Source organism: Panthera uncia, assembly GCF_023721935.1.
Source record: "Panthera uncia isolate 11264 chromosome B2 unlocalized genomic scaffold, Puncia_PCG_1.0 HiC_scaffold_24, whole genome shotgun sequence".
NCBI lineage: Eukaryota > Metazoa > Chordata > Mammalia > Carnivora > Felidae > Panthera > Panthera uncia.
This window is the reverse complement of record NW_026057580.1, coordinates 31,158,260-31,230,348: the sequence shown is the minus strand read 5'-3', so window position 1 is coordinate 31,230,348 and position 72,089 is coordinate 31,158,260.

Sequence of the window (72,089 nt, the reverse complement as noted above, 5' to 3'; positions counted from 1 at the left end):
AGTTCCATCCATGTTGCTACAAAAGGCCATATTTCATTTTTTCTCATTGCCACGTAGTATTCCATTGTGTATATAAACCACAATTTCTTTATCCATTCATCAGTTGATGGACATTTAGGCTCTTTCCATAATTTGGCTATTGTTGAGAGTGCCGCTATAAACATTGGGGTACAGGTGCCCCTATGCATCAGTACTCCTGTATCCCTTGGATAAATTCCTAGCAGTGCTATTGCTGGGTCATAGGGTAGGTCTATTTTTAATTTTCTGAGGAACCTCCACACTGCTTTCCAGAGCGGCTGCACCAATTTGCATTCCCACCAACAGTGCAAGAGGGTTCCTGTTTCTCCACATCCTCTCCAGCATCTATAGTCTCCTGATTTCTTCATTTTGGCCACTCTGACTGGCGTGAGGTGGTATCTGAGTGTGGTTTTGATTTGTATTTCCCTGATAAGGAGCGACGTTGAGCATCTTTTCATGTGCCTGTTGGCCATCCGGATGTCTTCTTTAGAGAAGTGTCTATTCATGTTTTCTGCCCATTTCTTCACTGGGTTATTTGTTTTTCGGGTGTGGAGTTTGATGAGCTCTTTATAGATTTTGGATACTAGCCCTTTGTCCGATGTGTCATTTACAAATATCTTTTCCCATTCCGTTGGCTGCCTTTTAGTTTTGTTGGTTGTTTCCTTTGCTGTGCAGAAGCTTTTTATCTTCATAAGGTCCCAGTAATTCACTTTTGCTTTTAATTCCCTTGCCTTTGGGGATGTGTCGAGTAAGAGATTGCTACGGCTGAGGTCAGAGAGGTCTTTTCCTGCTTTCTCCTCTAAGGTTTTGATGGTTTCCTGTCTCACATTCAGGTCCTTTATCCATTTTGAGTTTATTTTTGTGAATGGTGTGAGAAAGTGGTCTAGTTTCAACCTTCTGCATGTTGCTGTCCAGTTCTCCCAGCACCATTTGTTAAAGAGACTGTCTTTTTTCCATTGGATGTTCTTTCCTGCTTTGTCAAAGATGAGTTGGCCATACGTTTGTGGGTCTAGTTCTGGGGTTTCTATTCTATTCCATTGGTCTATGTGTCTGTTTTTATGCCAATACCATGCTGTCTTGATGATGACAGCTTTGTAGTAGAGGCTAAAGTCTGGGATTGTGATGCCTCCTGCTTTGGTCTTCTTCTTCAAAATTACTTTGGCTATTCGGGGCCTTTTGTGGTTCCATATGAATTTTAGGATTGCTTGTTCTAGTTTCGAGAAGAATGCTGGTGCAATTTTGATTGGGATTGCATTGAATGTGTAGATAGCTTTGGGTAGTATTGACATTTTGACAATATTTATTCTTCCAATCCATGAGCATGGAATGTCTTTCCATTTCTTTATATCTTCTTCAATTACCTGCATAAGCTTTCTATAGTTTTCAGCATACAGATCTTTTACATCTTTGGTTAGATTTATTCCTAGGTATTTTATGCTTCTTGGTGCAATTGTGAATGGGATCAGTTTCTTCATTTGTCTTTCTGTTGCTTCATTGTTAGTGTATAAGAATGCAACTGATTTCTGCACATTGATTTTGTATCCTGCAACTTTGCTGAATTCATGTATCAGTTCTAGCAGACTTTTGGTGGAGTCTATCGGATTTTCCATGTATAATATCATGTCATCTGCAAACAGCGAAAGCTTGACTTCATCTTTGCCAATTTTGATGCCTTTGATTTCCTTTTGTTGTCTGATTGCTGATGCTAGAACTTCCAGCACTATATTGAACAACAGCGGTGACAGTGGGCATCCCTGTCGTGTTCCTGATCTCAGGGAAAAAGCTCTCAGTTTTTCCTCGTTGAGGATGATGTTAGCTGTGGGCTTTTCATAAATGGCTTTTATGATCTTTAAGTATGTTCCTTCTATCCCGACTTTCTCAAGGGTTTTTATTAAGAAAGGGTGCTGGATTTTGTCAAAGGCCTTTTCTGCATCGATTGACAGGATCATATGGTTCTTCTCTTTTTTTTTTGTTAATGTGATGTATCACGTTGATCGATTTGCGAATGTTGAACCAGCCCTGCATCCCAGGAATGAATCCCACTTGATCATGGTGAATAATTCTTTTTATATGCTGTTGAATTCGATTTGCTAGTATCTTATTAAGAATTTTTGCATCCATATTCATCAGGGATATTGGCCTGTAGTTCTCTTTTTTTACTGGGTCTCTGTCTGGTTTAGGAATCAAAGTAATACTGGCTTCATAGAATGAGTCTGGAAGTTTTCCTTCCCTTTCTATTTCTTGGAATAGCTTGAGAAGGATAGGTATTATCTCTGCTTTAAATGTCTGGTAGAACTCCCCTGGGAAGCCATCTGGTCCTGGACTCTTATTTGTTGGGAGATTTTTGATAACCGATTCAATTTCTTCGCTGGTTATGGGTCTGTTCAAGCTTTCTATTTCCTCCTGATTGAGTTTTGGAAGAGTGTGGGTGTTTAGAAATTTGTCCATTTCTTCCAGGTTGTCCAATTTGCTGGCATATAATTTTTCATAGTATTCCCTGATAATTGTTTGTATCTCTGAGGGATTGGTTGTAATCATTCCATTTTCATTCATGATTTTATCTATTTGGGTCATCTCCCTTTTCTTTTTGAGAAGCCTGGCTAGAGGTTTGTCAATTTTGTTTATTTTTTCAAAAAACCAACTCTTGGTTTCGTTGATCTGCTCTACAGTTTTTTTAGATTCTATATTGTTTATTTCTGCTCTGATTTTTATTATTTCTCTTCTTCTGCTGGGTTTAGGCTGCCTTTGCTGTTCTGCTTCTATTTCCTTTAGGTGTGCTGTTAGATTTTGTATTTGGGATTTTTCTTGTTTCTTGAGATAGGCCTGGATTGCAATGTATTTTCCTCTCAGGACTGCCTTCGCTGCATCCCAAAGCGTTTGGATTGTTGTATTTTCATTTTCGTTTGTTTCCATGTATATTTTAATTTCTTCTCTAATTGCCTGGTTGACCCACTCATTCGTTAGTAGGGTGTTCTTTAACCTCCATGCTTTTGGAGGTTTTCCAGACTTTTTCCTGTGGTTGATTTCAAGCTTCATAGCATTGTGGTCTGAAAGTATGCATGGTATAATTTCAATTCTTGTAAACTTATGAAGGGCTGTTTTGTGACCCAGTATATGATCTATCTTGGAGAATGTTCCATGTGCACTCGAGAAGAAAGTATATTCTGTTGCTTTGGGATGCAGAGTTCTAAATATATCTGTCAAGTCCATCTGATCCAATGTATCATTCAGGGCCCTTGTTTCTTTATTGACTGTGTGTCTAGATGATCTATCCATTTCTGTAAGTGGGGTGTTAAAGTCCCCTGCAATGACCACATTCTTATCAATAAGGTTGCTTATGTTTATGAGTAATTGTTTTATATATCTGGGGGCTCGGGTATTTGGCGCATAGACATTTATAATAGTTAGCTCTTCCTGGTGGATAGACCCTGTGATTATTATATAATGCCCTTCTTCATCTCTTGTTACAGCCTTTAATTTAAAGTCTAGTTTGTCTGATATAAGTATGGCTACTCCAGCTTTCTTTTGGCTTCCAGGAGCATGATAAATAGTTCTCCATCCCCTCACTCTCAATCTAAAGGTGTCCTCAGATCTAAGATGAGTCTCTTGTAGACAGCAAATAGATGGGTCTTGTTTTTTTATCCATTCTGATACCCTATGTCTTTTAGTTGGCGCATTTAATCCATTTACATTCAGTGTTATTATAGAAAGATATGGGTTTAGAGTCATTGTGATGTCTGTATGTTTTATGCTTGTAGTGATGTCTCTGGTACTTTGTCTCACAGGATCCCCCTTAGGATCTCTTGTAGGGCTGGTTTCGTGGTGACAAATTCCTTCAGTTTTTGTTTGTTTGGGAAGACCTTTATCTCTCCTTCTATTCTAAATGACAGACTTGCTGGATAAAGGATTCTCGGCTGCATATTTTTTCTGTTTAGCACACTGTAGATATCGTGCCAAGCCTTTCTGGCCTGCCAAGTTTCAAAGGAGAGATCAGTCACGAGTCTTATAGGTCTCCCTTTATATGTGAGGGCACGTTTATCCCTTGCTGCTTTCAGAATTCTCTCTTTATCCTTGTATTTTGCCAGTTTCACTATGATATGTCGTGCAGAAGATCGATTCAAGTTACGTCTGAAGGGAGTTCTCTGTGCCTCTTGGATTTCAATGCCTTTTTCCTTCCCCAGTTCAGGGAAGTTCTCAGCTATAATTTGTTCAAGTACCCCTTCAGCACCTTTCCCTCTCTCTTCCTCCTCTGGGATACCAATTATGCGTATATTATTTTTTTTTAGTGTATCACTTAGTTCTCTAATTTTCCCCTCATACTCCTGGATTTTTTTATCTCTCTTTCTTTCAGCTTCCTCTTTCTCCATAACTTTATCTTCTAGTTCACCTATTCTCTCCTCTGCCTCTTCAAGCCGAGCCATTGTGGTTTCCATTTTGTTTTGCATTTCGTTTAAAGCGTTTTTCAACTCCTCGTGACTGTTCCTTAGTCCCTCGATCTTTGTGGCAAGAGATTCTCTGCTGTCCTGTATACTGTTTTCAAGCCCAGCGATTAATTTTATGACTATTATTCTAAATTCACTTTCTGTTATATTATTTAAATCCTTTTTGATCAGTTCATTAGCTGTTGTTATTTCCTGGAGATTCTTCTGAGGGGAATTCTTCCGTTTGGTCATTTTGGAGAGTCCCTGGCGTGGTGAGGACCTGCAGTGCACTTCCCCTGTGTTGTGGTGTATAACTGGAGTTAGTGGGCGGGGCCGCAGTCCGACCCGATGTCTGCCCCCAGCCCACCGCTGGGGCCACAGTCAGACTGGTGTGTGCCTTCTCTTCCCCTCTCCTAGGGGCGGGATTCACTGTGGGGTGGCGTGTCCCGTCTGGGCTACTTGCACACTGCCAGGCTTGTGTTGCTGGGGATCTGGCGTATTAGCTGGGGTGGGTAGGCAAGGTGCACGGGGGCTGGAGGGGCAGGCTTAGCTCGCTTCTCCTTAGGTGATCCACTTCAGGAGGAGCCCTGTGGCAGCGGGAGGGAGTCAGATCCGCTGCCGGAGGTTTGGCTCCGCAGAAGCACAGAGTTGGGTGTTTGCGCGGAGCGAGCAAGTTCCCTGGCAGGAACTGGTTCCCTTTGGGATTTTGGCTGGGGGATGGGCGGGGGAGATGGCGCTGGCGAGAGCCTTTGTTCCCAGCCAAGCTGAGCTCTGCCGTCCGGGGGCTCAGCAGCTCTCCCTCCTTTTGTCCTCCAGCCTTCCCGCTTTCCGCGCAGAGCTGTTAACTTATGACCTCCCAGAGGCTAAGTCGCGCTTGCTGTTGGAACACAGTCTGTCCGGCCCCTCCGCTTTTGCCAGCCAGACTCGGGGGCTCCGCTTGGCCGGCGAGCCGCCCCTCCGCCCCGGCTCCCTCCCGCCAGTCCGTGGAGCGCGCACCGCCTCGCCGCCCTTCCTACCCTCTTCCGTGGGCCTCTCGTCTGCGCTTGACTCCGGAGACTCCCTTCTGCTAATCCTCTGGCGGTTTTCTGGGTTCTTTAGGCAGGTGTAGGTGGAATCTAAGTGATCGGGCAGGACACGTTGTGAGCCTCGCGTCCTCCTACGCCGCCATCTTCCGGAACCCCCAAAAAATCTCATTTTGTTTCTTAAAATCCACATGAGTGAATCATATGGTATATCTCATTCTCTGACCAACTTATTTCTCTTAGCATAATACTCTCTAGTTCCATCCATGTTTTTGCAAATGGCAATATTTCATTCTTCTATATGGCTGGGTAATATATATACACACACACACACACACACACACACACATATATATTCCACATCTGTTTTATGCATTCATCAGTCAATGGACATTTGGGATCTTTCCATAATTTGGCTATTGTAACTAATGCTGCCATAAACATCAAGGTGCATGCATCCCTTTGAATTCGTATTTTTGTATTATTTGTGTAAATATCTAGAGGAGCAATTGCTGGACCATAGGGCAATTCTATTTTTAACGTTTTTAGGAAACTTTGTACTGTTTTCTAGAGTGGCTGCACCAGTTTTCATTCCCAACAATGCAGAAGTTTCCCCTTTTCTCCACATCCTCTTCAACACCTCTTGTTTCTTGGGTTGTTGATTTTAGCCATTCTGATGGTGTGAGGTGATACATCAAAATAAAAAGCTTCTGCATAGCAAATACATTGCAAAAGAAACAATTAACAAAACCAAAAGGCAATCTATGAAATGAGAGATATTTGCAAATGACATATCTAATAAATGGTTAGCATCCAAAATATATAAAGAACTTATAAAACTCTAAACCCATAAAATGAATAACCCAATTAAAAATGGGCAGAAGACATGAATAAACATTTTTCCAAAGAAGACATACAGATGGACACAGAAACATGAAAAGATGCTCAGCATCACTTATCATCAAGGAAATACAAATCAAGGCTATAATGAGATATCACCCCACATCTGTCAGAATGACTTTAGAAGTAGATATTTGTTAAATTTCTTCATGAAGGAGGTTATGTATTTAAGAATATACTCAGTGTTATTTGCATTCAAAAGGTGAAGAGAGCAATTGTCTGGTGGTAAATTATTTCAAAAAAACATATTCTTAAAATACTCTTGTATGCATATTCAGGTGTTTGTGATGAAAATGAGTAAATATCTTTCAAAACTCTTCTTTTGTCATTTCTCCTCTGATTAGAAAAACTGGTAAAATGTTAGAACGCTGCCAGCTTGCTGCAATAGAAAGAACAAATTACAGTCACAAGACTTTACGGCATTAGTCTAGTCTACAATTCTTTTAAATTCTGATGAAATTCAATTTTTCATGCACTGACACTGATGGACGGTTGTTATTTTTAGATCCAGTGCTGTAACAACAAGTCACCAGTGTTAGAAGTCTCCTGGCTAACATGGTGGCCGTTACAGCTTTGATTGAGATTGCTCCTGACATAGGTCAGGCAGAGCAGTAGACTGGGTCATGCTGTCCTGGCAGCTGGCTTCTTTCGTGCCCTTGGTGCTCTAAAGAAATATGAACCTAAATCAGACCATGCAGCATTGTGGTGGTAATCATTTCTAATGGAGTGTGGTTACAAGATGTTGCAGAAATATATATATCATTCCACCCTGGTAATATATCTTCTTTCCATAGAGCAAACACTGCCCTATTTAGTAAGAATGGCTACATTCATCTTGATCTGCCTTGGGTGTTAAACTTTGCATGGTTGCTGAACTGATTTCCTAAACAAAAGGCAGTAGAATACTAAAACATGTTGGTATACAAAGAAACAAAAGCTTTCTACTTATATAAGGATTGAATGTCATAGCTCTTTCTTTCATTTCCAGAGGAGTATCCAGTCATTCAAAGAGTAAATGCTCTTGTTACGTTTTGTTTTACATGGTTCTTAAAGACACTTCAATATTAATGATACCTACAGTTAGGGAGGAAAGTACAATAAAGTTACTAAGATGCTTTCTTCAAAATTTGACTTACAAGTATTACAGTCACTTCCTCCTATTCAGACTGAAAAAGAAGCAACAGGACAGACAGCAAATGAAGTCTTATCCCATGGCAGAGAGGATGGATACCAACTTAGCACTCATTCTCTTCATCTTCCTTAGTAATACAGCACCAATTTTACTTCATTTAGCAGTGTGCCTGCCAAAACACAGCTTGCATTTTGTAGCTTTCCTTGCCACGAGGAGTGAATGCAGTGTAAGTGGAAGGCACTAGTTAAAGCTTATGAGGACCACCTTTGAGAGGGTCCCAATTTAGCTAGCAAGTCCCTTATTTCCCTTATCTTCCTCCTTTCTCCTCCTGATTGCTTGACCCCAGATAGAATGCCTGGGTCTTCAGTCAGCATCTTGTGAAAGTGAGGTAAACTCACATAAGAAAGTCATCTACTGAGAATGGTTGAGCAGAGGGGCACCTGGGTGGCTCAGTCAGTTAAGTGTCCGACTTTGCCTCAAGGGTCATGATCTCAGGGTTCGTGAGTTCCAGCCCAGCATCAGGCTGTCTACTGACAGCACAGAGCCTGCTTAGAATCCTACATCTCCCTCTCTGCTCCTCCCCTGCTCATTCTCTCTCTTTCTCAAAAGATATAAATAAATTTAAAATAAAGAATGGCTGAGCAGAAAGACAGAAGGAGCTGCTATAGACTGATTTCCTCCTGATTTCTTTTGAGAGAGAAAAATATAGTAACATGTGTAAGCCACTGTAATGAACAGTCATCTACTACCAGAATTTTATTTCAACCTAGTTTCAGATTCTGAGAATGGGATGCATTTCTTCTTATATATACTCACGATAAATTGTGGCATTGCCCTGTTAGCATTAGATTTCGTCAGATAATTGTTCAGACCCACTATGATTATAGAAACCATGTTGTCAAGCATAAGAATGGCCTCCACTGTCTGGCTCTGGGTAGCAATCACTCCCTACCTTCTCCCTGTACGTAGTTATATGTTAACAACCCATGCTTGTTCAGTAATTCCTTATCTATGATTAAGTTGCACTAAGGCCAGTGCTATGAGATAATTCACAATGTTTCTTGTGTGCATGACAGTGCTATAAGATAATTCACAATATCTCTTGTGTGCATGAAAAATATGGGTTAAACAGAAATTTTGGCTGAGAATCAAAACATCTGCTTTCTTTAAAGTGGGGAATAATAACTAGGCCAAAGATCACATATTTGGAGGAACAACTGGACAGAATGAATTGGAAACTTTGGTTCCAACTTAATTATTTTGTTCCGTGTAGATTCTGTTTATATTGTCTGTCTTAATTAGTAAACACTTGAGGGCACAATTCTATACATTCTATTCCTTCTGTGATTAGATGTGTCCTTGGGGTAATTATCATTTAATTTTTGAATTGTTTTTGCATATTTGGTAAAGGGGGTTTTATATTAGAAAATACGTAGATTCATGGGGCGCCTGGGTGGCTCAATCGGTTAAGCATCTGACTTTGGGTCAGGTCATGATCTCAGTTCGTGGGTTTGAGCCCAGCGTCTGGCTCTGTGCTGACAGCTTGGAGACTGGAACCTGCTTCAGATTCTGTGCCTCCCTCTCTTTCTGCCCCTCCCAACTCTCTCTCTCTCAAAAATAAATAAACATTAAAAAAAAAAAAAAGAAAATATGTAGATTCAAGAATGTTTAAGTGTGCCAGGCAAAGTGGCAGCAGTATAGTTTATGAATATCCCTAAATCATTCCACAAAATAAAACATAAAAAAAATAAAACTAAGAAAAATTATTACGTTCAACTTATACAATAAAACCAAGTGACATGGTAACTCCATGAACCCCAAAATATGTGCAGAGAAGTCCAAGTCACTGAGGAATAATATTAGGAAAATATTTTTTTAAATATCCGATGGCCTAATCATAGCTTAACAAAAATATGTTCAAAATCTTATAAAAGACACAAAAATAGCTTAAGAAAATTAAAAGGCGTATCATGCTCTTAAATAAGAAAATTCAACACCATAAAAATGTCACTCTTTGCTAAGCTAACTCAATGTAAAACTAATAAGAATACTATTAAGATCTGTTTTTATTTGTTTGAGTCAGACAATCAGTTTGAAAAACAATATAACAAAGAGTATCCACGAAAACTTTAAAAAGAATGGCTTTGAGAGGTTGTATTCTTACCAAATGCTCATATTTAAAACCTCAATAATTAGAAAGATTATGATAATGATGTATTAATAGATAGCAGAACCAACAAAGCAAATAAAATAATATACAAACAAGTTGTATGTATAAATATAAAATGCAGAGATGTTAGCTTCTTTAATTTGCAGGAAAAATGGTCTTTTTAATAAACTTTAAAGGGATAACTGGTTTACTGTATGAAAATATATATAATTGAACACATTCTCATAATCTAAAGAAAATTAATTCCAAACTGACCAGATACTTATATCCAAAAATCTAAAATATTCAAGTAGTACAAGGAAACATGGATAAATTTAAGTTGGGAGTGGAATAATTTTTTTCCTACTGATGCTTTAAAATCCAGATGCAACAATAGAATGATTGATAAACTTCACTTACAAGCAAAGTTTTGGATGGCTAAAACACCATACAAAATTTTATTTGCTAATGTTATTAGAGACCAAAAGTAATACCCTTAATATATAAAGAGCTTTGAAAAATTGAGAGAAAAAGCCTGAAAACTTGATTGAAGCAGGTAGGAAATATGAATGGAATTCACAAAAAAGGAATGTGAATTGTCTTAATGGTATAAAAAAGAGACTCAACATCATTCATAGTAATAGATGTAAATTAAAACTACATTCAGGAGAGTATTTTCTATTTTACAAGTGGGTAAAATCCCAAAGTTTGACCACACATTTTTCTGTTGAGACTGTAGGTAAATAAGCTGTTTTATATATCACTTCAAGGAATATAAAATAATTCAACCAGAGGGGAATTTAACACTATGTAGTAAAATTACATATGCATTTATCTTTCGATTCAACAATCACACTGCTAAGAATCTATCCCAAAGACACACTAGAAAAGCAAACAACAAACAAAAAAGACAAATGCATAATTTATAAGAGCATAATAGAAAGAAAAACCAATATGGAATTAATTGAATATGCCATGAAACATCCATTCAATGTTTTATTATGCAGCTTAAAAAAGAAAAGGAATACAGACTGTCTCTAAATACTTCTATGGAAGAATTTCAGGTTATATTTTTCTAGTTTAAAATTAGAGAGAGAAACGTGTCAGATTAAATTTCCATTTATCTAAGAAAAGAACAAGTTGAAACTTAATATATAGTTATGTTCAATTTTCATTTTGTCTTTGATATGCAGTAGTTGCATTTTTAAAAAGTTTCTACTGGTATAAAATTATGCAAATTATTTATGCAAGCTTAAAGTCAAATCAACAAAATTAGATTTGTTTAAAGAAATGAATTTCCTATCTTTGACCTTGCCAGCCTTTTTCCTCTCTTCCTTGAATGATCATTTTATTATGTGAAGCTTCTGTGGCCTTCTATGAGTTTAAACACAAACAAATATGTAAATGTATGTATGTACATGGGGGTATACGTATGTGTTGTATAAGTGTTTGTGTGCGTATTACACTGGATGTATGAGCATAGAGAAAATAACTATTATAATTTATTTTTTTCAGTTATAAAATGTGTTTACTTGTAAATGCATTTGGTCATCCCAACACTTCACATTCAAGAACAGTTTATCTCAGCCATGGTAGTAATAGTAATACTGTTCATTACATATGTGGCACTTTTCTAAGACTTTTATATATATATATTAGCTGATGTAATACACTAGCACTATTTAATAAGTACTGTTATCATTAAGCTTGTATTTTACAAAAGTCCTGAAGCACAGAGAGGTTAAACAACTATCCTGACGTTACCACACATGGTAAATTGCCAAAGGAGGATTTATACACAAGCATTCTGAGCCACATCCCAGGTCACTAACCATTATGCATACTGCCCATATTGTAAGGGTACAATTGGCCATCTTCACTATTGGCATGTTAGGAGAGGAAATTAAGAATCTTAAGAAAAGTCTTTATGGATAGGAAGAAAAAGTTCTCAAACTAATGACCTAGAACTGGAGCGCTCTTCTCCAGTTTCCCAAGCAATGAGGTATTCACACAGTTTTGGAGACTTTGACAGTCTGGAGTAATTCCAGGGCCCTTAGAACAAAAAGAGAGGAGTTTTACAATGATGATATACTTAATATGCATGGAGACTTCTTGCATAATTCAAAGTTACTTTAAAACACAGTATTTGACTGTATTTCCATAGTGGGAAATACCCTAAAAGAGAGAAATGAAAAAAAATCTTAAATTATTTTCGGTATCAAATTGTTACAGTAGTGGCAGTATTGTTTATTATAAGACATGCATAAAAGTCATAGCACAAAGCAAATGAATTCTTGTTACGTAATATTAGGAACTGAGATTTCTGATATAGTGGAACAGGGAATAGTATGTTTATTAGTTTCCTATGGCTGTTGTAACAATTTATCACATTTTTTCGATGGCTTAAAATAAGTTATTCTCTAAGAGTTCTGTAGGACAGAAGTCTGAAGTTTCACTGGGATAGAATCACTCTGAAGAATTAGTTTCCTTGCCTTTTACTTCTTCTAGAGGCACATTTCTTAGCTTGTGATCCCTTTCTCCACCTTCAAAGCCAGCACTGTAGCATTTTGCTTCAGTGATCACATTGCCTTCTTCTATGTCAAATCTCTGTCAGTCTTACTCTTAAAGAATATTTGTAGTTTCATTTATAGCCCATGTAGACAATCTAGAACAATCCCCATAATTCAAGATCCTTAATTTAAGCACGTCCGTTATGTCCCTGTTACTATATATAATACACATGGGTTCTATGGGTTAAGACCTGGGTATCTTTGGGACCATTATCTAGCCTACAATAGTCTACCTTCTGCCCCAGCAATTCACATACAAACCTTGTACAAAACACCTTCACTTATTCTATCATCCTAAAAACTATCAACCTATTACAGCATCAACATCAACATAAATATTGTCATCTCAAAAGTCTCAAATCTCACCTAAATAATAAATCAGGTATTATTTGAGTATGATCCATCCTGGGAAATATTCCTTTCTATCTATTAGCCTATGCAACTAAGAAACAAGTTATCTCTTCCCAAAATACAATGATAGGTCAGGCATAGAATAACAATAGACATCTACCAAAGGGAAAAATGCAAGGAATAAAGGTATTACTTAACTATAGTAATAATGTTTCTCCAGAAAAACTGAATCAAAAGAGTGTGTGTGTGTGTGTGTGTGTGTATAAGAAAGAAAAAAAGAGAAAGTGAGATTCTGAAGAATTGTCTCATGCATATGTAGGAACTGGACAGTCCAAAATCTGTAGGGAAACCAGCAGGCTGTATACCCAGGGAAGACCTGATATTGCAACTTGAGCCCAGAGGCAGTATGGAGGCAAAATTCCTTCTACCCCCAAAGACCCTCAGTCTTTTTTCTCTTTAAGGCCTTGAACTTACTGAATGAGTCCTACTCACATTATGGATGGAAATCTAATTTACTTAAAATCTACTTTTAAAATTTTAGTCTTTTCTAAAAAAAAGATCTTCACAGTGACATTAAGACTGGAGAATCTGTTTCCCTGCCCTTTCAAGCTTGAGGAGCTGCATTTTTTTTTTTTTTTGTCTTATGGTCAAGATGTGTTCTAGCTCTGTAAACCTAAAAAGCTAAAACAATGACCCAAACAGCAATGATGACATTTAGATAACCGATTATGTTTTCCAAACACCCATTTCTACTCGAAACAATGGCTCCTGAGAGAGGTGATTTATTTTAGAAGTGATGAGGAATATACAGATGAGCTTGGGACATTTTGTCACACCAGAAATCAAAGATGCTATCAAAGGCAACTGAGGTCATATCAAGAAGACTCAGGGACCAATGTAAAGACGGCTGATGTAACGAGGGGCAATGTGACCACTCATTAAAATAACTTCCATGGAGGGGCGCCTGGGTGGCTCAGGCAGTTAAGCTTCTGACTTTGGCTCAGGTCATGATCTCATGGTTCATGAGTTTGAGCCCCACATCAGGTTCTGTGCTGACAGCTCAGAGCCTGGAGCCTGCTACAGATTCTGTGTCCTCTTCTCTCTCTGCCCCACCCCTGCTTGTGTTCTGTCTCTCTCTGTCTTTCAAAAATGAATAAACATTTAAAAAAAAATAAATAAAATAACTTCCATGGAGTGAAGCACATTAAATTCATCAATTAATGACACTAAAAATTAAACATCACAACTAACTAATCACCTTTAAAAACTATTGAAGAACAAACTAATTATTTGGAGAATTGGTTAATAAAGGGGAGAATATAAAAAATTGTCCTTCTCTATAAACAGTGAAGAAAAACAAATATTTGATGAAGAAAAGTTGCTATTTATAAAAATATTTTAAACACTTCCGGGTGGCTCAGTCAGTTGAGCATCTGACTCTTGATTTCAGCTCAGGTCAAGATCTCAGGGTCCTGTGATCAGGCCCTGCCTTCCAGCTCCATACTGGGTTTGGAGGTTACTTAAGAGTTTCTCTCTCCCTCTCCCTCTGCCCTTCCTAAGTGCATGTGTCCTCTCTCTCTTTCTCTCTCTCCCTCTCAAAAAAAAAAGTTAATAAATAGAATATAAAATTTGAACATTACCATTTTGCAAACCTTGTTGAAAGGAAAAACATATAGCAATGATCACCAGTAGCTATTATCATAACAAAAGGAGAGATGTTTTACATTATGTTCATTTTTATAAAAGTTCATAATACCAGGTATGTAGTAAATATAGTCTAAATATGATCAAGAGACTGTCTGTAATCACTGACTAATAAAAATTCAGGTGACAGAGTAAGACACCAAATGATCAAAGAAGCCAAATTCAGACATCATGATGATTCTCAGTATAATCATTCTATATTTTTTTTTAAAGTAAAACACAAAAAAGAGGGAGCTATGGGTTAGAAGAGACTTAAGAGAAATATAATCCAATTGCAAAGTTTGGGCATTATTATGATTCATATCCAAATAAAATATTTAGAAAATAATAATAGTTGACAAGGCCATTGAGCAAATTTGAATACTGACTATTTTATATTAATGAATTACTGTTATTATTTTTGAAGGTGGAATAAATCCCTGCCTTAAGGGTATATGCCAATTATTAATGAATAAAATAAAAGAAAGTCTGAACTATGCTTTAAAATGCTATTGGGGAGAAGAGAATTGTAAAGGGCACAAATTAATCAAGATTGTTGATGAGTTTCGGATGTTGAATTTAGGTGATGAGTACTTGAAGTTTCATAATACTCTTCTATTTTTGTAATATTTGGATTTTTTTCCTAAGAAAAAAATTTGTAAAATTTTATAAGTTAGAAAAATTCTTAGTATTATACCTTTAATGCTGTCATATCTCACATACCTAGATAATAAAAGTGATTATTTGGGAAAGTACATATATCTAAGTCCAACATGTAAAATTGGTAAATTGAAAATCTGCATCTTATTTTGCTGAAAGAATGGAAACTATCATGCCAGAGAAACCTCAATATTTTTCCACTAAATATACTAAACTGAATTTATTTGCTACCAATTTTCTGTCTCCCTTTCTGTTAATTCCGATGTTAATTAAACTCCCCCTCCTTCTATCAAGACTAGACTTTCTATTTCTTCAGTGTATCCCATACACTTCTTTTTAATCAAGAAGTTTGGTCCTCAAAACATTCCTTCCTTCTAAACCTTTCCCTATACTTTGAACCCAATACTACAGGATACAAACATGCTACTACTTGATTTGCCCTTTGAAAGAAAGAATGAAAGAGAAAGAAAGAAAGAAAGAAAGAAAGAAAGAAAAAAGAACAGGAGGAAGGAAGGAAGGTAGGAAGGAAGGAAGGGTGGGAGGGAGGGAGGAAAGAAGGAAGGAAACTGGAGAAATAAGAAGCAAAGGTTATCTGTTACTGAAAAACAGACACTATTGGACTTTGATCCCTGAGAGAAAGGAAATAAATGTTCTGAGCCTTATAATCAGCTAGTTTTCTACACAGTTCCCAGACTGCAGAGTAAAAGGAAATGCCCAGGCAAAGGATGGCAGTCTCTCTGAATTGGAGAGACAGAAACCAGAGTTCAGGGAGATTGAGATAATGGGATTTGGTGGAGACTGGCACTAGAACAGAGAGAGTTTTGAAGAGAAAGCTCCAGAAATCTGCAGAGTGTTCCTGGGATCTTGGATTGAATCATATTCTGCAAATGTATAGGGTGAAACTCCACAAGGCTAGAAAATAAATGAAATATGGAGAGCCATGAGCTGAACTTAGAACATAATACCAGATAAAAGAGGGAGAACTCCCAGACTCATGTTTTGAGGCCAGTATTATCTTGATACCAAAACAATAAAAACACATTAAAATAAGAAAAGATATCTTAAGGCCTATATTCTTCAGAGATATAAAATAGAAATTCTTAAATTATTAGCAAATCAAATACATTAGTATATAAAATGGTAACAACATAACCAAGTACATGGTTGGTTTCCCCTGCAAAACTCAATGTAATTCACAAATATTGATAAATAAAGAACAGTAACGATTACATCATTAGATGCAGAAATATCATTTAACAAAATTCCACATCCACGTATAAATAAACTCTTGGCAACCTAAACTTATATAGAAATATCCTCAACTTGGTAAAGAGAATATTCAAAAATTCTATGCTATTATTATACTTAGTGCAAAAGACTAAATATTTTTTTCTCTAAAACTGAGGAAAAGGGAAAAGATATGTGTTCTCACCACTTCTATTCAACATTGTACCAATGATTCTAAACAGTGAAATATGTCAAGAAAAGTGTGTACTTAAAACATTTTGGAAAATATGAAGTTAAACTGTTCACACACAATCTGATCCTTCACATGAAAAACCCCAAGGAATCTACAAAAATAGTGACTATGATTAGTAAATAAATTTAAACTCATCTATGGGTACGAAGTAATGCAAAAATTTATTACATTTGTATATTTTACCAACAAACTATTAGAAAATGAAATTTTATAATCATATTTGCAATAACATCCCAAAGTATATATGATTTAGAAATATATTTACCATAATATGTGCATGATCTTGTACAAGGAAAATTCTGAAACACTGCTTAAATACATTAAAGACCTATAATCTTATGATTAATTTTCAGTCATCTAGTTGGCCTATGTCCCTGGTCTGTGTCATTCACTAGTATTTCTTACCTTTTTCTCTCCCTTACTTAGGTGAGACCGGTAGGCTAGAGGGATCTGGAATTGGGGATTTGCCTTTCTGCCGCCATGAGTTAAGGTTCTGATAAAGTCCTTTTCACTGGAGAGTAGGCTTTTGCTTTGGAGAATAAACTCCTGTATTTAAAAATATATTTTCTATCTCCACTTTCCCTGTCAGTCTTGTGGCAATTTTTCTTGAATATAGTAGGGTACCTGGAAGTAAAACTCACAATAATGTGGACCAGTAAAAATCAGTGATTGCCAAAGATTTGTGGGGAAGAAGCGATGAAAAGTTGAAGCACAGATTACTTTCAGCGTGGTGAAACTACTCTGTATTATACTATAATGGTGGATACATGTCAATATAAATTTGCCCAAATGCATAGACTATACACCACCAAGAGTGACCTTCCTGTAAACGATGGACTTTGGGTGATGATGATGTGTCAATGTACGTTCATCAATTGCAACACATGTATTGCTGTAGTAGGAAATGTTAGTAATGGGGGAAACTTTGCATGTGTGGGGGCAGGAAGTACATGAAAAATGTACCCTCTGCTTAATATTGCTGTGAACCTAAAACTGCTCCAAAAATGTATTTAAAAATTTTTTAAGTTAAATGTTCTTACATAATATAATTTTTATAGTATATAATACAAATACATAATACAAAATAAAGATAACTGAAAAGTAAAAGATTCACACACATTTTCTCTGCTTAACACATAAATATATTCATAAATTCATCACTATGTAGAGAAAAATATTCCTTTAATAAGAGCACCCTTTAATTTAATAAATCAAACATGCATGTGATTGACTAGATTGATATCATCTCTTTTTTGCTATAGTCATTGCATTGATTGGGTTTTGGCAAATTTATTTACTTCATAAGATTTTGTAAATAGTGGGTTATTCTAATCAGAACATTAGAAAGATTGAATTTTTACATTCATAAATCTGACCACATTAATATTTTCTTCCCAGAAATGGTAGTAATATCAGGAAAGATATTTTTTCTTTGGTAGCATTTATTCTTCTATGGCACATAGTATTGAAAAATAGAAATACTATTGATTTAAGTACTCCGCGTTTAGGAATAGATTGATGAAATCTCAAACTCTATATTTCAAAATGTTTATTCAAAAGGAATTTGTCAGATTTCTGACCTGTGATGTACATGTTTGTATTATCTTCAATGATTCATCTCTCTTGATTGTTTTAGCCACCCCTGCAACTGCCTTGTTTCTTTAGAGTCTACAGTTGTTATTTTTTGCTCCTGTGTGCCTGTGTGGGAAGGGGCCTGTCTGGTAAAATATCCTTGAGAACAGATGTACTTGAAGTGATTTCAATTAACTAGAAAAGACTTCCTTCTTTATAAAATCCTTAATCTACCATGTGGGCAAATAAATCAAACATGAAGTAGGGAGAAGCTAGAAAAAAAGAGTGAAGAGGAAGTAGGCTTTAGTTACAGAAAACAATATATTATTTTGTGTAAAATCAATAATAGCACATTTAGTCTACTCATAGATCCCTGCGTTAAAATTAATGAAACTTTAACAGAATATTACATGCGCAAGGTTATCAAAGATAGACTATTAAATATTTTAAATTGGCACTTCCCTAAAAACTTTGTTAAATCATATTGGCTTGCTTCTTATGAAATTCAAGATTTTCTAGTTACTGTTAGGCTACCTTTCTATTATTTAAACTTTGGCTAGAACATATGGAGACACAAAGAAAATGCAAGGCCAGAGGGAGTAAAGAAAGAGCTAAATGATTTCAGATATTTAAACCATTACTAAAGGAAAGGTTATAGAGACTAAAGAAAGGGTAGACACTGCATAAAGAACAAGAAAGAAAGAAAAGACCACTGGAAAAAGTTCATATTGAATAAAGACATGTTTTAGCTTCTACATGTGATATACATCTCCGCTATCTGTCATACCATCAAAGAAAAACAAGGTCTTCCATCCATTATCCTATCCCAAACACAAGAGCTTTTTTAGAATGAAAAAATTGCCAACCTCTGCTCTTCCCTATAAATTTATATCTTAATTCAGGGGTCTCAAATTACATGGCCCACAGCCTAAATTTAGTCTGCCATTGGTTTTTACATTTTTAAATGGTTGGAAAAAATAGATGGAATACTAGCAATTCATAATATATAAAAATGATATGAAATTCAAATAGGAGTTTTCATCAATAAACTTTTATTGGATATGGCATGCTAATATGTTTATGTTAATTTTCTGTGGTTGCTTTTGCATTACCACAGCAGAGTTGAGTATGTGTCACAGAGACCTTATGGTTCACAGAGCATAAAATATTTGTAATCTGTCCTTTTGCAGAGAAGATGTGATAACCCTTGTTCCTATTCAACAAAGGACTTTGCCAGGAAGCAAAAACTAGCAACATGGCTAGTTTCACACTTTATAGGCCCATTCATCATTTCTTCCTTACCTAAAATTAATTCTCATTTGTATGTGCATCTTCTATTCTCTCCATAACATAATAAAATCTTATAGGGTAAGTTCTATGCCTCATATGTATTCTAGTTATCTTTTTCATCAACATTTCTGTAGCCCTTACAGTTCATACACCCTCAAATAGTATAAGTAGACATGTAAATAGCATATTTGGTGATAATAAAAACCATCCTTAATGATAAGAATTAATTTCTTCCTACTCTTAATTTCATCGTTGGTTTCTGGAGATAGTGTTCTCACAAGATGAGGCTGAATAAATGATGAATAAAATGAAAAATTTATTTTAACATACTTCATTCTCTTGTCATGCATGTGTTTAAATTTTTTTTTCCAAAAGCGAGTTGTTTTGTGTATGTTGCTATTTTCTAATACTTATTTCCTGAGTTGTGATGATACTTGTATTATCAAAGTAATTTAAAAGTATTAAGAAAAGTAGGAAATTATTAATTTACATGTCCAAAGACTTCTCTGTGGTCCCTTGCACTCTCAAATTAAACAAGAGTGAATGCACTAGGTAAGTTGAAAACTCATATTGATTCTTTAGAATAAATTGGTGAGATGTGAAGAAAAACACCTTTCCTAGGTTTTTGCACTGCAGGGCACATTGCTTTCAGTCCTTCACTGATCTAGGTGGTTGAGTGTGGCCAGCATGTCAAACTTAAGTTTTCAGGCCATTTTCATCCTTATGATGGGTAGCATTAGAGGAGAGTGTGGTTTTTCCCATAAATATTGTAAATGAAGGTATTAGAACATTAGCAATGCATGTGATGGCAGAGATAAAGAGTAGACTAGTATTTAAACAAGTTTCCCTTTACAGTTTTCTAAAAATACAAGTAAAGGCTTGAGCTTGGAATAGAACAAGTGACAGGAGGCAGAAAATTATGGCTTCATCCACACTAAAACCGTGGTTGTGGTGGCGGAATTTGGACCTAGCACTTAGCCACATGTGGGAGCATTTTCACTATAGCTTCCTGAATCTTGCACTTGTGCTGTCATGGACTAAAACAGGATATTGTACAAGCTGATAGATTTCTTGAAACACAACCAGAAATATAGAGAAATTACTTTTTTGAAATTACTTTTTCCCCCAGAGAATATTGAGTTTGAGACTACGTGTTCCAGAGGGAAAAACAGAAGTATATAGCAATGTGTGAGTTAACTAAATAGAAGTGGGAAAAAATGTCCTAGGGAAATTACTGGTTAAACTTTGTCTTTTCCTTAATCTGTTCTTATGTATATCTGGGTTTGAAAGCAATTGGAGACAATTCTGAAAAAAGGAGGCAAAGTCCAGGAAGGGATTTGTTCAAGGCTCCAGCACTTTTCTACCAATCAGGGTGTGATAATCTGGTGACTTGTGTACCTGGTCTTGGATAGGATTTAAACAATGCTTCAAAAGTAATATACACTATAAGCTGGTCTCAGTGAATGTTGTGAAATGAACAAACTTCAATATGAGAAGGTTGGAGCAAATAGATCACTAGGACACCTTCAAGTTTTAACATTTCCTGTGATTCATTCTCTCCCATTAGGACTGTGGGAAACATTAATTGCAATTGTCCATCTATATTGGAAAACACTACTGCAGAATACCATACCATTTGCTGAAACGAATTTTGAAGGTATCTACACAAAATATTACACCCTTTACCGTGATAACTAATCCAGTGACATATGTACCAATAAGGACTGAACAAAAGCCTGAGTAGAAGAATAAATATACATTCATTTTTCATGATAAAATAAAGAATGGATAGAACAGAAAACATAGGAAATATTATTCCATGAATGTGAGAAAAGGACCTTAAGCTGTGGTAAATTTATACCATTCACATTTTTAAAAAGCTGAGCAGTAGAGACATGTTTAAGCAAGGCATAAAAACATTTAGGAAGCCCTGCACTAAGACTCTTCACGGATTTAAAGCTCCATAGAGTATTAATTCCATGTGGAATGGTTTTACTTTTATTTTTTTTTTAATTTTACTTATTTATTTTGAGAGAGGGGGAGAGAGAGAAAGAGAATGAGAAAGAAAAAGAAAGAGAAAGAGAAAAAGAGAAAGAGAAAGAGCCTTGAGTACATGGCGGGGGGGTGGGGGGGAGCAGAGAAAGAGAGGATCCCAAGCAGGCTCCACACACAGTGCTCTAATTCTTGAACCATGAGATCATGACCTGAGCCAAAAGAGTTGGATGGATGCTTAACCGAATGTGCTACCCAGGTGCCCCAGTTTTACTTTTCTTAAAGAGAATGCTGAGAAGCATCATTGTGTGTTGGTCCCAGTAAGGTGCTACTGATTTCCTGCTCATACTTGCAAGCCTGGTAGGTGAGATTAAAACTTAGGCACACACAGAACTCTGGTTACTTTCAGAGTTTAAGATAATCAATAAAAAACTCAAAGTATATTAAGATTACATTTGACCCTTGAGCTGCACTTCTTGGATTTGACACTCCAAGGGCAAGGAGCTCTGGAGCACCTGGCTCCCTGAGGGTAACTTTTCCTTTTTGTTTTTTTTTTTTTAATTTTTAATCTTTTAATTTTTTAATTTTTTGCATATTTTATGTAGCAACCTTTGCTGAAATTCTTTATATGCCTTTTTAAAAAATATTCTTTTATCCTCTGGGGCACCTGGGAGGTTCAGTCAGTTAAGCACAGGCTCTTGATTTCAGCTCAGGTAATGGACTTTTGATTTAAAAAAAAGAAGAAATAGTTATTTACTTTGAGAGATAAAGAGAATGAGGGAGGAGCAGAGAGAGAGGGACAGAGAGAATCCCAAGCAGACTCCATACTGTCAGTACAAAGCCTGTTGTGAGGCTCTCTCTCATGAACTATGAGATCATAAACCTGAGCTGAAATCAAGAGTCCAACACTTAACCGACTGAGCCACCCAGGCTCCCCTATAAATAAATAAACTTTAAAAAAACTATTTTACCCTCATAATAGTCTATACGATAAGAATTACTCTAATTCTAAATGTTGTAGATAAGAAAATGAGATTTGGAAACAGGAGGTAATTTTTCCAGGGTCACAGTGGTAACAATGGGTTGGTCAGAAATTTTGATGCGCATTTCTTTTATCACTTTGTCCAAGTCTTTCACAACAATAACATTTTACTGAAGAACAGAGGACCTAGAAAGGCAGAATTCCAGGACTAAGGATGACTTTGGAGAGGTCAAATTCAACTTCCTCTTTTTTTTTTCTTTGAGCAATTTGAATTTGGTGAAATATTAAGTGACTTATTCAAGGTCAGTAGATGATGCAGAACTAGATCCCATATCTCCTGAATCCTGTGTACCCATCTGACTATATAAACTACTTGTATTTGCTTTCACAACAAAATATTTCTTCTGTCCACTGAGCATCTTTATTCTAATGTAGGTACCTTTAAAGATACTCAGTGCCTGCAGACCAAGTAATGCAATTTTATGAAATGTTTATGTAATGATTATATATATATGTTTAAAAATAATTACATAAGTTTTCAGTGAACCCTTCTTGCTGTTGTTACTGGCATAACAAAATTTTAATCTCCATGTAGCTTGTTAAGGAGGTATCATTATAAACTATATTACAAGCTATCCAAACACTTGAAACTAAATTGATTCCTATGCCCCTCAAATCACCAATCTTGAAACAAAATCAGAAACTTGGCAGGATGAGCTTAAATTCTTAAATGAAAAGACTCAAGCACTACAATCTGAACTACAGACCTCTAAAGCTCTCTCAGGAGTTTTAATTAAGAATAATGCTGTTCTCTTCAAGAAAGGGAGACACACTTTAAAACTTTATGGGGAAAAAAAAGCAATAGATCTTAAATCCATGTGAGAACTCAGAGAGAAATACTACATACTAATCCTATTGCTATAATTGAAGCTATTTTGAAGATTTAATTCTCACTCCTCCCTTTTTGCCAAAGGCTAATGCTTTTGCATGCCAATGATAAGGTTCAGTACCCACATGAGCTCAGAGATGTCTTCCTTGGGGCTTTAGGAAGCAATGTTGTAGATAAAGATAGAATTGCCTCTATTATATGAAGAGGAATTTTGTATGCAATATAAAATGCTTTTTTTCCCTTTTAATTATCCCTTTGCTTTTTATTCAAAGGTCTTTGAGACTTCTCCCAAAGAGGCGCTATTTTACCTTAGACAACCCTTTCCATTCTCATCCACTGTGATTGATTTGCCATACCACTGGAAATAAGAAAGAAAGAAAGAAAGAAAGAAAGAAAGAAAGAAAGAAAGAAAAAAATACAGAAGACCAGATCTCACTCATTGTACAAAATTTGCCCAGAGCTCTGCTGTTTATATCATGGGGTGTTAGGAAATATATGCTGGTATTTTTTTTTTTTAATTATTAGTAACATTTAAGATGGAAGGTACTTCATTTAAATAATCTGAATTTCTAGTTTTGTTCTTTAAAAATCAAAAGATCTAGTAATATTGGGACAGTATTTCCACATAGAAGTAGTAACTCCTACATTTAAGTGGTTTGTAATATCCCCAGTTCACCACATATCGCTGTCTTCCATTTTAACCAAATCATCTTCCATTGGTTCTATGGGCATCTGAGCTTTCCACTTCTTCAGTAAACTTTAGCATTTATGTATGTGATACTCATAGCTTTCACTATTTGCAAGCAAACTCAAGATCTAGGATATAAATCAATATTTCACTTTACTATGGACCCAAATTAATTTTATGTCTGCTGCAGGACAGTGTGCAGGAGCATGTCATTGAGTCAGAGAGTGGGCGTAGTTTCTTTCCATTTTATTCATCTCATCACACCTTTGTCTTTCTCAGCTCATTGAATAGTCAATAACATAATAAAACAAAAATAAACAAAAATAAATATCAAAACAATATTTTTACTTTGAAAAAAGACCCCAAGGAACAATTCAAATTCAATTCTCCCAGAAAACACGAAATAATGGTGAGAAAAAAATGATTGAGAAAACTGACGTTTTATACTGGGCTCATTAGTGGGCTAGATCCACACCATGATGAAACCACCATGGTCATTATTCGAAAACCTGAAAAAGCTGTTTTTATTATACTCCTGATGAATGTTACAACTGAAACAAAATGGTGCATCAAGAGAGAGAAGCCTTAAGTGGAAATTTAAACTTTACTTTACTTGGGATGTGAGTATAATGCCCAAGGAATATGTAACTCTCCTTAACAAAGTAGTATTAGAAAACTCCAATAGGTTGCAAAAATATTCACCAAATTACTGAGAGGCGAATGTGACTAATAAGATATTATGCAAGTAAAATTTAACTGAGAATTTTTAGGAAGTACTTTTTTGACGGACTCCTGGGTGGCTCATTTGGTTCAGCATCCCACTTTGTCTCAGGTCATGATCTCACAGCTGGTGGGTTCAAGCCCCCGTCGGTCTCTGTGCTGACAGCTCAGAGCCTGGAGCCTGCTTTGGATTCTATGTCTCCCTCTCTCTCTACTCCTCCCTCATTCATTCTCTCTCTCTCTCTCTCTCTCTCTCTCTCTCAAAAATAAATAAAAACATAATTTTTTTAAAAAAAGAAGTACTTTTTTGTATAACACATTTACTTATACCACAAATATTTATTGAATGACTGTTATATGCCGAGCATTCTCCTTGGTTTTATGACTCTCGCTGTCTAGTGGGGAAGATAGACATGAAACAGGTAATCACACATATATATCACATATATAAATTTCACTGAAGGATTTGTTGTTACCAAGGGTTGGGGGAAGAGTAGGGTGGAGAATAACTGTCAACGGGTATCGAGTTTCTTTTGGAGGATGAAGAGAATATTATAACATATGGTGATAATTATAGTGGTGATGATTGCACAACTCTGTGCATATACTAAGACCACTGAATTACACACTTTAAAAGGGTAAAATTTATGTCAATTACGTCTCAAGAAAAGGTGTGATTAGGCAAAAAAAAGATCATGCTTCTTCATGGCTCAAAACTCACCTTCCATTTTAGGAGAATATTGAAAGACATTTCTATAGCTTTTGAAGACCTAGATTTTATTTTATTTTTAAAAAGTGTTTATGTATTATTTTGAGAGAGAGAGAGAGAGAGAAAGAGAGAGAGAGAGAACACAAGTGGGGGAGGGGAAGAAAGAGAGACAGAGAGAGACAGAGATAGAGAATCCCAAGTAGGCTTTGCGCTGTCAGCACAGAGCCAGACATGGGACTCTATCCCAGAGACCATAAGACCACGAACTGAGCCAAAACCAAGAGTGGGGCACTTAACCAGTTGAGCTACCCAGGGGTCCCTAGAAGGACCTAGATTTTAAAGGACTATAACTCTTACCCCATTCACTGTCATTTCTATATCTCATTATCAATGCTCACTTACAGGTCATTTTGACGTTCTTTAACTGCCAAATTTAATTCTTGCCTTAGTGACTTCACCCTTTCTGTTCCTCTTCCTGGAAAGCTACTGCCCTGGATAATTTCATACTTCACTTGCTTTTTTTTGTTGAAATCTTTATTGGAATGGGAAAAATTAGAAGTGATTGTCCTGAACACAATATCTGAAATTGCCCAGTTTTCCACCAACCTCACTAATCCATTTGTATTATTTATATGCCCTTATTTTATAACCCTTAATACTTTTAATATTTTATATATAATTACTTAGTTATCATTTGTATTCCCAGTCTTTCTCTGTAGAATGAGATGAATCCTCTGTTTTATTTACCTATATGGCTTTAGCAGTTTTGAATGAGTTAATAAATGGAAAGAGAAGTGAATGAATTGATAAATGAATGAATTGAATAGGCTGAATATTAAGTATGATAATTAAAACTTAAACCTGAGTTTCCTCACATGTAAAATGTGAGTAATAGTATCCCATGTTTGGGGATATTTTATTATTGAATAAAATGTGTGCAGAATACCTGACCTTAACTCTCCTAAATGATAGGGGTCCAAAGTCAACTTTTTTCTGTATAATTATAAGGGATCTGAATTTTGTTATAACATCATGGACATGATCGCATAAAAGCACTAATAATTTGCTTTATATTTAAACCATCCATACTTAAATTCCAAGAAATGAAAGATATGAAAAAAAAAGAAAGAGAAAAGGCATTCAAGAAAATACTTTGAGATCTTGAAGGTGGATATTGTTAGTGATTTCTTGAATTGCCTCACTTAATGTCAAAAAAACCCTGGAGTAATTAGATTACTTGTCCCATAGTACTTACTAAAGGAAAGAATTATTCAGGCCTGCTAATTTATCCATAGAAATAATCTGCAGAAAGAAGACTCGAGTGCTGAAGCAATTTTATGCTTTCAACATCTAAAAGAGTGTTGCCCAAAGGAGGCCATAAAAGCTGAGGGTCTAAAAATTCTGTAACTTCTCTTGCTTTTCATTAAAATAATAACAATGGTACTGTGCTACATTTCTTCCCAAGAACTTTAAAAATATCTTGATTTTGAATAGAAGATTACCAAATGGGTCAGCATGGGAATATATGTTTTAAAGGGGTATCTGAACTCTCCTATCATTTATTCAGGTGAGGACTATATTGAAGAACAAAACAGTTTGATCTTATGTTTTCATGAAGATTGGAGTGTAATAAGGGATAGTAACAAGAAATAAACTAGCCAAAATATTTTTTTTTAAATAAGTATATATTTAAATGCGGTATATATTAGAAACAACTACATCTAGAGTCCAAGGAGAGAAAAATGGAAGTACTGCAGAAGAATTTAATTTCAGTTGTAATTAGGGACTATTTCTTTGAGGGAGTGAAATTTGGGCAAAGGCCTACAAATCTAGCTGGAGATAGCCAGGAAACATGAAGGTGTTATGAGTTGGAACCCAAAACAGAAAGAAACAGCATGAACACATTCCTGAGGGAAGAGCTCATCAAACATATTTGAAAATGTGTAGTGTGACTAAGAAATAGATCTGCAGTGGGCACATTTTCTAAGATGGGGCCGGAGGGACAGGCAAGGACCAGAATGTGTGCAAATTTTGTATTTTTCTAAAAAATGCATTCATGATGTTTTTTTCTTTCTTTTTTTTTTAATATCACTTTGGAGTTGTTGATGTTGTTTTTAATAGTATTATTAGAAGACTCAGCCAGTGTTGTATTTCAAGGATTATTTATGTTTTTTCTTTAGAAGGCTATTGCTTTATTCCCAGTAAGAGGAGAGTTGGTTTGAGCTACAGTGGTAGGGCAGTATAAATGGATAGAAGTGGAGATTTATTTCAGAGGTTAAACTGGCAGAATGTGGAAGCAGGGGAAAAACACTTAAAGTTATTTACTAAAAAAATGTGTATGGTGGAGGCTCTTGTGGTGTTAACACCAACTGCATTCCAGAAACACATTCCAAGCCTTTCATTTCAATCAAGTAGCACCATTCTTGTAGCTTTCTCAAAGATCTAAAATAATAATAATATTAATAATAATATATTCTCACTTATTGTACTCATGCTATAATTTGTAATATGTATGCTTTTTACCCATTATCTCAGTATATCTTTGAAGGAACAATTTGAAAAAAGTATCACTCTTTTCACAATTTTATAATGAAGATCAGGACTTAGATCACTTAACTTGCTCATAGACTTCCAGCTAATATGGGGCTACTCTAATCCACGTTTGTCTGACTTAAAAGTCACTAATGACCATAGTTGCCAACCTTAGTCAGCATAAACATCATATAAGGTGCTACTCAAAATAGATATTCTGAAATCGCAAACCCAGTTTTATGATTCTGTATATAAGTGATTTAGCCTAAGATTCCATATTTTCAATATCCACACCAAAAGGAATCTTTTTTAAAAATTTTTAAAAGTTTATTTATTTTTAAAGAGAGAGAGAGAGAGAGAGAGAGAGCACAACTGGGGAGGAGCAGAGAGAGGCAGAGAAACAAAATCCCAAGCAGTATCTGCACTGACAGCGCAAAAGCCAAGGCAGAGACTGAACCCAGGAACCATAAGATCAGACCTGAACCGAAATCAAGAGTCAGATGCCTAACTGACTGAGCCACCCAGGAGCCGCTCACGCCAAGAAGAATCTAATGAGGACCACACTTTCACACAGACTAACACATTTCTACCAGATTTTTTCGGAGCTATGTGGGTGTGTGAGGTACAAGTCTGCAATCCTACATTTCTGTAACACTCCAAATTTGACTTGGAAGGCTGCCTACTTTCTATCTCATTGGGACATTACAGCAAACACTTAGAGCCTATAAAACTAGTATTCTTAATACTCTAGCCTGCTGAAGTAAATCAGTGTCCTGGCACCTGGGAAGCCAGTATGGTGGTAAAACTTTCAGTATTCAGTGTTACTCTCATTGATTTTCCTACAAGGTATTTTTTTCTCCTGAGATGGAGCTAGTTGAAAAGCAATGGGAAGAAGACAAGCGAGATTCCAGGACTGTGTAGGAAAGAATATCTCTCAAATAATCAATAGCTACATGAAGTAGATATGAAATATAAATTCCATCTTGTAATACTATTGCCGGCACATTCTTCTGCTTTAAGACCTGTCCTAATTCTCACGTCCAGAGGCTCTCTTTATTGTAAATTGTGATAGAATCTAGTGTGATTGTAGTATACACTCATGTCAACAAGTACTCCGTTAGATGAAACTTTCCATTTGTTTGACATATAGGTAATAAAAATTGATGCTAGAAATAATAAATGATGTATAAAGTGTTCTTTCCCTGGAAACTATAATCAATAATATTCCAAAAGAATTGTATTCTCAGCTGGCAAGCCTGTTCTTAGCTTGTGCCACCCCATCATGTTTAAATCCATAAACTCAATCATTATTTTAATCATTAACACTTATTCTAGAAACTGTAACAGAGGACAAAAAAAAAAAAGACTGCTTAGTTTTCAAAATTATATTAATGTTTAAAATAACTTTTCTCAACATCTGGACCTTTTAAGACTTACTTATATGATTTTTTTCTACCTTTTATATTCCTTGGCATCTATCAAACTTAACACTCCTGCTGCTACAAACAATAATAATTCAAACAATAGCAGTATTATAAATGCATGTATTGCCAGACCACAAATTATCTTATTGAGAAAAATAAAGTGGAAACACTCCACAATAACTCATAAAAAGATATACCACATTAGATAAGAATTTTAAAACACTATTAGCTTCAACAGACAGCTGAAGAATGAAAATAAGATGCAACTGAGCCATCATACTACCAGACAGTAAATACTGCTTATCTTAGAGGAAAAAAGAACAACTTTTATAAAGGCAATCACTAAAGGAGTTAAGAACACAGACTAAAAAGTAAAATAAAACCAGATTCAAGTCCTCACTGTGCTATTCCCTGGTGGGATATACCTGGTAAAATGTATTTACCCTTCCTGAACTTTGATTTTGTTTTCTCTATATCTGAAGAAATATTGTTCCCCATTGGTTTTATTTAAAAAGTTATGTGAAGTAATGCAAACATTTCACAGGTAACACTCATTAGCAATGAGACAGGGAGTATGACTTTCAGGTTCTCAGAATAAATGAGTTTAAAATCTGTACTATCCTAGAATATGGGAAGATTCCTGAAAACTCTGAACCTCATTTTCTTCATCTATAAAAGGAGACAAATTATAGTATTAATTTCATAGAGTGGGTTTTGAGAAGTTTCTAAGTGGAACAGTGCCAGATTCAGTGTAAGGTTCTCAATCAAAATGTGCTGTTATTAGATATTCTGTTTTTTGAGAATGCAAATTTATGGTTACTGCTCACATTTCCCTATGTGTATTTTCTTTTAAAAGAAATTTTAATGTTTATTTATTTTTGAGAGAAAGACAGAGCATGAGCGGGGGAGGGCAGAGAAAGCGGGAGACACAGCATCCAAAGCAGGCTCCAGGCTCTGAGCTGTCAGCACAAAGCCCAACATGGGGCTCGAATTCACAAATGGTGAGACCATGATCTGAGCTGAAATCAGATGTCTTGCCAACTGAGCCACCCAGGCACCCATTATATGTATTTTCTACTTGCTGTTTCTTACTTTCTACTGTTACGTAAGCAAGTTTTAATCCCCACTGAGAAATAATTATAACTTGGACATATTCATTTTTCCAGAAGTGTGAGCTGACTTTGGGAATCTGAAAAAAAAGAAGTTAGGAAATTAGTTTTACTAAGACCAAAATGATATAAGGCATTGGAAGGGTCAATTTCAATGCTTTTTAGAATGTCTCTGACATTGCTTCTCCTTTTAGATTTCACTAAATGTACAATAATTGACTAAACTTACTAATAATAAAGCAAACCCTAATTGTAATCAAGCAAACCTTAATATATTATTATGTGAAAGCATGATATAGTAAATTTACTTTATTTATATTCCTAAATATTTTGCAAGGCTACTATCTGTTCATTGTGTGACTATCAAAGCAGCTCTATCATACACATCAGTCAAAATGGGCAAGGGGGTGGTAAACCATAGCGTCTATAATTGAGAGAAACATTTTTCAGAACAACTTGCTTTTTTTTACAGGTAAGACCTTGGAGAAATATAGTCTGAGGGGGATGCAAAGAACATTGCAGACTACTTCACTTTTGCTATCTAAAGTGCACATAATGCTGACAAAAATTCTGGCCTAGAAGATAAAAAACATTACAAAAACACCAAGAACATTGTTATCAGATAGGAAGAACAAGATAAACAAACAAACATACATACTCAGAAACAATGATATACAACAAGCATCCATATCACAACTCTGCATAACAAAACTAGAAGTATCAATAGTCTCTGAGAGACTCACTATAAATCCTCTGTGGAAGGAAGAATGCATTTATGGATGGTGCCCTTTGATAGGCAGTGAATGACATTTTATTTACATAACCCACAAAACCAAATACAGGTCTATCTTGAGCATTTATACAACTTGGCAAAATTTCAAGCTGGAGATGGCACTAGTTGTTGATGTTGTTCCCTTTCCTGCAGTTAGAAAAAAATGCAAAAAATTCTCAACCAATTTTAGTTTTAAGAGCGCTAGACTTGTAAAAACACTGTTATTATGAGAGAAAAGGTCACTGATTTTCTAAACACAGAGACTTAGCACCACCATAAAAGTGAATTCATTTTATTAAATGAATGATGAGCCAAGAAGGTCACAGTGCCTTGAAAAGAACAATAGCAGGTCATGAGCTTATAAATCTTGGAAGAACTTTCTTTCATTTAAGAGGCCCAGGATTATTATGCGATTTGGCAAAGTGTAAGAAGCAATAGGAGGTCATTCAGGCTGATAGAAGGTACCAATTAAAACTTCAAAAATATTGAGTGTAAAATTTTCCAAGTGTGGATCTGAAAATGTGTAAAAGGGCCAAAATATATAATTTATGTCATTTTGCAAAACACAACACAAAATCAAGCGATTAATGAAGGCATAATTATTCAATAACATAGGTGATTTTCCAACTATCATAAGAACGATCAATTCAAATTACTTTTACACTGCTTATTTGACACTCTGCTTATTTTTATTTATTTTCTAATTAGCTTGACTAATTATAACTTAAACCACTCAAGTTTCAGTTGAATAGAGATAATTGTGAATATTCCTTCAGTGTTATTAATTCATTTTCCTGTAAATGTTAGATTGTACCACCATAGTAGGGAATCACACCACTTCAGGATATCTCCATGGTATTTTATTATCAAATTCTCAGAAATTTGGGGGAGAGATAGATAGGTAGATAGATAGAACACAAAATATAACTCATTCTACTATAGTTCTTTGTCAATAAATCTCATTTCACAAAATACCTGATAAACTCTATAAAATACAGGGTAAACAATTTGCGCACTTAATTCATAGTATGTAGCATGATATTTGGAGCATACTATATACTAAAAATATGTGAATTAGTGAATGGGGATTGGTTTTTTAAATTATTTTATAGTTGCATAACATACTTCTCAGTGGAATTGAGCATAGTGATTGTTTTTGTTTCTACCAAATATATCAAAAACTTAATTTCCAATTTCAACTCTGACATATGAAGAGCTTGGAAGTCATCATGCCTGACCTTAAAAATAAAACAGGGGTGCCTGGGTGGCTTAGTGGTTAAGAATTTGACTCTTGGTTTCAGCTCAGGTCAGGATCTGATGGTTCCTGAGTTTGAATCCTGTGTGGGGCTCTCCACGGGCAATGTGGAGCATGCTTGGGATTCTCTCTCTCCCTCCCTCTCTGCTCCTTACCCCCTTGTGCTCTTTCTCTGTCTGTCTCTGTCTCTCTTTCAAAAATGAATAAACACTAAAAAATATATTTAAAAAATAAAAATAAATAAATAAATAAATAAATAAATAAAATTGAACGCACTAAATATCAATGAGTTTCAGAGAATTGAGACTGTAGGGCAAACTGCCACCTCTGGAGATGGATGAGTTCAGAGATAAAGGGGAGATGTGACCACTTGGAGCAAAGTGGCTAGATGCATAAACTATTAAGATATTTGACTGTTAATTTTGAGAAATTGCTGGAGTGTGATAAGCTACAGGGGGCCCTGGTCTTGGTGGAGCTCAAAACTTCTATACATTTAATGTCCAAAATCTCCACCAGGTTCTGGTGAGGAAGATTCAAAAAAGATCACTTTTTGTCTCTGGTAGGAAGAGAATAATCCTCCTGAAATATGTGTGGAGCATTTTCTGTGAGAAAGGCCTATTGTCTATGGAAAAAGCTTTTACTGGAGCCTCTGTCTTTACCCAAGAGGAGAAAAAGCTAAACCAGCAGAGAAACACATTGGGAGATACACAGACACGGCCCCCGGAAGATTAGGTTTCAGTAATAAAATTATAGAACATGTTCCTTCCCTCACATGTTGCTGTCAAACAAACAGGGCTCCACTATAATGATAGTGGATTATAGCTGCACGTGCTGAAATATGCAGTCTGTCTCACAGGAGGCGTACTTAAGGAAAGGAGGCAAGAAATTCCCCTAAAAAGGATTTGAATTCCCTGAAACTTGTGTACGGGGAAGAAAAGCTTCCTTCCAATCTCTTAGGTTGTGTGTCTGGCCTAAGAATTAAACTGACATAAAGCAATTAGCAGGAGTAAGCATACATATTTATTTAACATTTTTGTGTGTGTATAGCAGTCTTCATAAGAGAAATGGAGACCCAAAGAAGCTGTTAGGCTCAGAAGATTACATACCTCTTAATACAAAAAAAAACAGAGGCAGTGGGGATGTGACAAAACAAAGGGGGGTGGGCTACGGGGAGTCAATTGTGGCACAGTGATTGATAAATATACAGGGGGAAGTAATGGAGGCTGAGGGTTATTTTAGTAGACTAGTTTGTATAGGTTCATTTCAGCATCAACTCAGGGTCTCTGGTGATCAGGGTGCTCTGTATTTTGTACAGGGAAAGCATGTTTCTCATGGGGCGTTTTTGACCTGCTTTTAGGTAGAAAGGGGGAGGAGAGAGAGCCCTTCCTGAACTGGCTCTTTCTCAAGTGCCTTCAGCTCGAAATAATCAGTATCCTGAAGCAGCATGTTTTAGGGTGGCATACTATGAACCATGTCACCTGTAACTACAATAAACATAAACATAGGCCAACCCCTAGCTAGATTATCATAAACCCTCACAGTAAAGGACTTTTAACTTCAGTTCTTATTATTCAATGCAAAATGTCTGCCTTACAAAAAATTGCAAGTCATGCTAAATGGCAAAGAAAAAAAAAAAAAAAAAAAGAAAGAGTCTGGGAAAGAAAAGCATGTATCAGAACCAGACTCAGATATACTAGTGACATTGGCAATATAAGGTAGAGAACTTAAAATAGCTATGATTCATGTGTTAAGGGTCCTAACAGAAAAAGTAGACAATACAAAGGAACAGAGGGATAAAGTAAGCAGAGAGACAGAAACTCTGAGGAAGAATCAAAAGGAAATGCTAGAAATCAAAAACACTGTAACAGAAATGAAGAACCCCTGTGATGGATTCATTGGTAGACTGGACACAGTTGACTGAAGCATGAGTGAGCTAAATTATAAGTCAATAGAAACTTTACAAACTGAAATGAAAAGAGGCAAAAGAAGGGGAAAAGAAAAAGCCCAGAATATTCAAAAACTCTGGGGCAAACCCAAATTGTATAATGTATATGTAATTGGAACACTGGACGGAGAAGAAAGAGAGAACAGAGTAGAAGAAATATTTGAAGTCATAACAGCTGATGACATTCCAAAATGAAGGGTAGATAGCAAAATACTGATCCTGGAAGATCAGAGGCCATCAAGGATATAAATGCCAAAACAAGTCTGTACCATGGAATGCCATATTCAAACTGCAAAAACAGCTACCAAGATACACAGAAAATCTAGAAATAAGATTCAGGTAAAAAACAAAAAATCCCATCTTACCCATAGAGGAAAAAGGATAATCTGTATCTATATCCATGTAGATATAGGTATATATTATACATAGAGGGAGAAAGAAAGAGACACAGAGAGACACAGAAAGGCAGACACACACAGAGATAGACATACACATGCACACACACACAAATAGAGAGACAGAGAGACAGAGGGAAAGAGTGAATTGGATTCCTAGATTTTCTGGAGGCTGATTACCTCAATCATTCGGTATAACAACTGGGACCTGAGTCTTGGCAGCCAATATAACTCCTGTGATGCTTCAGGAAACAAATGAATAATTATTTGTTTTTAAAAGGAAGAATAGTATCTGAACATCTAATAACCATATGGCAAAGGGCTAAGAATTTTAAATTTAGAAGATTTACATGTTGAAAATTTTGACACTTAGAAAATAATATTTCTAAAAGGTTTCAATAGTCTAGATGTGAAATATATCTACCCTAAAAATATCTAAACTTTTATAATCACAAAAAATCCCTAAAAGGAAATTTGTATTTAAAATTATGTTTTGTGAATGGAGCTTAGCAAGGAGTCTTAGCAAGCTCCCAACTTATTATATTTGTTAGCATCAAGCCAATCACTTTCTCTCAGTGTAACAGAAAGGTTTGATAGATGAATCAGAGAAGGCTAGGAAACAAAGGGAAAATGTCTGTATTATACAAAGGCATTTAGGTAATTTAAATCCAACTCTAAAGCTACCCATGATAAAAGGTAAATAATGATACCTCTTACAAAACCGAAGCTTTTAAAGCAGTTATAGACAAAACTTCAGGGGTGTGTTTGTTTCTATTGTCTCTATGCCTTTTCACCCACAGACAAATTGGATGTGGGTTCTGTATCTGATATACTCTGAATCCTAGTTACTTTACAGAATGACTTGGATTTTTTTTTCCTTTCAATAGTTGAACAGTGAAGACAATAAGAGGGATGACCTGGAACTCCTATCTGGAGTCTGAGCTAAAGCTCAAAAAGGGAAAAATATAGACTTGTATATTTTGTAGCAGTACTGTAATTTATAGATATGTTTGATGTGACAATACACAGAATATGTACATTGTGTGGAAGAGGGAAAAATGAATTAATGAGCTTTTCAAAAAATTATCTTAGGTATCACTAATTTAGTAGTCTCTATGTAGCAGGCACGTTTTAAAATGATTTACAAATATTTAAATATTTGTTTTAAGATAACCATAGGAGATATTATTATTATTACTATTAATTATCTAATTCCACTATTATTTTTATTTTACTCAGTAGGCAATTCAAGTACAAAGAATAAATACAGATATAGAAGACAGATACAGTAGGTAACTTTAGGTCACATTACTCCTCATCTATGAAGTTAAGAGACTTCACACAACAGTCTGATTCCAGAGTTTGTACCCTTAACCACCAATCTATGCTACCTCTGTGGAGAGTTATATTAAAGCAGGACAAGATACAAGTAACAAATAAAGAAAAAAGAATGGTAAATGTTACCCCTATCACAGAAGTGTCCAGCAAGCCTGGCGTATAAAATATAATTTTGAAAAAAACTATCTATATCTATTGTAATATGGATGAAATATTCCAAGAACATTCTAAATGAAAACATTCTAATGTTTTCTAATGGGAAAACTAAAGATAAATATGAAATAACTTAAAGCTTTTATAAACATATTAAATAAAACATTTTACATTGAAATTATGTTTTGATTGTGTGGGAAAAATACATCATTAAAATTTACCAATATAGTATTGAATATGGTGGATGTTTTAAAAACTTCCCAAAGGATAGAATGAACAGTTAACAAAGTAGTGAATAAAATGAAAGCTCATATCTACCTGGTATTCTTGCTACTAGAACATTGTTCTCCCTTTAAAATCAATGGAGATCTCATTCTTTACTGAGAAAATAAAATCCTGAGGAATAATTCACCCCATTTTAAATAGACCCTAGAAACATTTTTTAAAGCAATAGCATCTTTATTTCATGGTTGGCCTTTAAAAATGCATGATTCATCATTCATATGCTATCCCGTGAAGCAAGCCTAAAGGGCATTCTGGTAGTCAAGAATTAGCCCCTCAGTATTTATTTTAATTGATTAAAATACTCATTTTTGTAACTTAAGGGGGGGTCTGAGGGCATTAGTCTATGTTTTAAAATTCTCCTTCCTCTAATAAGAATCAAAATCTTTAATGAATAGCAAAGTTCAAGCCTACTGGCACATCCCATTTTACAAAGTTTAAAATCCAACATATTATGAGGCCTGTGCTATAAGCTAGTTCATTTACACAGTGTGTAACATACATTGCTGTCTTAACTGAGCGTGAGATGATGAAATATTGTAGGGTTTTTATCTTATTTATTTTTTTTATTTTACAGTTTTAAGCCCTAGAATGTTCATTCATGATATGTGATTTATTTCAGTATCTTTCTGTGTTCATCCAACTCTTAAAATGTAACTTCATAGAAAGTTTACTTTTTAATTTTTTTTTAATTTTTTTTAACGTTTATTTATTTTTGAGACAGAGGGAGACAGAGCATGAACAGGGGAGGGGCAGAGAGAGAGGGAGACACAGAATCTGAAACAGGCTCCAGGCTCTGAGCTGTCAGCACAGAGCCCAATGCGGGGCTCGAACTCATGGACCGCGAGATCATGACCTGAGCTGAAGTCGGACGCTTAGCCGACTGAGCCACCCAGGCGTCCCAAGTTTACTTTTTTAAAATCATAGTCTGATATTCAATTTTCAGCTTCCCCTAAATATTTTCAAGGCCATTTATCCTTCATTTGAATAGTCTCACTACTGCTAATTACCTCTTCATCTAGATGCCCTAAGCTTGAGAATACCCTTTAACATGCTAAGTGTATAAAAGATACAGTGTGACTTGTGAGGGGTATAGTGGAAATATTGTATCATTGAACCTGGACACAAACTGCTGTTTCCATAGCTGCCATGTGGGTTCACTTCCTAATTCATTTGGTACAGATATATTTATCATTACCTACTATGATACAGTCCAGACATTGTTCCCATAGCATGAAGGAGTCAGCAGTGATAAGGGGAAAGAAAAATCCCTGTCCTCATTAGGGCTTCATTTAGGGCGATATTATATTTTGTATATGGAATGCTACCAAACAACTTTCTTTAATTTGAAAATCACTTCGTTAAAATTCATAAACAATACTTCTACTTTCTCTTTCAGAAAGGAGATTCAACCCTTTCAAGATATAAGCTTAAAATATGTGTAGAATTACATAAATGAAAGAAAATGTAAATTATTTTTGAAAAAATAAATCAATGTCTTTGTCTTCCTCAGCTATATTTGCTTCTTTTACTATGGATCATTTAAGTAGTGTGGTTGTTAAATAGAAAATGCAAATACTTGTTTTTCAACTTGCCTTCCTGTCCACTTTATTCCATTCTTGTAAAGTTAAATCATCTACAGCTCAGATGTTAGGTAATCTTTAGGATAAACAAAGGAATATAGTAATAAGAAAATTAAAATGAAAAACTAGAGCAATCGATTCCATAGCAGTCAGCATTTGATAACTTTGTATATATAGATGTGTGTGGAAAATAAGTTACAATAGATGCTTAAAAGATCATGAATTCATTATTAAAAGATTCATTTAAACTCATATTTTAAATTTTTACAGGTTACGCCAGACATTGTCATAATGAATTCACCCTGAAACACACCATCACCCTCAAGTTTATCACAAATTAACAGAAATAGACAAACATTAGTGAGGCAAATCTTGTTATGAAACTGCTGGCTTACAGACACAGTATCATGATGATGACACACAGACTGGCTCTGTCAGTAGGCAAACGACAGCATAATTAGATTCTATGTCTCACAGGAGAATCTAGAAAGTGTCCACACGAGAGTCATTTTCTTCATCTACTCTGCTGTCAAAGAACAAAAAGTGACTTTTATAAAAAGAAGCTGTATTAGATATATACAAACTGTTTTTAAGTTTTGATTTTTAGAATAAATATGTGCATCTAATTATTCCATGGCCTATACTAATTAATTTCAAAATTGACACATCCATTTGGTGTACAGACCCAGAATCTGCAAGCACGCATTCTAAGTAGAGTGAAAACACAAACACAAATCTTTTAGTACTCCATCCCTGTAAATGTGTTTGACAATGACCACAGTTAGCCAACATATTTGATACATACACGAACTGTTCCTATAATTGTTATAATATTGTGTCTGATTTTGGAAAGTATGCATAAAACTCCTACCTGAACATACTTTTATTTATGTGAAAAATTAAATCAGTTAGATATTCTGAAGGTTCACGAAAGCATGAAGATTGGCAACTGAATTTTGACTTTGTATTGAAGAGGGACTCTTAGTCTTTTACCTTCTCATCTGCATTTAATTACATAATTATATTTCTTTCTAACTGAAATTTGCAGAGATAACTGGACACAGCCTATTTGTAACTGTTCTTAAAATAAAAACTTTTCTGAATTAAACTTTGCCACCTATATCTTTGAAATTGTATCAGATGACACAGGAGAATACTTTAAATGCTTTGATCAGAAATTCTGTGTCTCACATTAGAAATGAACACCTTAAGGAATATTACAAATTTATATCAAAATTAATGTTACAGCTATGAAAAGTATATATTTATTTATGCAGGCATCTATAATGAATGTGCTGGCCATATTTATTTTATTAGATTGAATTTAGCCTGATATTCTTGGAAATCTTGACACTGCCATCAACATTCAGTGAATTCCTCAACCTTAAACATGTTTCTTTTATCTCCGCACAATTCTATTCCATATTACAAAATAACGTACATGAGTTTAATTTTACAAATAGAGGGAGACAATTTTAAAGTCAATTTACTTGTGTCAATTGTTTTTTCAAGTTATTGTTTTGTTATGATTTTATTATAAAAGTCAAGGTTAAACAAATTATAGAACTTCTCATTAAAGATAAAACCCTTTAGAGGGGCGCCTGAGTGGCTCAGTCGGTTAAGCGTCTGACTTCAGCTCAGGTCATGATCTCACAGCTTATGAGTTCGAGCCCCGCGTCGGGCTCTGTGCTGACAGCTCAGAGCCTGGAGCCTACTTTAGATTCTGTGTTCCCTCTCTCTCTGCCCCGTCCCTGCTCATGCTCTGTCGCTCTGTCTCTCTGTCTCTGTCTCTCATGTCTCTCTGTCTCTCAATAGTAAATAAATGTTAAAAAAAAAATTAAAAAAAAAAACTCTTTAGAAAGATGTGTGTCCAATAGATTAATTTGAAAGAATTTACTAGATTTTGTGTGAAAATTAATACTCAAATAATTTGTTTAAGTTAGTGCATAATTTCAAATGACTAATATTATGTTCTAAAGAAAAGAGATGTGTTTGTGTGTGGGTGAGTGGGTGTTAGTTTATATGAGGCAGCTAGTAGTTAATATGCACATAGTGGTTATGGGTAATATTTGTATAATGATACACATGATAACATCATCAGTTTATTGGCATAATGTCACATAATAAACAATTGGTATGTGCTGATTCTAATCTTCATAATAATCATACAAGTTAAGTATTTTTTACTTTCATTTTGCAGTTAAGAAAAATATGTCTCAATTCTGCGCTGTCAGCGTGGAGCCTGCTTGGGATTGCCTCTCTCCCCCTCTGTGTCCCCTTCCCTGCTTGCATGCTCTTTATCTTTTGAAATAAATAAACATTAAAAAAGTTAACTTATTTTCCATTATACCACACTAGTCCTAGTGGGGGTTTTATTATGTGACTTTAGCTAATTATATCTATCTATCTATCTATCTATCTATCTATCCATCTATCTATCATCTATTCTGAGGTCCTCTATTCTCATTTGTATAAGAGGGATAATAATTTTATGTAGATTAAATAGTTATATAAAGATTAAGTGAGATACCATATAGAATTTCTAGCATGCAGTAGAGAATATATGTATTAGAGAAGAAATACCTATACCTTACTTTGTATGTATGGATATGTATGTACATATATAAATGTGATATATATATGTGATATACACACACACACACACACACACACACACACACAAACACACACACACTCAGAGAGAAAATGAAAGACTGAGAGGGAAGCATATTTAGATTGATTCTAACAAGAATTTACAAATACATTATGAACTATAGTTTCTGCAAATGCAGGATAAGTTGAGATCTCAAATAAAACCTGTTCTAAAGCACTTTTACTTTTCCAGATATTCTACATTTTTTCTTTTAATTGTAGCCTTCCCAAAAGTTTAGCCTTCTAAAATTGCAACATTATAGAATGTTTCTATTCTATTCCTAATTCAAGAGGAATCATGAAGTGAATTACAGACATATTCACTTCATAAAGAAGTTTTCATCTTTAAATGGACACATAAAATTATGGAAAATGACATTGCAAGGAATCTAATAGAGTTATTTTCTCTTCTGGCTGTTTTAATAACTGTAGTCCAATATTACATTTTGATTATGTTTTGTTAAATGATTATTATGTCCTTAAGAAAATTTAATCATGTTTTGCACATTTTTTTTTCTCTTCTAACTACATTCTGTGATTTTCTTTTCCTCATGTAAATACATGCTTTTCTAATGCTAATCCTACTTGAATTTTAAATAACATGCCTGAATAGTATAACACAATTTCTTATTTTAACTTTTGAATAAAATTAAAAGCAAACACCTGAGTAAATAAATGAGATGTATTTACTTATTTATATATTGGTTTCTTCCATGTATTATTTTAAGCATCTTATATAGGTACACCTGCTTTTTGAAAGTTACCATTATGCCATGTTGCTTTTACAAAAGACCTACCTACATTAGTACCTGTTTTCATTAACCGAAAAAAATACAAAGAAGATTTTTGCTTTTACAAAAATAAATAAATAAATAAATAAATAAGAAAGTGAAAATAGCATTCAGCGTTTGTTTTTGCAGGGAAACTTTGTAGAGGCAGCACACATCCCTGGACCAACGAGAGTGGCGCCACCAAGCTCCTTCCTTGGGAACTACACTCAGCACCTCATCATCAATCTGCCATAGCCTTCAACTGTACCTGTGTGCCTTATTTTGATACATTTTGTGCATCTATTAGCAGATATCAGAAAAGCCTGAGAGGTTGTTATTTTGACTCTTGAAACACTCAAAAGTTTTTTCATATAAGTTAATGGTAATTGCTTCTTTGCTTTGCACCATTTCCACTTATGAAAGTTTTTATAGGAATATTCTACTTTCAGACCATGAGAGAAACCTGTAATAGGAATTTGTGATAAAAGACCCTAGGCTTATTCAGAATATTCTACTTTCAGACCATGAGAGAAACCTGTAATAGGAATTTGTGATAAAAGACCCTAGGCTTATTCAGATCATAGAATTCATATATATTTAGTTGATTAATGAAATGTATTTCATGTGTAGTCATATGCACATGTGAGTTTATGAACTATCCTGCTTTGATTATTTATGTACAATGTGCTAGCTTTGATCCATATCATTTCTTTTTTTAGTAAATGCTTGACATTGCTAAATTTGGGGTAGTTGCCTTAATTTAATTTTTAGAATTTATATTGTAAATCAAAACCTTTAATATCAAAATTTTACTGATTACTATATGAGTTAAACTTAATGTTAATCATTTAAAACAACCCATCATAATGCACATAAGTCAAAATAGAATTGATGATTCAATTCTGTAACAATAGCTATAATGGCCACAATTGCCTCTCCTGAGAGATAAGACTCAGTAGAACATCTTTAAGACAATATTTTTATCATGAGATTTTTATTTTGCCATGCTATCATTTATTACATCCATTAATCAAATGTTTTATTTAAAGTTAAATTACTCAGATTGTCCAGATCACTTTGGGGACAACAATAAACATCTTAATACATTCATTTAATGTTTCATTTCTTTGTGAATATTAATATTTATACAAATCTATTATAAACACAAAAGTATGTAGATACATTTCAAGTAATGTTAATGTTCATTTTTTGTACAATATTTTATTATCATAGAACTTTCTAATTGTAGTATAAGTTGAGTGTATAATAGATCAAAGAAAATCTTAGTGAATTTTATAATTCACTTGACATAAGCATGTTTGGAAAAATAAAATAAATTACTATTTTATTTAAGTAATTTTTAAAAAAGTATTTCCATAATTTAAGCTCCTGTGTTAATAATTAATCTGACATAGTAAGATGATAATTCATAGAATGAAGACAGTCCCTCAATATCTTTGTGTTCCTTTCCCAGATATACTTTGAATATTATTATATACTGGCGAACATAGTTGCCTATTAGTTTCAGTTCTTAAATTATAAAAATTTTGTTATTTTAATTCTGTGAAAACCTTGAAACTCCATAATAATATGCAATGTTTAGACTCAATCTATGCAGAGTCAAATTAGGTTTATATTTGTATGTGCATAAATAATTGTTCTTAGCCATATTTAAGAGTTTGAAGTACTGTTTTTACTAATAAAATAAGAGATTCCTGTGTTAAATGCAAAAATGGACCAACAACAATTATATATATATGCTAATACTAATGTATATTTATTAGTATATATTATATAATGAGAGAAATTTTTCTTTTGTGTATATTAATATTTATACCATGTTTTACTTTTGGAATATTTCACAAACTGAAGTGGACATCAATGCCAAAACCACATTATTGTACCTAATTTAAAGATGAAAATAAGGACATATGAAGTAGAAAGAATAAGAAAGTGAACCAATTCAGGACAAAATCTGACTCATCCCGTTTATATCTCAACAACTTTTGTGAGTCTTCACATATTCAACAGTAAATTAATCATATGTGGAGATTCACTGTTTGAAAAGAAAAAAAAAGGAGGAGTCTTTGATGGATGCTGTAGGCATTTCTATATTTTCCTTTGTTCTCAAACCTTGTATGACCATTTATTTGGGGTGTTTTTCTTTTCTGAATCTAATTACACTCACTTTCTGTATCTTTCATTTAGTAACTCAGATCCCCTGAAAGACCAGAAAAGGGGAAAAGTAGCAACAGTTTGGGAATCCTGACAGTGTGATCAGCATGTTGCGTGACCATAGCCATGTTGCAGGATTTCCTGAGGAAATGTTACAGGATACTGGTAGGGATAGAGAGACTAGCAGGGGGAAAGGCAGTCTATCCAGGTGAGATGGAGCAGAGTATTATTGAAGAACATGGCGTCTGTATTCAGACAGCTGGATTTGAATCTTTACCACTTAACACTTTTTTTTTCTTTTAAATGTTTATTTTTGAGAGAGGGAGAGAGAATGTGTGAGAGAGAGCAAGCGCACATAAACAGGGGAGGGGCAGAGGGGCAGAGAGAGAGGGGAACCCAGGATCTGAAGTGGGTTCTGTACTGACAGCAGAGAGCCAGATGGGAAGCTCAAACTCACGAACCTGTGAGATTATAGAAGTGTTCTATTAAGGGTTCTAAATTAGTGCTGTTGTAAAGCTTGACTAAATTATGCTATTTCTCATTTATGTTTTCCTTTATATCAAGCTACGAACTCTTATTTATATCCTGTGTTCTTATTCAATTTGATTGAATTATGAACTTAAATATATCCTTAAACACTGGATAGCATGTGGCTTCGATAGCATATTTCTAGGTAGGAGATTAAGTACTACTTGGTGATATAAGTTACTGCAGGAAAAAATCAGAGTGAAAATAATTGGAGGGAAAAAAGCAATTAACTGAAGTTCTTAATCCTTAACAGATAATTTCAGGAATGTGAAACTTATTTCTCTTTCATCTAGTAGTTTAGAGGTGAGAGGTTTGGTGTAGGTCATCCATGAACTCATCCAGGCACTCTGGTTCCTTCTATCATGTCACTTCCACCATCTTATACCTATTGTCCTCATCCACGGGCTTGAAGTAGTCTTACCGGTACCACATTTACATTTTGAGTGAAGAACAAGCAATTTCTTTTTAAAGCATATGGCCCAGAATTTGCACCCATTCCTTCAGATCACATTCCCCTGGTTGGAACTTAGACTCAAGTTCATCACTATCTGGAAGGAAAATGTTATATAACTAGATGTCTATGAGTCAGTTCCAAGGAGGGAAGTGAGAATAGATACTGGAGCGTATTATGTCATTTTACAACCCAACTAATGCTCTTAGAATCATTAAAATGATGCTGCCTACTTCAAATTAGTATCTGAGATTATAGTCAGGTAGCAGAAACTGAGGAGTGAAGTGAAAATGCAATGGAGATGGGAAGGTGGTAACAGTAATATTTGGCGTGTTTACTATTTCCATTAGCTTTTCTAAACTGTTTTCATAAAATCTTTATCCACTCATGAACTGCTATTTTCTCAGCATTCAATTGTTTTAAGCTGTGCCACAAAAGTGGTTTCTAGAGTTTTGAAGTATGTCAAGCGAAATAGTTCAGGGGAACTTTGGACTTATTTTTATAGTTCTTTCAGCTTCAAAGAACAAAAGCTACTCAACCTACCACAATGGACTGAGTTCCATTATTATATGCCACAAATTCACCAGCATCAAGACCATCTGGGTTTCATGGGAATATCAAGGTTAGCTGTAATAAGGTGTCAAGGAATCTTTTCTTTTTTTCTTTGTCCTCATGCCTTCTTTTTTTAGTTAAACAACTTCTTACCTGTGTTCCATCCTCTGTCTATAGCCTTCACTCTACTGATGACTAGTAGTTTTATACACAGCCATAGCTCTTAAGGGTTTTTTTTGTTGTTTTTTTTTTTTGTTTTGTTTTGTTTTTGAGAGACAGAGAGATAGTGGGGAGAGGTCTAGAGAGAGCAGGGGAGGGGCACGGAGACAGGGAGGGAGAGAGATTCCCAAGCAGGCTCCAAGCCCCCCCCCGGGACTTGATCCCACCATTGCAAGATCATGAGCTAAGTCAATATCGAGTTGGACGCTTAACTGACTGAGTCACTCCATAGCTCTTAGTTTTAAGCTCAGTGCTCTTTGTCAAAATCCCATATTTTCCATGTCTTTTAATTTAAAATTTTAAGGGAAAATATGATTAGTTTGTAGTCTTTAGGTACTGTGGGACTATTTATTACAAGCACTATGACCAGAGAAAGATCATTCAAAATACTTATGAACAGGTAAGAGTATTTTAGTGGATTTTTATCATCCTGCCATAAATATACTTTGTACATCTGCTTTTAGGTAATTTGTTAATTGTACCTGCCTACTTGATTTAAGTTTTTACAAGAAAAACTCTAGACTCACTTTCTTTATCTGAAGGGATTCATATGCTATATTTTTCAAAACTTTTTTTTATATGCATTTAAAGAAATATGGGTAGGGAAAAAATAACACATTGAATTAAACCTATAAACTGTACGTCTTTTATGATGTGTATATGTGTTCATACACCAGTTTTTCTTCATTGAAAAAACTTATCAATTATGTAGGAACACACAGCTTTAGGCATTTTTAATCAAAGCAAGAGTATTGTTATAAACACAATTGTTTAAATTGTTATAAAGACAATTGTTATAAACACAGACAAAGTTCATATGAAAAAAATAACACTGAACTCTTGTAGTTTCTTCTGGAAATTTGTCTTAAGTTACTTGAAATATTTTCCAAAATGTATATTAAATTTTGCTTATTTACTCTTTCATAGCTTGAATTACATACATGATACAGAAAAACATCTTTGTGTATAGTGCTTATGTATTCTGTACCACAGTGCCCATTGATGATGTCAATAAATAGATTTTATATAAAATTCCTTTGTATGAGATGAGACCAAATACTTTATATTGTATTTCCAAACTATCTAGACAGAAAAAGCAAAACTCTGAATATATTCAATAATATTGATAATTTAGGTCAAATATTTTTCTATTGTAGACAACAACAACAACAACAACAACAACCAGTTTTATAGCCCTCTTCCAAAATTTTTATGATAAATTTGAAAGTTAATTTTTTTTCTTATTCTTTGTTTTAGCCACAATGTCTAACATGGTACTTTACACATTGTTGGGGCTAAATGATTTGAAAAATTTTTACCATGGATTTCAAGTGAGTAAAAAATTCAATTTATAATACAATTTATTGCACACACCAAATTTGATACTTTCTGGAATTATGTTTTTCAAAAGATAATAATTTGAAGTAGAATGGTTGTATGTATCTGAATTTTTCAAAGTAAAATATGTCAGGTATTACAAATATTATAAAATAAAGGAAAACTCCAGTAGATAAAATGGTCATTGGAGTAGTATACATGAAAATTCATTAATTAGCTTCAAGTTATTCACAAAATCTATATTAGAAACCAACTAGGGTTGCCTGGGTGGCTCAGTTGGTTAAGCATCCAACTTCAGCTCAGGTCATGATCTCAGGGTTCATGAATTTGAGCCCCCCCATTGGGCTCTGTGCTGACTGCTCAGAGCTTGGAGCCTGCTTTAGATTCTATGTGTGTCTCTCTGTGCTCCCCGCCCCCCCCCCCCACACTGCTCACACTCTGTCTCTCTTTCTCTCCCAAAAAAAAGAAACATTAAAAAATAATTTAAAAAAGAAATCAGTTGTATGTCAGTTACTACTTTAGCTGCTAGACAGCCAGATGGAATAGCTGCATAGGGTGTGGCACGGGAAAGGACTGGGAACCACCATTCCCTCTCCAGGCTCCCAGACTCCCAGCACCTCCAAATGTTCACCAACCTGGAAGCTCTCCAACCTTTTGGGGTTATATAAAGTCTTCATTTCATAGGCATGGTTGATTAATTGTTGACCATTGATGATTGATTCAACTTCCAGCTTCTTTCTCCTCCCCAGAGGTCAGGGGTGAGTCTGGAAGTTCTAACCTTCTAACCCTCTAATCATCTGCCACCAGCCCCCATCCTTTAAGGTGCTTTCCAAAAGCCACCTCATTAACATAATGAAAGACACCTTGGGTCTTTCTCAGCACTTAGGGAATTCCAAGGATTTTGAGAGCTGTGAGCCAGGAACTGCGGATGAAGAGCTAATATAGATGAGAAATGTATTTTGGTAGTTTGAATAATCAATTATATATGTTTCTTGTAAATCACAACGTGGCAACAGCCAAAGTTCTGAAGGAATGTGAGGTTTATTCAGATGATTAACATATTGTACAAATAAATTGGGTTTCAGAAATGTCCTGAATCAAAGTATTATCTTATGTTTCTGGGAAAATTTTTTCTAGAATGAGAGTTAAGATGTTTACATCAAGTGGTCGAAATTTCAGTCATAATATGATCAGATGCAGAGATAGTTTCAGTTTTTAGCAGGAAGAGCCTGTTTTAGCAGACAGATTGACAGTAAGTGCAGGGACATAAAAGTAAATAAAGCACATTACAGCAGCACAAAAGTTCTGTTTCTAATGCTAAGTAGGGCCATATATACAAAACCCTGTACTATTTTGAACGCCTATGTGGCCTGTCCTGAGTCTTTCTTGTCCAGAAAATGGCTCTAGTTCTCAGTATAATGCCCTACTGAAGAAACATCTTGCCAAATGGTAAAAAAAAAACACAGAATGTATCACCTATTGCCCTCTTAAAACACTTTTTTTTCCTTTGGTATTATAAATCTTTTCTCTTCTATCATCATGAAGTAAACTGATGTGATTGGCAAAAGACAATTCCAGATTCCCAGGCAAAAGCATAGTTCATAGGCCTTTCTTTGTTCTCTAGCTACTAGAGAAGAGTTGGCAACACAAATTTTAAGTGGCAGTGAACACTGACCAGAAGGGATGATGATTTGAATGACCGACTTCAGAATGCAAAGAATGAGAGTGAAAGAAAACAAACAAGTAGCAACAATAATCAAGGCCAAGAGAGTGCATCTGATTTACCAAAGAAGTCTTTGGAGTTTCTATAGTCAGGACATTTCTAAATTCCTTTCCATGGTTATAACTTAGTGTTCAGATGCCAGATCCATCAGCCAGCCTAAGATCAGACTCACCTCTGCAAACGTGGATAATTCATTTGTCTGTATTTAAAGAATGATGGGGGCACCTGGGTCAGCTTATGTCATGATCTCACAGCTCATGAGTTCAAGCCCTGCATTGGGCTCTGCCCTGACAGCTCAGAGCCTAGAGCCCATTTCGGATTCTGTGACTCTCTCTCTCTCTCTGCCCCTCTTCTGCTCACTCTCTGTCTCCCTCTCCTTCAAAAATAAATAAACATCTAAAAAATTATTTAAAAAAAGAATAATTGAAACTATAGTAGAAAAGTAAACCTGAGGCCACATGATCTGAAAAGTTTCTTAATTCAGTAGTAAGATTGGGATCGAATCCATCGTTAACCCAACCATAAAGAATGAGAGAAATATAGAAGAAAATGTTTTGGAAGCCACAAAATGTGGAGAATGGTGAATAATAATCAGAAATATTGGATATGTATTTAAGCTTAAATCGAAGGCCTAGCAATAAATGATAGGTGGTAAACAAACTAGGATGATGTAAAGGATTATGATAGCCTAAATTACGCTATTTGAATTTAGTAGCATGTAAATGATATTTTCTTAAAATTTCGCTAATTAAAAAAAAACTGGTGCCACTGACAATTGAATGTGAATTTCCAAGCCAGTTTCACCTTGAATTTCATTCTTAGGTTTAACAATGTGTTACCACCTTCTGTGTTTTACAGGAGAGAAACTAAACATTGGACAGACAAGCAATAAAAGTTTTAAGACATTGGACAATGCTTGTCATATTAGCTCTTCATGTTACTAGAGTATCAGGCAGATGTTTTAGAAATGTTTCCTGTGTTGAAAACTATTTGGAAATAACTTCAGTTGTTTTAGCTGAGTGTAAATGCTGTTTTTAGAGGCTGTTAAAAAGAAATTCATATTGGAAAGCACTCACTGCTGAGAATCTAAATAAATATACCTGTGAGTTTTCTTTTGTAATATCATCTTTAAGAAAGAGAGGGGGAAAGCAAAATATCATTCAATTGATAATGTATGATAAGAGGTATTAGCAGTATGAAATATGAAGTGTTAATTTTTGACACTTTGGAGTTTGACATCTTTTTGGAGCTAACTCGCCCAATTTCATAAGCTTCAGTTAAAAATTAGCTTACTTCAAGGGAAAGGGTAAAGAAAAACTGTGCATTCAAATGCACATCTAAAGGATAGAGAAGAGAAGCTGGTAAATGCCTCTGAGAAATTTGTGGGCACTTCCTGCCCCAGGAAAACAGAGATATAGATTGTGGAGCGGTTCTCAGTGGAAGATATTTCTTCCAGTGAGCCTTACATTGTCTCACTTGGGTCCTTAAATAATTCAGCTGAAATTTCTGTGACTCTTCTTACTCAGAATTTATTATGAATATCCACTAATTTTCTTTTTTTTTTTTTTTTTTTTTTTTTTTTTTTTTTTTTTATTTTTTTTTTTTTTTTTTTGGGACAGAGAGAGAGACAGAGCATGAACGGGGGAGGGGCAGAGAGAGAGGGAGACACAGAATCAGAAACAGGCTCCAGGCTCCGAGCCATCAGCCCAGAGCCTGACGCGGGGCTCGAACTCATGGACCGCGAGATCGTGACCTGGCTGAAGTCGGACGCTTAACCGACTGCGCCACCCAGGCGCCCCATATCCACTAATTTTCTAAGACAAAACTTATATTTTTTTCTTGGTTAATATAAAATAAGGTTTCAGGTGAATTATGTTGTGGGCTAATTCCTTACAAACATTAAAAAGTAAACTAACATTTACTAATGTAGTTAGTAATAAACTAATTAACATTAGTTTGTTATTTTTACCCTCTTCCTTTTCCTATTTTTTCTTCTGCTTACTCCTGCTCTCTTTGTTCTGTTTTTCACTCTCTCCCTTCCTCTCTCCTTCTGTTTCCCTCCTTTCTCCCATCCTATTACATGGGTACATTGTTACTTAACCACACATACAGATTCCAACAATTTAAAGCTGAATAAAACCCTTGGCAGGCACTTAAAGTTTCAGCTAATTCCGACATGTACTTTACCTTCTGCGATCCATAGCCTATTCAAGTATATGTTCCATTTCTCCAATGAGTGTGCCTTTAGTGTGTCCTAGGAATAAGTATGGCTAATATACCAAGTATCAATCATCTTAATTTTTTCCCATATGTCTCCTTTCAGGTCTCTATGCAGCGATCTCTGTAGATTCTACCACGAGGACACAGGGACTCACCTTGCACTGGCCTTTTTGACTGTATGCCCATGAAAAGCTGCTTCTTCCACCTGTCCTATAGGCCAATACTAGACCATACAGCTTCCATTGTCTAGAATTCACCCATCCAGCACTAAAAATGAAGTTGCCTGGTATCTTCTGCTCAGTGATCAGAATATTGAACTTATTTTTTTAAGTTTATTTATTGATTTTGAGACATACAGAGGAAGAGAGACAAAGAGTGTGTGAGCACAGGAGGGGCAGAGAGAGGGTGAGAGAGAATTCCAAGCAGGCTCTGCGCTGTCCGTGCAGAGCCCAACCTGGGACTGGATCTCATGGATGATGAGATCATGACCGGACTGAAATCAAGAGTCACAGGCTTAACTGACTGAGCCACCCAGGTGCCTCTTAAGCTTATTTCAAGTAGAACTTTAATTAAAGAGTTAAATGCTGTCCAAAATAAATATTTAGTATAATATCTACTACATGTGATTGATATAAAGTACATAAGTATCAATGCAGTTTTTCAGGTCTTCAGTTTTCAACCAACTGGAAGCATCTTTTCATTTTTACCACCTACGTCCTCTTACCTCACACAAAAAAAATAGTGTTTTTTTTTTTTTTAAGTAGTGGAATTTTCCTGGGAAAATTGTTTTGAAGTTAGAAAAGAAATGAAAATTTATCTAAATAAATCAAACAATAGTCTAATTTTACTTGATTATTCTATTACGAGTTTCCATGCACAATGTATTGTTTCCTTCTTTCCCTTCTTCCTCCATCCCTTCCTTCCTTCTTTCCTTCATTCCTTTCTTTTGTCTTTTTTAAATGTCCAACCTGATACCCTTCCTTGTTTTTTTAAATAATTTTTTAAGCACTTATTTATTTTTGAGAGACAGAGCATGAGCATGAGCAGGGGAGGGGCAGAAAGAGAGAAGGAGACACAGAATCTGAAGCAGGCTTCAGTCTCTGAGCAAGCTGTCAGCACAGAGCCTGATGCGGGCTTGAACCCACAAACTGTGAGATCATGACTTGAGCCGAAGTCGGATGCTCAACTGACTGAGCCACCCAGGCACCCCCTGATACCCTTCCATGTATCTGTTCTCTTTGATAGTGCCCTCCTATACTATCCAGGGCTTGGCTATGTGACTTGCTTTGGCAAATGGGACAGTAGTCAATATGGCATAAGCAGAGGCTTGAAATAGTACATGTTCACTGGAGTTTGTCCTATTAGTATGTGTTTAAGGCCTCTCCAGCAAGAAGAACACGTAGCCTGCTGGAGGATGAAGTATCAGATGGAGCAGAGATGATCTGCCCCAGCTCAGGACTTCCTACAGTCTTTTCAAGCTTCCCCTCCAAAATAAATACATACTAATGCTCTTAAGCATCCAGTATAAGTAATGAGTTACTTTTTTCATATGGAACTAAAATGGTATTAGTTTCAAATGCATCTTATTTCATATGCATCTAAAATTTTAGGGATAATTTAAAAATAGTGACACAAATAGTTTTCTGTGTTCTGTGGCTAAGATGAGAAAATTTAGTAGACAAAGCATCATTCCTTTAAAAACCTGGCAACTGAATACAGATTCATAAGTGAGTACAGTTAAGACTAGAACTACTGTCCAGTAAAGCCATGGTCACGTTGCCAAAACTCAGAATCATGAGCTAAATACTTTATTATTGTTTTAAGTTTGGGGATAGTTTATTACCCAGTATTAGACAACTGATACAAGCAAGAAATTTGAAAACGTTATTACTGGTTGCTAAACAAATCAAGCTGCTTGTGCTATAGACACATTTTTAAAACATAATTTTATCTTTATTTTTATAATTTAGTATTTAGCAATATTACATAGTATATATTGAGCAACAATTAACTAAGAATTCCAGATCATCATATTTCCACATGAACATCTCCTTTGCAATTCTTTCTCATTTGATCTTTTTGTCTTTGTTTCAATTTATTTATCATTAAACCAAAGTCATTTTAAAATATCTTAATTAAATAAAAAATAGCCAAATAAAAGGTTGTTAAGATACAATATGTGTGTACATAAGTGATGAGAATTGTTAATATTCACAAACAATAATATTTAAAATATAAATGCATAGAATTATCCTACAGATTCTGGAATATATTTAAAACATTTTGCTGTAAAAATTATGAACCAAATAACAAGTTAAAATTATTTTTTTTAATTTTCATCAAATTCAACATTCAAATTCTTTCATAATGCTTGGTATTTTATTTTTCTTAATATATTAATATTTTCATAATTTTATAATGAAAAGACAATGTACTTTTATTTTTTTTTACTTTTATTTTTTATTTCTTTAAATTTACATCCAAGTCAGTTAGCATATAGTGCAACGATGATTTCAGGAGTAGATTCCTTAGTGCCCCTTACCCATTTAGCCCATTCCCCCTCCCACAAACCCTCCTGTAACCCTCAGTTTGTTCTCCATATTTATGAATCTCTTGTTTTTCCCCATCCCTGTTTTTATATTATTTTGGTTTCCATTCCCTTATGTTCATCTGTTTTGTCTCTTAAAGTCCTCATATGAGTGAAGTCATATGATTTTTGTCTTTCTCTGACTAATTTCACTTAGCATAATACCCTCCAGTTCCATTCACGTAGTTGCAAATGCCAAGATTTCATTCTTTTTGATTGCTGAGTAATACTCCATTGTATATCTATACCACATCTTCTTTATCCATTTATCCATCGATGGACATGTGAGCTCTTTCCATACTTTGGCTATTGTTAATAGTGCTGCTATAAACATGTTTCCCTTTGAAACAGCACACCTATATCCCATGGATAAATGCCTAGTAGTGCAGTTGCTGGGTCATAGGGCAGATCTAATTTTAGTTTTTTGAGGAACCTCCATACTGTTTTCCAGAGTGGCTGCACCAGCTTGCATTGCCACCAACAATGCAAAAGAGATCCTCTTTGTCCACATCCTCGCCAACATCTGTTGTTGCCTGAGATGTTAATGCTATCCATTATGACAGGTGCAAGGTGATAACTCATTGTGGTTTTGATTTGTATTTCCCTGATAATGAGTGATGTTGAGCATGTTTTCATGTGTCAGTTGGCCATCTGAATGTCTTCTTTGGAGAAGTCTCTATTCATGTCTTTGCCCATCTCTTCACTGGATTATTTGTTTTTTGGGTGTTGAGTTTGATGAGTTCTTTATAGATTTTGGATACTAACTCTTTACCTGATATGTCATTTGCAAATATCTTCTCCCATTCTGTCAGTTGCCTTTTAGTTTTGCTGATTGTTTCCTTTGCTGTGCAGAAGCTTTTTATTTTGATGAGGTCCCAGGAGTTCATTTTTGCTTTTGTTTCCCTTGCCTCCAGAGACGTGTTGAGTAGGATGCTGCTGCAGCCAAGAACAAAGAGGTTTTTGCTTGCTTTCTCCACTAGGATTTTGATGGCTTCCTGTCTTACATTGAGGTCGTTCATCCATTTTGAGTTTATTTTTGTGTATGGTGTAAGAAAGTGGTCCAGGTTCATTCTTCTGTATGTGGCTGTCCAGTTTTCCCAGCACCACTTGCTGAAGAGACTGTCTTCATTCCATTGGGTATTCTTTCCTGCTTTGTCAAAGATTAGTTGGCCATACGTTTGTGGGTCCATTTCTGGGTTCTCTATTCTGTTCCATTGATCTAAGTGTCTGTTCTTGTGCCAGTACCATACTGTCTTGATGATTACAGCTTTGTAGTATAGCTTGAAGTCTGGGATTGTGATGCCTCCTGCTTTGGCTTTCTTTTTCAAGATTGCTTTGGCTATTCGGGGTCTTTTCCAGTTACATAAAAATTTTAGGATTATTTGTTCTAGCTCTGTGAAGAATGCTGGTGTTACTTTGGTAGGGATTGCATTGAATATGGAGATTGCTTTGGGTAGTATCGACATTTTAACAATATTTGTTCTCCCTATCCAGGAGCATGGATTTTTTTTCCATTTTTTTGTGTCCTCTTCCATTTCTTTAATAAGCTTTCTATAGTTTTCAGTGTATAGATTTTTCACCTCTTTGGTTAGATTTATTCCTAGGTATTTTATGGTTTTTTTGGTGCAACTGTAAATGGGATCGATTCCTTGATTTCTCTTTCTGCTGGTGTATAGAAATGCAACCAATTTCTGTGTGTTAATTTTATATCCTGCAACTTTCCTGATTTCATGAATCAATTATAGCAGTTTTTTGGTGGGAACTTTTGGGTTTTCCATATAGAGTATCATGTCATCTGCAAAGAGTGAAAGCTTGACCTCCTTCTGGTCAATTTGGAGGCCTTTTATTTCTTTGTGTTGTCTGATTGCAGAGGCTAAGACTTCCAATACTATGGTGAATAACAGTGGCAAGAGTGGACAACCCTGTCTTGTTCCTGACCTTAGGAGAATAGCTCTCAGCTTTTCCCCATTGAGGATGATATTAGCATTGGGTTGTTCATATATGGCTTTTATGATCTTGAGGTATGCTCCTTCTATCCCTACTTTCTTGAGGGTTTTTTTTTTCAAGAAAGGATGCTGTATTTTGTCAAATGCTTTCTCTGCATCCATTGAGAGGATCATGTGGTTCTTGTCCTTTCTTTTATTTATGTGATGAATCACGTTTTGTTTTGTTTTGTTTTTTTGGTTTTGATAGCATTAATTTCTGCTCTAATCTTTATTATTTCCTGTCTTCTTCTGGTTTTGGGTTTTGTTTGCTGTTCTATTCCCAGCACCTTAAGGCGTAAGGTTAGGTTGTGTATCTGAAATCATCTTTCCTTCTTTAGAAAGGCCTGGATTGCTATATACTTTCCTCTTATGACTGCCTTTGCTGCGTCCCAGAGGTTTTGGGTTGTGGTGTTATCATTTTCATTGGCTTCCGTGAACTTTTTAATTCTTGGTTAACCCATTCATTCTTTAGTTGGATGTTCTTCAGTCTCCAAGTATTTGTTACCTTTCCAAATATTTTCTTGTGGTTGATTTCAAGTTTCATAGCGTTGTCATCTGAAAATATGCACGGTATGATCTCGATCTTTTTGTACTTACTTAGGGCTAATTTGTGTCCCAATATATGTTCTTTTCTGGAGAATGTTCCATGTGCACTAGAGAAGAATGTATATTCTGCTTTGGGATGAAACATTCTGAATATATCTGTTAAGTCCATCTGGTCTAGTGTGTCATTCAAAGCCATTGTTTCATTGCTGATTTTTTGATTAGATGATCTGTCCATTGTTGTGAGTGGGTGTTGAAGTCTCCTACTACTATGGTATTACTATCGATGAGTTTCTTTATGTTTGTGATTAATTGATTTATGTGTTTGGGTGCTGCCACATTTGGCGCATAAATGTTTACAATTGTTAGGCCTTCTTGGTGGATGGACCCCTTGATTATTATGTAATGCTCTTCTGCATCTCTTGATACAGTCTTCATTTTAAAGTCTTGATTGTCTGATATAAGTATGGCTACTCCAGCTTTCTTTTGTTGACCATTAGAATGATAGATGGTTCTCCATACCCTTATTTTCAATCTGATGGTGTCTTTAGGTCTAAAGTGGGTCTGTTGTAAACAGCATATAGATGGATCCTGTTTTCTTATCCATTCTGTTACCCTATGTCTTTTGATTGGAGCATAAAGTCCATTGACATTTAGAGTGAGTACTGAATGATATGAATTTATTGCCATTATGGTGCTTGTAGAGTTGGAGTTTCTGGTGGTGTTCTCTTGTCCTTGCTAATCTTTGTTGCTTTTGGTATTTATTTATTTCTCTCTCTCTCTCTCTCCATATATATATATATATATATATCCTCAGAGTGTCCCTCCCCCTTAAAATTTCATGCAGGGCTGGTTTAGTGGTCACAAACTCATTTAATTTTTGTTTGTCTGGGAAACTTTTTCTCTCTCCTATTTTGAGTGACAGCCTTGCTGGATAAAGAATTCTTGGCTGCATATTTTTCTGATGCAGCACATTGAATATATCCTGCCACTCCTTTCTGGCCTGCCAAGTTTCTGTGGATAGGTCTGCTGCAAACCTCATCTGTCTTCCCTTATAGGTTAGGGACTTTTTTTCCCTTGCTGCTTTCATGATTCTCTCCTTGCCTGAGTATTTTGTGAATTTGACTATGATATGTCTTGTTGACTCTCGGTTTTTGTTGACTCTAATGGGGGTTCTCTGTGCTTCCTGGAGTTTGATATCTGTGTCTTTCCCCAGGTTAGGAAAGTTTTCCACTATGATTTGCTCACATAACCCTTCTACCCCTATTTCTCTCTCTTCCTCTTCTGGGACCCTATGATTCTGATGTTCTTCCTTTTTCATGAGTCACTGATTTCTCTAATTCTTAAATCATGCTCTTTTGCCTTCATCTCCCTATTTTTTCTGCTTCATTATTCTCTATAAGTTTGTCCTCTGTATCACTGATTCTGTGTTCTGCCTCATCCATCCTTGGTGCTGCTGCATCCGCCCATGATTGCAGCTCAGAATTTCATTCTATTTTTTACTTCTTTTATCTCTGCGGAAAGGGATTCTAATCTATTTTCAACTCCAGCTAGTATTCTTATTATCGTGATTCTAAATTCTGGTTCAGACATCTTGCTTGTATCTGTGTTGGTTAAATCCATGGCTGTCATTTCTTTGTGCTCTTTCTTTTGGGGTGAATTCCTTCGTTTTTTTCATTTTGAAGGGAGATATGGAATTAATGTGGTAGAAAAATTGAAATAAAAAATTAAAATTAAAAAATTAAACACACACACACACACACACACACATAAAATAAATGATGCTTGATCCTAGGTGTGTTTTAGTCTGTATGTTGAAGGTGGTTTGACAGATTAGAGAAAAAAAAGGGGGGAGAAAAACCAAGGAAATCATTTGAGAATTTGAAAAAAATGAATACACTGAAGTAGACTAAAATGAGATGATGGTCTAAAATAGAATTTGGAAAAATTTAGTCAAAAGTAAAGACTATAGAAGAAAACAATTACGGAAAAATATTTTTAATAAAAATTACAAATAAAAATGAATGTTTTTTCTTTCTGTATTCAAGAAAAAGAAGTGAAAAGGAAAAAAAAAAAACACAAAAGTTAAATAGATGGACCTGCTAAAAGATTGAAATAGGACTGAAGTTACTTTGTTTCCCCAAAGAAGTCAGACTATGAAACACTTTATAGTCCATAAACTAAGTAGGTGGTGAGACTTATGTTCTTGAAGAGCGAGGTTGGTCCAGTTGGGCGGGACTCAGTGTAATGGCTCCGTTCTCCACTAGATGGCGCTGCTAGCCTACTGGGGTTGAGCGTTGTGGCATTCATAGCTGCGTATGTGCATGCCCGGGAGTGGTGAAAATGGCGTCACCAAGCTACCCAGTCTCCAGTATCTGAACTCTGTTCTCCCAGGTCAGCAATTGCGCACCCATCCTCTGTCTTCAGTTTTTGTCCACTCCCTGTTTTTTCACTGTCTGTGACCAGGCCCCAGGTAGTACCTCTCTTCTGAGTTTTGTCTCAGTTGTGGCTGTTTTCCCCAGCCCCTTACTTCTGAGGGACTGCAGCTTTGACCAGTTCCACCCCTCTGTGGGAGGGTCTCATGGAGCAATGCCCAAATAAGCAATGGCTAAATGTCGGCTGCACCCAGGAACACTTGTGGGACCCTGCTGCTGCCGATGCCCCGAGACTGTGGCCAGGTGCCAGCCTGCCCCGGAAAAAATTCGCAAGATAGTGTAGCAGCAGCGTTTCAGGGATTATGGGAAATCACAACTCACATCTGGCACCAGGCTTCACCCTTAACAACCTTGTTCCAGCATCAGCAAATGTGGCCGTTTTCTGGGGTCTGATGGGACCAGGTGGCTTCAACAGTCTCTACCAAATGCCCTTCCAGCAGTGGAACTGCTTTTCCCCAGGTGGCCCAAGAACCTCCCGGACCCCACTCTGTTTCTGGGGATTCACCCTTGCCACCAGAGCACTGCCAGGTATGGCGCTGCGGAGTTGCAGACTTTGCCTTCCCCTTGTTTAGAGTCTTAATGGAATTTAAACCCTTTCCTTTCTCCTTTCTCCTTTCTCCTTTCTCCCTTTTTAGTTTAGTCCCTGTAGCTTTTTCCAACTTTCCACTTTCTCTCCAGCTGCTTTTGGGGAGGGGTGCTTTTCCCATATTCTCCCTCCCCACCATCTCGGTCCTCTTTCTGCCCGCAAAAGCACCTCCCTTCCCTCAGCTTCTTGCTCCCCAAGTTCACCTCTCTGCACCATGTACCTGCTGAATTCTGTGGTTCAGGTTATGCAGATTGTTGTGTTAATTCTGTAATCATTTTTCTAGGTGTGCAGGATGGTTTTGTTTTGGTCTGGCTGTATTTCCTGGACACGAGACACACAAAAAACTTCCATGCTGTTCCGCCATTTTGGCTCCTCCTCCAAAACGACAATGGACTTTTATAATTAAAATAGTATATATTTAAGGCACATAGCATGATATCCATATACATACATATAAATATTGAAATAATTACTATAGTCAAACACATTATCTATCTATCTATCTATCTATCTATCATCTATCCTTTATCTATCATCTTTCTCCTCACATAGTTACCTTTAAGGAGGGGGTAAGAACACCTGAAATCTACAGCATCAGTATGAAGACTATAGCTAATGATACTGCATTTTGTACTGGAAATTTGCTAAAGTGACTTAGTCTTAACAGCAATAGTAAGAAGAATGCAGATGTATCATTTTCATTGAATTTAACCTTATGTGTTGATTACAGGATTCCTGTGAACAAATTATTCACATGAGTTGGAAGCAACCCAGTACTTTGTCATGAAGAGTTAAGAAGGATATAACTTAGTACAGAATTTGTCTGTCTGGGTTTGCGTGTTTGAGCCAGAAAAATGTGCATCCCTGCAAGGCAACAATCTGAACTGAGTTTGTTTAGTATTTGGTTAGCATTTTGTTTATGCAGTGCTTAAATATTATTCAAGAGCTACAATTAAATGCAGGCTACCATATTTGTCAATGCAATATATAGAAACAACTTAAATAGCAATGAGGAATAAAAACATGGCTAGAAGAACAGATAGGAAAAGCTGTTGAGATTTTTAAGGTGATAACTAAGAACAAGCTAATTAAGACACTAAGAATTTTTTGGGAGGCAAGATGATGATGGGTTCAACTGAGGAAGAAAATAGAAGTGGAGAAACTAGGTCAATGGTGGGTTTGCTATCCACCTTGACTGAGTGATTTTGATTAAACACTTCTCATTTGTTTCCTTTTTTATTCTTTTATAGTTTCCTCCTTTGGATCCTTCAACATATTTTCTCTTTTATTAATTTTTAACGTAACTCCAAGGGAGAAAAATAACCCTAAAATAATCAAATAAAAATTGAAGAAGGAAAGCTAAGTATAACAGCCCAATCTATTTATTAAGTTTCTACTCTTTTTGCCAAGAAATATACTAATCATTCCAGAGGATACTAGGCTTGGTTTCTACTCTCAAGAAAAATCTTACTGAAGTTGATAAGCTGGTACTGTAAGGCTACATTTTATATGTTGTTCACTTATTTTTCATCACCCACCAGCATTTTACCAGTTAAAGTACTAAAAAATGGAAGAATATTTGATGTTTTATTCATAGATTTCAAAAAAACAAATGCAAGTTTGAAAGTAATATGGCATAAAAGAATGTGATTGAAGCTACATTTTGTGGTCTAGAAAAAAGAGACTGGTAAATATAGGAGGAATACAACTACATTAAGAACATATTTGGGTATTAGGCAATATGATGAAGGCAAAATGAAAGTAAAAAAGATAATTACAATTTTAAAATTCGTGCAGCTGCCTAGGGGGTTTGCAGATATCTTGTGGGTGATCTGGTGTGGCAAATTAGTTGTTGGTCTTAGAAAAGTGCACAAAAAGAGGCATATGCCTTGGGCTTTCTAGAAGAAATCAATGAAAGTGTTCAAACATATAGTAAGAGAGATCTCTCAGTGACAATTTTCTTTAATAACCCAGGACTGCAAATATATGAACATTTCCATAAAAGGACTTTGTGCCAAGTAATAGAGAAAGCAACGTAGCAAACAAATAGTGAAGAGGGAGAGAGGGAATACCTCAGTATTCTCTTCTGTTTTCTAGACTCAATAACCCAATGATAAATATGTTTGTGTTCCCCCCTGTGAGGCCTGAAAATTAGGAACTAAAATTGTAATTGTTAATTAAGGTCTATTACATGTATACATTTTATATTTCTAGATAAGTTAATAATTGTTCATAAGTAAACTGAATAGTTTACACCAGCCTTCATTAATCCACACATGTATGTTTGTTTATCTAAGCATGTTTATCATCAGGTAAGAGGGAAAAAGGGAGGAAAGAGACTTGTTTACTTGGAGTCAAATGTCAGAGAGAAGAGTAGTGACATCACTCTAACTCTTGTCTCTGGGAAGGTCTTTCTCAAAGACCATATGGTCTCTTCTAGTCTGGGACAGGTTATACACAGATGCCATGTTAGCAGCTCCTCTTGGACCATGGCATAATTTATGATATCCTCATCTTCAGTTGCTTGCCCACAGAGAAGGTGGATGAGATGAGCCATGGCTTTCTCCCATATCTAGGGATCAGTAATTTTGCGGCTTCCTGTCCCCAAATCACCATTTCATGAACAGCAAGGGCTTGCTCATCTATTGTGGTTCATCACACCTAGATGATAAGTCAGAAAGATTATTACACTGGATTATTTATTCATGCAGCTTGTAAAACTGGAGGCCTGGCAAGTGTTAACCCAATCACTGTATGTATCTTCCAAGGCAGTTTAGTAACATTAAGAATTAAATCAATTCTGTGACTAGGTTAGGGATAACCAGTGCTTTTATTAAAGTTCATTCTTTTATTTTCATATCTGATTCTAACCAAATTTGGACAAGTAGCTTGACTTCTATGAGCCTTGTTCTCCTTATCTTTAAAATTAAATTAGGGCTGGGCACCTGGGTGGCTCAGTCGGTTGGGTGGCTGACTTCGGCTCAGGTCACGATCTCATGGTTCATGGGTTCGAGCCCCATGATGGGCTCTGTGCTGACAGCTTGGAGCCTGGAGCCTGCTTTGGAATCTGTGATTCCCCCTCTCTCTCTGTTCCCTTCTGAGCTCATGCTCTGTCTCTGTATCTCAAAAAATAAATAAACATTAAAAAATTTTTAAATTAAATTAGGGCCTCTTGGGGGGCTCAGTCAGTTAAGAGTCCAACTTCAGCTCAGATCATGATCACAGTCCCCAAGTTCTAGCCCCACATCAGTGTCTCTGCTGTTAGCACAGAGCCTGCTTCAGATCCTCTGTCTCCCTCTCCCTCTGCCCCTCCCCTGCTCATGTTCTCTGTGTCTCAAAACTAAACACTGAAAAATAAGTAAATAAGTAAATAAATAAAATGAAGTTAACAATAACAAGTAGCTATTTTATAAAGTTGTCATAAGCTTTAAATGAATTAATATAAGTAAAATGCAGAAAATGGACTTGGTGTTACTCTCAACATTGGCTATTATTATTGGCATGAGTATTATTACCATTATCACCCTTATATTTTATATTTTGTGTCTATCATTCCTCATCACAAAACTAGGTTGCGACCTCAATCTCAGGAACACCAGATCTCTTCAGGTTAAGTTAAGAATTTATATTTCTTATAGATATTCATCTCTGCATTGAGATGAGGAACCCCAAACTCCAGGAGCACAGTTTTGGGACCTCCCTCATGTGTTGGAACCATGCTGGCTTGCAAGGCGTCATTTTACCACACTAACAGCTGCAACTATCTGAAACACAGTAGTCTCTGAGAGAGTAGGAGGCACCTAAGATAGGGCAATACAGTTTTAATCCTTTTACCTATTTTATTTTTGTGTTTTATCAGTTCCTATGCTATTATTTTATCTCACTTGTTTATGATTCATTTCCTTATTTTGAAATGTTTTCATATTGCTTAAACATCTTTACTCTTTCTATAAATTCAGTAAATCTATCTCTAATTATTATTATTATTATTTACTTTATATTCTATTTTATAATTTGATTTATATTTTAGTACTTGGTAAAAAAATATTCATGGCCACAGAGATAGTAGTAACAGATAAGCCTATGCCACTAAAAGAGGGGTTTGAAAGTCTTCTTTTATGTTTTTGTTTAGTTACTCTGAAGTAGAACACTGGGTTTGACAATATTAGCAAGCAGCCCAGATGATTTTGATACAGATTATAAGCAGAGCTTGCTTTCAGAAAAGTATTCTACAGTTTGGCAAAATATATATGCATTTAAACACTTACTCATTTAATCATTCATTTGGTCATTCATTCATTCATTAGTTCTTGGCCATATGTTTCACTGATGCAAATTCACAATGTATACAAATTTTCTCTGTTTTTACACAAAAATATAGTCACCATTTCCTTCCCATTATTTTTTCTGATATTCTTCAGCATCGTTTTTAGACACCCATAAGACACCCATAAAAATTATGATATATTAATTTGTATCCTATTTCTATAATATTCAGAATGGATTCAAAATTCATTTTCCCTGCATTTTCTTGCACTGTATCTTTGTATGGTTTTGAGTATTCTTCTTAGAACACTCAGTGATGAGGGGCGCCTGGGTGGCTCAGTCCATTAAGTGTCTGACTTCAGCTCAGGTCATTATCTCACGGTCTGTGAGTTCGAGCCCCGCGTCGGGCTCTGTGCTGACCACTCAGAGCCTGGAGCCTGTTTCAGATTCTGTGTCTCCCTCTCTCTCTGACCCTCCCCCGTTCATGCTCTGTCTCTCTCTGTCTCAAAAATAAATAAACGTTAAAAAAAATAAAAAAAAAAAGAACACTCAGTGATGATTTCAAGTTTTCTAAATATAGTTCATCCACATTTCTCTTCAAAATTTTTCCTAGACAATTTTTTGTAAACATTTTTAAGAGATAACAAACACAATGTATGTTTAGATGTAAAACCAATATGTACAATGTGTTGTTTTACTTCCTACTTCAGATAAAAACAGTTAATTTTCTTATATATATTTTAGAGTGGTAAAAATGAGCATTTTCCATAAATATATTAAGATAATTAGATTATTAACATAAGAAGAAAAAAGTTAATTGTGCTGCCTGATAACTTCTATGCTGCTACATACTCCTGATATCTAAAGCTTCTACTCTTTCACCAATAAATTTAAGAGCTTTGAGTGCTTTTGGTATCTTTAGGGCCACAAGTCTCAGTTCTATTCCACCATAGAAATGTCTTCACCACATTGACGTAATTATATCCTGACATTATGATGAGGACTACTGTTATAAAATGTAGTCTAATGACCAAAAAGGTATAACAGGCAAAGGAATAGATTTATCTTAACAGATCCTGGATGCTGTGGGTAAAGATGAGGAGGAAAATAAATAATACATCCGCAGTGTGGTGAAAGAAAAATATTTTAGAGCCCAGGCCAGCCTGTGATCTCCATTTTTCTTTTTATGAGTCACACCACCATGCTATATAAATCTACCTGTGTCAATAAATATGCACTATTCCTAAAAAAATTTTGTAGAAAAAGCTAGAGGTCTTGTTAGCATGATGGTTCTATGCTCCTCAGGGTTGTAAAGCATCCATACCCAAACTGAACTGTTTTTTACTAGAAACAAGGGCCAAAAATGAACTAGGGGTTAATAGTAATTTCCTCACCATTTCTGTGGTTTTCTAAACCACATATATCAAAAAAAATTTTGTAACTTGTCCCAAATACCAATCACCTTGATAAATTCATTTGTGTGACAGACTCAAGGACACTAGAGGGGAAAAAATGCATTAATTTCTTTGATAAAGCACCTGACACAGTATTAAGGACTCCTTAATAATATGCATATTTTTAGTTGAAATTGTTTATTCAAATTGAAATTGGTTGTCTGAGGCCTAAGAAAAATTGGACAAAATAAAATCATTTTGGGCTGTTCAAGACTCAAAGCAAGCCTCTGGTATTAAGAGCATCATTTGATAAGTGCTACAATTTCACTTAAATTTCAATGTATAGGTTTCTTTATATTTCTTTAATACCAAGTACAAATGCCTATGGCTACCTCAAGAAATCTTTAAAATCAAATCATACTTTTACCTACACAATTTGTTTTTTAATAACTACCACATAGTGTTTCCCATAGCATCTTACTTTTGCTTTTCCTCTGGGCCTACTCGTTTCTAAACATTACCTGTCTTTAATATTCCGAATCACCTCCTAAATATAGCCCATGACAGTTTGATACCATTTTTTTTTTGAAATATTTCAGCAGTTAATTTTGTACTTGTTGATTTAATAAAATTATTTACTGTCTTGTTTTGTCCAATACTGCTTCCTGGTTTGTTCTAAAGTACTTAGGAAAACCATCTGGTAAAATATCTTCTGCTTCCTTTACCATTTCTCAAGTGCTGTTTGATCCTGACTTATTTCAAAGTTAGAAAGACTTAACAATCATGTATATAATATAAGCTACTCATTTTATAGTAGATGGAACTGAACTTGAGAGTGATTAGTTATTGGTTTGCTTGTGATAAAACTGGTCTAACAACTGGGTCTTCTAATTCTGGTCACTTTTCCTCACTATCTACTTTTTTAAATGTTTATTTACAATCTACTTTTATGTACAATCTACTTTTTTAAATGTTTATTCAGTTTTGAGGGGTGGAGGCGCAGAGAGAGAGAAGGGGACAGAGTATCTGAAATGGGCTCTGTGCTGACAGCAGAGAGCCCAATGCAGGGCTCAAATTCCCCAACCATGAGATCTTTACCAGAGCCAAAATCAGATGCTTAACCAACTGAGCCATCCAGGTACTCCCCACCACCACCCCCACTTTTTTTATTTTTGCAGAGAGAGAGAGAGCATGTACAAGGTGGGGAAGGGCAGTGGGATAGAGAGAAAGAATCTCAAACAGGGCTTGATCGGAGGACCCTGGGACCATTACCTGAACTGAAATCAAGAATCCGATGCTCAATGGACATTTTTTTAAGAAAGTTCCTTCAACCTCTAAAATGTAATACTTTTCTATTATATGTGTTTCTGGTATTGTCACTTATATATGAATATATCATAATTATTCAATTTTTCACCTGATTCCCAGTGACTGGAAAAGTGCAGAGCATAAACTATTGAAAAAATTAATATGTTAAGATTGATAAGTTAATTTACCTCAGAATACTTTTTCTTTTAAAATCATAATATCAGAAAGATAAAAAAAAATCACATCAGTTATGTGGTCTTTTAATTTTTTACCCAGAATTCAGTATGCCAAAATTGTGAAATCATGTAATATCCTCTCACTACTTCCTACCCATGGTGTCTATTCATTCAACATATTTTCAACAAACATTGGTTGAGCACCTATACCGCCTGAAGCACTCTGGAGAAAAATTGTAAAAAACAAACCAAACAAACTACTGCTTTCATCCTAATAAAATGTAGTTTTTCAGAATGGACTTTAGTCTGGGGCACCTGGGTGGCTCAGCTGTTTGAGCGTCTGACTTCAGCTCAGGTCATGATCTTGTAGTTGGTGAGTTCCGCCCCGTATTGGACTCTGTGCTGACAGCTCCGAGCCTGGAGCCTGCTTTGGATTCTGTCTCCCTCTCTCTCTGCCCCTCCCCCGCTCATGCTCTGTCTCTCTCTGTCTCTCAAAAATAAATACAAAAAAAATTAAAAAAGAATCATCACGAAACACACCTAAACCATACACACACACACACACACACACACACACACACACAGACAATATTTAACTAGGTCAAATGTTGAAAAGAAGATGCAGACAGTGAATCAGTCATATATCTAGGAGTATACACACCTAGAAGACGGCAGAGGGAAGAAGATAAAGATTACTTCTTAAATAGATGCTACTGGTCATGTCTAAAGAAAGTACAGAAGTTATTTAAGCGTTATTTGCTGAAGTAGAGAATGCTGAGAAATAACTGGATTAGGGTGGGGTAGCTCAGGTCATATTTTTTTATTTTGACATAAGAGATATTTCTGTTATTATGCATGATGTACTACTAAAATCTCTTGAATTTTGCAAAATCATGCAGTAGAAATAATAATGCTTACAAAAATTAAGTTACGTGAGAACATTCATTATCTATGAAAGCTGCAAACAAAGCACAGAAAACAAAAACAAAACCTCAGAGACAATTTTAAAACATTACCTACGTGGTTAAAGTTCCACTGATATTTTACTCAGTTTCTCCATCAGTAGGTCCTTTGTAGTCTTAAACGTGGAACTTTGTATTTCTTACTTCAAGAGATTATTGAAGACAGTTGTGAAAATTAGAAATCTTACGCACAGGTAGCTTTCCACATTTTTTCAATACAGGGGAAGTGCTTTTGAGTCTTAATCTGAACATACAGCTCTGTCAGCTTAATGCCACGGAAAGTTTAAGGATTCTTAAAACCACCAAGCCAGGCATTTATTGCACTTTCACAGAATTTTTAGCTTAAAAATAATATCTTCATGTTATTAAAGCTTTCTTTTCATTATGGAGTAGCATGTTACTGATTACTTTAATGCATATCATCCTGGGAAACATCACATGTGAACCAACGTGACTTTCACATTAAACTTACATCCCCTCCCTATATTTTTGTGAGTCAATTCTCCTTAAAGAGCCACATGTTGTGGCAGAAAATATTAAATTGAGTTGGAAATTCCTTTGAGACAAGTGGTTAGACATATGGGTCTGGAGTTCAGAGGAGACATCTGTGCTAAGAAATAAATGCTAATTATCTGAGCAGGGTTGGTTATTGAAGAACTGTTTGTGAATGAGATTATACATAGAGAGAATGTACAGTGAAAAGACAGGGGCTAGCACTGACCTGGGAGAACTTCACCTTGTTATAACCATGATCTTGAAAAGGAAATAGAAAAGAGGTAGCCAGAATGTCTACAGAAAACAGGAAAATTAATTAGACAAGGGAAGTGGAAAACCCACAGTTCAAACATTTTCACTTTATTGTTATCTACCATACTTATACCTCTTCAAGCATGCTTATAATAAAATAACATTGAAAACATTGAAAAATAGCACCAATTTTTTACATGTTCACAAAATACATCTACATTGGTATATTTAGAAATTTAAACGTACATGCTTGTTCCATGAGTATGTATGCATGTGTGTGTGTGCATGTGTTTTTTATACATGATCCATCAGCATATTATTGTAGGTTTCTTTTTCTTTTAATCTCTCCTGACAAGATAATAAATAAATCACTTATGGACAGGGCATTAGAGACATCACATGGATGTGCTAACTTTGTGCCCTTGAGAAAGGGCAGAGGGGAACTTTCATAAAGGATTATATACATATAAAAATTACAAAAGATGTACCAAAGAAAAATGATGTCTATGCCTTGGTTAACAATTATACATGGGATGTGGAAGGAATATGGAGAAACCACCAGTAACTACTCAAAAATTCATGCAACAGTTCTAAGACATGTAATGCTGCTAAGAAGCCAGGAGTTGTTACTGACAAAATGGAGGTGGTAGTTTGAACATAGCAGCTATGATAAATGATGAGATGAGGGGACAGTGGAGTGAACCGAAGGAGGGTACATTGTGAAACTTTTTACTTTCCGTTAAAACAGGAACATGCAGAGAAAAGCAATAAATGGAAAAAAATATTTTTAAAAAGCATCCTTAATGTACTTTTTGGATAGAAGAAATAACAAAAGTATAGTGAAAGATGATTCTAAATCTAAAAGAAGCCTTATGAATCAGGTTTAGAATCAGATCTTTGAAAACCAACTGTAGAACTCTCAGCTACTACAATCCTGGTCCAATTTTAGTGGCCTCAGGTTTTCAAACTATGACTAGCATTAACCCTGTGTGCTTATGAGCAGAGGGGATTTTTTACCGTCTTTTTCATGTGGCTCTCTAGTCCCACCCTTACAAGTAATGTTTCTTTATACCATTCTGCTCAGGGCAGGCAAGAATGAAAGACACTGAGGATGAGCAAACATTCCTACCGCTACATCAGGACCATCACCACCCATTTTAAAATTTGACTCTAAAAGATTAACAAATTTGTATTGTTATACCTTCCCCCCTGGGGTCACCCGTCAGTTGTATAGTACATGTTTCCCCTCACATCCAGATGTGTACACTTTTTAAAAAAAAAATTTTTTTAATGTTTTATTTATTTTTGAGACAGGGAAAGACAGAGCATGAACAGGGGAGGGTCAGAGAGAGGGAGACATAGAATCTGAAACAGTCTCTGGGCTCTGAGCTGTCAGCACAGAGCCCGACGCGGGGCTCGAACTCACGGACCGCGAGATCATGACCTGAGCCGAAGTCGGCCGCCCAACCGACTGAGCCACCCAGGCGCCCCCAGATGTGTACACTTTTAAATTGCATTGTTTAAAATTCTTCTTTAAGTCATATTACTTGAGTAATTTGAACTATAGCATGTACTATAAAGTATGGGACAATATTAGGATTTGGGCAGCATTATTATTTAAAGTAGTTTCACCAGGGCTTTGCTACTTGTCTTCCATTCATTATCAAATTGTTGAATGGACTGTATTCAACAGGCTTTTATGTAGAAAATGATTTTATTTCCTTTTATCAGTAGCTTTCAAAGGTACTCAATCAGATCACTCTGTCCTATACCTGAGGATTTTTTATTCCATGCAAATCTCAGAGCTTTTTTGGTTCACTTTTAGGTATTAAGAAATAATTTCATTTTTATATAATTTCAACGATTACAGCTCTCATTCAGTTTAATACCTTTTACCTTCCCACACAATCTCAAGCCTGACTCACACTTGGCAGATGACAGCCAGGGGAGTGGGATGGAGATTAAAGAAAAATGTCAACATTTTAACTGATGATATCTTACTACAGCTTCTGGAAACTCTTTCTGGCAGAGCTTTATATACTGCCTCAAAACACACAAGGTACTTTTGTTGGTACTTTGTAGATGAGTGACTTTCAACATTGCACTGTTCTCCAAATGGGTGATGGCTCATGGTTTAGGGCTCCCTCTGTAAATCCTGTATTGACTATGACACCCTGCAAAGACTGTTGCCATTGAATTCACTTCACTCATGGTTGCAAAGCTTTACAGCAGATTCCTCTCAAGATGACTCCAACTCAGCTCCTATCATGTACACATATAACCCAGCCAAAGTTTAGAAGTGCGAGATGATCATCTTTCTAACATCAGAGACAGATGCAATATCTCTCACCTTTAGATTTTATTTTGCTGAAAAGTGTCACACATCAGTCCCTATGCTGTTGAAAGACCAAAAGACATGTATAAAACTTACCAGGGCTCCTGAAGTCAGTTTATTTGAAATGGTAGTGGACAAGATGGATGGAGGAAGCACAAAATGCAGACAACTCTCTTCGAATAATTCTATTCTCTAACAATACTCTCCTCATATTGGTCTCCTTTTCCCCTTATATATCACCTGGGATGGGAATGAACTAAATTTCCATTCCATAAGCAAGATCTTTATTTGAAATTTTGGTGAAACCAGTCATCTACTGTTCCCAGGTTTGTATTCTCATCCAGATTGAGACAATAGGAAATGTTTATTTAATATCCCCTTAAATTTCTAAGGATCATTTATTAAATAATTAAATCAAGAAATGGCAATGGTGATAAAGTATGAGTTATTAAGAAAGCATAATGGACACATACTTGTGATTTTTTAAAAGTGGCATAGAGGTGAATCAGATAGAAAAATTATTATTTGAAATAAAATTAACTAATTTAATTTTTGATGAAACATCTGAATATTTAGGGGCATATTTAATTTTAGTTTATTTGAAGAAAAATGCTTTATGAACTAAAATTAAGAAACAAAATATAGGGAAGAGGTTTCTAAATTTCTCCAGGTACTTTATTTTCAATAGTTGTGTTTACTATTTAATATTAATGTAGTTCCTTACCAAATAGAGTTTTTAAAATAAATGACTATACACATTATTCACATATCTTAATTATACTTCATCGTGGTTTCTAAGAAATATAATATCTTTAAAACTTTATGAAACCATGATGACAATTAGAATTTTTTTTATGCGTTGGAAAGTAATGTGTTCTTTCAAAGACAGGATAACATTGGCATTTTACAACCACGGAAAGTGTATAAGATACCATACTTTTGATATCCAATAACATTCACAGCTTGATATTTTAGAAGTTGTACAACATCAGTTTATCATCCTGCAAAAATTATTTAGGAAAGATCTAAGTACTTCATGTTTTATGCTTTGTACAACTGCATCTTTGGTAGCTACTGGCATAGGTAATGAGGGCTCCATTTCATCTTCAAATCTAGATTACCTAATTTAGAGTAGAAAATAGAAATTTTAATCAACAAATATGTCAATTTTCAAAGTGAAATAAGAAATATAGGGATACACTGAACTATATAGCAGGTCAAATGCAGTCTACTAATACTGCAGACTTAGAAGGACAGAGAAACATAACTATAGAGAAAATCCCATACTTCATTTAAATATATTATACACGTGTATTCCTTAAAACTTCGTCCATATAGGGGTGACTGGGTAGCTCAGTTGGTTAAGTGTCCAGTTTTGGCTCAGGTCATGATCTTGTGGTTCGTGAGTTCAAGCCCTGCATCAGACTCTAGGCTGACAGCTCAGAGCCTGGAGCCTGCTTCAGATTCTGTGTCTACCTACCCCCCTCCCAGGCCCCCCCGTTCATGCTCTGTCTCTCTCTCTGAAAAATAATCATAAAAACAAAACCTTTACCATATAAGATAAAAGAGAAAATAAAGTTACATTGAAGGATATCATGAGAAATGTAAGTAGTCCCAGAGAGAAACATTCTCAATATTAAGGATAATAGGCAAGGCTGAAACAGTTTATGACTATTTTTTGTTTTATTTTTTTGCAGCCATAGATGAGCTTACTAATTTTTGATGGAACTATTTATCATTTACAAAGGGCAAATGCAAAATTCCCGGGTTAACTTTTAGAATGTCACATCATTTCCTTTATGCTTAATTTCCAAGGTTGGGAAAGGAAAGGGACAAAAAACATTTAAATACATTTTTAGTGTCTCAGAAATTTCTGAAGGACTGATCTCAATTGGTCATTTCTTTTTATATATCTTTTATGTTCATATGACAATGCCAGGCTTTTATAGATTAGGAGGAAAATATTTGACTTGATGACCTCAGAATATTTCCTGTCTTTATATTGTCAGTTGTATTGATATCTGGCCTTACTGAGGGTGTCTGGTTGGCTCACTTGAAAGAGCATGAAACTCTTGATCTTGGGGTCGTGGGTTCAACCCCACATTGGTTTTAGAGCTTACT